This window comes from Sprattus sprattus (assembly GCF_963457725.1).
Source record: "Sprattus sprattus genome assembly, chromosome: 20".
Lineage (NCBI taxonomy): Eukaryota > Metazoa > Chordata > Actinopteri > Clupeiformes > Clupeidae > Sprattus > Sprattus sprattus.
In genome coordinates, this window is record NC_137918.1 from 20,301,363 (window position 1) to 20,373,245 (window position 71,883).

Below are 71,883 nucleotides of genomic sequence, written 5' to 3' on the forward strand. Positions count from 1 at the left end.
AAGCTCTTTTGGCCGTTATGATGCACACTAAATACGCTCTTAGTTGTTCTCTGAGGTTGTTACAATTAAATCTCTTTAGAGTGAATTACTGAATTGACAAGCTGTAAAATAACGCTAGTCCCTACAGTGTTAGCTACCTTAGCTAGCATAAATATGCGGTGAACTTACTGGTCTCTAATGTTACCTGTATAATGGTAAACCTGGCATGCATAGACCAAGCATTGTAAAAACATTGTCTTCTTTTAAACAGCACTTGCCCATTTGCCCTCTCACAAGGGGTTTGCCACTTTATTCCGGGATGGCAAGGACACCTAGCTAATCACAGTAAGATCAGCCGGAAGAGTGGGGGATGACGGCGGCTACGACTACACACCACTCCTCCCATGGACGGCACCTCCACTTGTTATAATTTATCAGGAGGATAACGGGACAACCAGGCGGTGAAACAACTTTTCCGAGAAAAAACATAACTGCGCAATATTAGGGTAGCGTTGCGCGTTTTATACTTTTCTCAGTTGAATGGACGTGGAAGGGTGCTCACCAGGCAGAGCGAGAACTGACCGCATCAAGATAACAGTGCTTCATTAACGGATTATTCCTCTAAAGGGACTGTTTACATCCTTCGATCATGCGGTGTATGGTTATATGGACAGCCCCTTAAACGACTGTCATCTCAGAACCGCTGTGATGGAACACGACGAGACGGGCTCTGAGTCCTCAGAGCCTCCTGTGCATGGAATTCATGGACCAAACCGAATTCGACCCTCCTCATACCGTGCTCTCCGAAGTGCTGTCTCCAGTTTGGCCAGAATCGATGACTTTTTTTGTGAGAAGATTGGTTCTGGTTTCTTTTCGGAGGTGTTCAAGGTAACCATACTACATCCTTTGATTTTAATGCAATTATAATTGTGTCTGCTGTGCACGTCTGAAAGCGAAGGATCACACATGTGTAGAGGTCAAGGCAAAACCACACCATCAGGGTATGAGAACCATTGCCAATTTATCAGAATTACTTATTGTCATTAGACTAATCAGGCCTATACTGCAGGCCAACGCAGAGTGTGAGTATGTTGGTGTTTATATGATGTTGATGTACAGGGTGAGGGTGGTAGTGGTTTGCTGTCTGTCTGTCTTTCTGTCTGTCTGTCTGTCTGTGTCTGTGTGTGTCTGTGTGTGTGTGTGTGTGTGTGTGTGTGTGTGTGTGTGTGTGTGTGTGTGTGTGTGTGTGTGTGTGTGTGTGTGTGTGTGTGTGTGTGTGTGTGTGTGTCAGTCAGCTTCAGACATTCCACTGTTCTCAGTTCCCATGCCTTTTGTTGAAGGCTGTCATTTATCACTGTTGGGCAAACATGGAGAGGTGCCCTGCCTGTTTGTCTGCTGTGTTTGTTTTAGATATGGTGTTCACTGAGTCACCTTCATTCAATAATTGAACAGTATAAGAATGTGTTGTCCTTCTTTTTAAGGCACTCAGCACCGGAAAATTCCTGTTAATAGTTTAGCCTATACTGTGTGTGTGTGTGTGTGTGTGTGTGTGTGTGTGTGTGTGTGTCTGTGTGTGTGTCTGTGTGTGTGTCTGTGTGTGTGTCTGTGTGTGTCTGTGTGTGTCTGTGTCTGTCTGTCTGTCTCTTTCTTTCTTTGCTGTTTATGGGTTGGCAATTACACATTGCACAGATATTTGGACTGGGGGTGCTGGTTACTATTTAATAAACATTTTCATATGGAGTTGTAAGGCATCAATTCATGCTGGATAACCAGGGTATTTATAGGACTGTCTATTCTGTTCAGCTTTTTATTTTAGACCATTCTGTTACAGTCATATTTGTTTCTGGCTAATTTCACCCACATTCTGAATCTACTATTTGGTAAGAAACCCATTCATAAATTGGCTGTGTTTTACATTATACAGCCTCAAAGTGTGTGTGTTTACTCAGGTACAGTATGTGAGCTGAAATATGAGTTTAAAATCAGATGCACATGGATCACTGACTCTTCTTAAGGATTGCTGGAATGTTTTTGCTGTAATTTGACTTTTACTATTTCAGGGGCAGATCTCAAATTCACTCCAAAAATTCTGCCACCGAAGAGCCACTTGAAATGTTGTCAGCCTGTTTACTCTCCCATGGTTTTGTCAAGCGAGACCGCCACAGTCTGCTTTCACACCCCTCTGTGCATATTTGCTGTTGATTGCAGCCCTGAGGCCTTATTTGGAGTACCTTGCCATTTTGTGCTCTTAGACCCACCACACCCTTGGTATAGGCTGACTGTACCCACAGATAATATTGCAGTCTGTAGCCATCGTTACAGAAGGTTGCACAGTCTGTAGCAGAGTCAGTCAGAAGCGAACTTGCCCGAGCAAAGTATAAGGATCAGAAACATGTCCAAAGACATTGTATTATACAGCCCAAATGTTTAATGAAATGCCTTTCTTGGATGCAACAAGGTAATTGTGTAGCTTAAAGGTAATTGTTATATACAAAAATATGTGCATTGATCTCATTTTAATTTGTAGAGTAGTAAGACCGATGTAATGCATGTAGAAGCATGGGCCTGTGAGGCTGAGTAGAGAGTTCTGATGGTTCAGATATCCAGTGGGCTGAACACAGACAGTCTGACTCTGGCCAAGCTTGTTTCTAAGTTGTTAGTTACAGGCCCTCCCCATGTGTCTTTGTTAATATCTGTCAAAGCTATGGGATACTTCTGTGGGGATGACCTAAACTTGATGTTTTGACTTGTTGACCTTTCTGCTCTGTAGTTTCATGAAGGGTCGATACAGGAACAAGCAAGGGTGAAAGCAAACTACCACGAGGAAGGGATTGCGTGTAGAAAGTGGGCGTGGGCCATTTTGTCTGTCTGTTGTCCTGTGTTCCTGCAGGTCAGGTGGAATGATGGGAAATCCAGAAAGCCTATTAGTGCTGTGCAGCTATAAATACCCAACACACATCGGACTGGCTGTGCGTGCAGACACACACACACACACACACACACACACACATAAATCCAATTCATCAATGCTTAGCACTTACCACTACTAGAGGTGGATAGTTTTGAAAGACGGAGTATGGCAGTGGGACGAGGTACATGATTTGTTCAATTTCCTGGTGAAGTAAGCTCACCTTTGGTGATGTTTTTCTCAGACATAACCTATTCAGGTTTTGAAGTAAAACTACATTAAAGTTACACTGCTCTTATTAAATTACAAGCCTATTATTAGTTGGGTCAAGATCTTCTCTCCCAGTTTGAAATTATTTTTGTGTGGAAAAAGACGTAGAGGAGGAGGAGAGGTACAGCTGGGTGCAAATATTAAGCATCCAAACACAGGGTGCTTTGAAGCTGGCAAAAGCAAGACTAGGAAGAAATGGCACACTGACGTGACACAGTATGACAGCCATGTAGATAACAGTCTAGAGAGATGGAAATGGAGAATAGAAGGAAAAAAGGAATTCTGGGGCACTGTGTGGTGCTAAATTGCAGTGAAGGCAATCTTTAAAAGGCTGGCTTCCTTCCTTATAACGTGCCCACTAATTGAACAGTATACCATTTGTCTTTGATAGGCTATTTACTGTTTGAATGTGTGCTGCTAGTTTGGAGCTCCACCATCATGAACCACTGGACGGGTTTTGATTGTTTCAAATGCATTAAACATGCTAATCGTTTCCAAATTAGACCAAATACTTGAATTGTTGTTTGTTTGTTTTTAGAACTCAAGCTCAAAACCTGAAGCTGAAACTGAAACCCTGACTATTTTTCTGTTATAGTTAAGGTTAATTGAGTTTGAATTTGCAAGATGGATATTAGTGATTACCCAAATAGTAATTGATACCCCTGTTGTACACCTTGACGTCCAAACACATGAACACATGACAAGATTGGTGTGGTCATTAGCAACTGATTTCATCATGATTTCCCACAAGTACATGTATTCTCAAAATGAAGTGGCACAGTGAACTATGGCCTCTCAACATCCCCAAATGACTGGATACATTTTAAAGCCCAAATACATGGAGTCATGATCTCATCAGCCTCATCAGAGATAAAGCTGCCCCTGAACAGCTCTTCGTTATTTCAGCATTCATCAAAAACAATTGCAATTGCTTATATACAGCATGATGATCAATATCATGCTGCAACAGAGACCTAGGGGGTATTCGTCGTACGTGGTTTAGTGACAAACCTGGATAAGTTATCTCAGAGTAAGTGGTAAACCTCTTAATTGTTTTGCTAGGAGAATGAACCAATTGAGGTTCTTTTATTATGAGGTTTACTGCTTACTCTGAGTTAACTTATCCCGGTTTGTCACTAAACCAAGTACGACAAATACCCACCTCTCAGACTCTGTCCTTCTCCATCGTTCTTTAACACACGCATTCTCTCACTCAACCCACAGCCAGTCCTGGATACATGTAATGGGATCTGAGTGCGCTCTGCATGTCATTCACTCACTCACTCCCTCACTCGCTTCTGTAATGACCCAAATATTTCTATCTTTTCATCCTAGAGATTATGCCAGGATTATAAAATGTATCAGGTTATGGATGTAATACATTCCACAAATACATGGGATTTGTAAAAATCAGATAAATCTGAAGTCTTATTTCTGCATAGCTGTTTGTTATAGTTGTACTTAGCCGTGTGTGTCTGTATATCTCAGGTTCAGCACAGGATCACTGGGCAGGTGATGGCTCTGAAGATGAACACACAGGCCAGTAACAAGGCCAACATGCTGCGGGAAGTGCAGCTCATGAATCGCCTCAGCCACCCCAACATCCTCAGGTGAGTGTGGCCAGTAACTCTTGCTCTCTCTCTCTCTTTCAAACACACACACACATACACACACACACACACACACACACAGATTCAGAGTCTCTGAAGATTTCTCACTCTCATGTCCTCTTACCCTGTAGTTCTTCCTCACTTCCCTGTCCCCCTGCTTTAGTCACTCACACTCACCCATATGCCCTCACTCCGTCTAATAGATTCTGGAGAATCAATGGGCAGTGCTCTGGGCTTGTTTAGCACTCGCTGTGCATTAAGCTCTGTGCTGACCTAGATTGAATTGTATTCTGATCACGAAACGTAATGTTTCGTAGTCCTATCTTAATCTATGCCCTGCTGAGATGTCTGCAAATAAGGTGATTAGCCCTTCTCTCTCTCCCACCTTCCCAGGTTTTTAGGCGTCTGTGTTCATGAAGGACAGCTTCATGCCTTGACAGAGGTAAATTTCACTTTTCATCTTTCTCTCCTCATCCTGTACTGATGTGAGGTCTCCATAGAAACCGTAATTGAAGCTTGGGTGACCTCAAGTGTGATCATCATCATGATGTACAGCTGTCATGAGCTGACACTTGTGGTTGTTATAGTTACAGTACATCAATTGGTTGATTGAAGCTTGGGTGACCTCAAGTGTGAACATGAGGTACAGCTGTCATGAGCTGACACTTGTGGTTGTTATGGTTACAGTACATCAATGGGGGGAATCTGGAGCAGCTGCTGGACAGTGACATGTACCTGTCATGGGCAGTGAGGATGGGTCTGTCTCTGGACATCGCCCGGGGTCTGCAGTACCTCCACAGCAAAGGCGTCTTCCATCGTGACCTGACCTCCAAGGTATGAAGGCAGACATAGGACCCCCATGTACTTTCACTCTGCCACACATGTGGGCGATTTGTCATATATGCAGTATGTGTCTGAGTTAACATTGGAACAAGAAACCTGCAGGGTGTAACTGGAATGATTGGCATTTAGTTCTCCATAGGGCTGAAAAAATACTTTGATGGTTCAGTTGTTCAACTTAAATTTAAATGATCATAGATGTTATTGGAGAGCATAGCTCTCCTGCCACGATACAAAAAAGGCTTTAACTTACAAATGGATGTATTTGCATGTGATGCTGCAGGCCTCGTATATTAGAAGAGTTTCTTCCCACTGTAGAGGTGTACCATTACAGCTGAAATGTCCTTTTTGCTTCTGTGTTCCCATTTATTGTTGCTTCACATATTCCAGATCCCAGCCACTGTATTACATTTTGATTTAAGATGAAGAAAGAGATACAAGGTTGATTTTTTTTTTTTTTGCCTGGTCTACCTCCTTCACATGAATTGTAGGATGCTTTCACAAAAAGACAAAGGCTCATTTTCCCAAACTTACACGTTACATATTTAATTGTCTTTTATAATTCATCATACCAGACGGCCTATTTCTGCTAATCCAATTCAGATATAGTGGGGGAGTTGAAACTTGCGTGACACTTGCGTGTGGTTGGTGAATTCAAGATGAAAGCATGTTTATAATGGAATAAGTGTAGGATTTCTATGGTTCTATATGTTGAAAGTTTATTTATTTTTTTATACTGTATTTAGAGTGAGTCTCTTATTTTTGTTCAGCTCGGTGAGGCATACATGTACCTGCAGAGACATTTATGCCCTTTTAATCTTGTCATTTGACAGAACTGCCTGGTACGCTGTGAGAATGGGCTCCTCACTGGTGTGGTTGGTGACTTCGGACTGGCAGAGAAAATACCTACTTACAGGTGAGTCCGTGCCATAGCCAGCCAGGGCACACCCACAAGTGAAAAGGCGGTGTGGTTTAAATTATTGAGTGGGACCTTTCTGCTGTGGTTGATCGACGGTCAAAATGTAAAATGATGCGCCTTAACCACTGTTTGGGATGCCACAATAATAGATGGCTTTTCTTTTTTTGCCAATTCCCCCCAAAAAGTTTTATTTTTATTTGACTGCATGCTGCATGCCATAAGATTTGTGTGTAAAATATGATTATGCAAATTTGTATTGTTGAACACTGACCTAACACTGGATGTAGCATTAAGCATAGACTGCATGTTTCTGTATAAGCAAAAAAAAAAAAAAAAAAAACACTTTAAAACCACTTTACTAAATTCACCAGGGAGCTCATAGCAAATAAGCCATCTTGTGTTCATCCACAATACATTTTGCCAGCTGTGAACAGCAGTACTTATTCTTCCTACAGTGAGGGGGAGGAGAAGCAGCGTCTGGCAGTAGTTGGCTCCCCCTACTGGATGGCTCCAGAAGTGCTGAGAGGAGAGCTATATGATGAGAAGGTAAGACACCTCTTCTTCTCTCTATTAGAGTTTCTACCATGTGGCATGTCCAGACCTGCAGTTAGTATTCGTGTTATTACCATAGAAACTGGTTATTGAGGCTCAATCTATGGTTATTGATACTAGTTGTTTCCAAAGCATTTGCTTACTAACCTGTGAATGCCTGACCCTTAGGTGGATGTGTTCGCGTACGGCATCATTCTGTGTGAGATCATAGGTCGGATCGAAGCCGATCCCGACATCCTTCCCAGAACAGAGGTGAGGCCATTGAACTATTGAACTTGTGGCTGTAAGTCATCTCAGTGCTCTGTGTGTACACTGGATGGACACTAGATGGCTCCACTACAGAAACTTGTTATGTATAGTATAGTACTGAGACCTGCCTTGTATGTACTCTATACTGCTGCACATTTGTAGATTGCTTTGTTCATCCAAACAGAACTGGCTTTCAGTAATTTTTGAACACTTACTTGCCAAGTCTTGCTTTTGTACTTTCATGGTGTTCTCACATACAGCATTACCATTTCCTTCCTGTGTTTGGTACTACTGAAACTATACAAGAGGTTTGAGACCGTAATAGTGTCACATATCACATAGTCTGAGGCTGGAGGAGCACTGATGCTGTAGAACATTGTAACAAAAATGGAATGTTCTGAGATTTTGTCATTGCATAGAGAAACAGTGGCAAATGTTTCATTTGTTGTCTCTTAAGGACTTTGGACTGGATGTGGAGGCCTTTGAGCACATGGTAGGGGACTGTCCACAGACCCTCTTCAACCTGGCTGTCAGCTGCTGCAATGTAAGCTGCACATCCACTTAATAATGCCTTGTTACCATTACAAAAAAAGACCTTTTTAAATCAAGTGTTCCTTTGTGACGAATGTTTTGTGGTCTCTGCCGTCATCTGACAGATGCATGCAGAGAGTCGGCCTTCGTTTTCTGACCTGGTCATCAATCTGGAGCGGATGGAGAGGGAGGAGAGGGAGGACCAGAGGAGCGAGCTGCCAGTGGTTTTGGGTGAGTACAAACCTCAGAGGAAACCCCTTCATCAAACTGCCTGAAGTGGTGTATTCACCATGACATGTACTGTATGTGGTAGAGATCATACAACATCCATCTTGTGGTTTCCCCACAGAACCCATCACCCTTGACAACAGCCCATACCGACGGAGGAGCACGCCCTGTTGCCCGGGCGACAAGCGTCTGTCCCGGAGCCAGTCCGACATGCTTCCACCGTCGTCGGCGGCCACCACGCCCTCTCAGACAGGCACCCCCGCCCGCATCAACCCCTTCTCACTGCGGCAGGACCTGAACGGCGGCAACATCAAGCTGTACGACACACCGAGCAAGTCTGTCATCTCGCTCACCTTTACATTGCCGCCGCCGCATCTGGAGCCCTGCGCCTCGCCGACGACCCGGCACAGGGGCAACCGCCCGCTCCGTGGGCCGCCCCGACGCTGCCAGTCCCTCCCCTGCACGCCGGAGATGGGCCGCCCCTTGTCCATATCCCAGCCACGCCCCCTGGAGCCCTGCAGCTACGACATAGAGGACACGGAAGAAGACGGCTGCCTGGAGAGAGACGTGGAGGATGGGGTGACCAAAGAGGGGAAAGGGAAGGCAGATTCGCCGTCCTCCGCTCGTGAAATGGGGGACTCTGGTATCGCCCTGGAGCTGGAGATGGTGTCCTTGGAGCGGCTTGACGAAGAAGAGGAGGAGGAGGAAGAGGGTGTGGAGCTGAAAGAGCTGTGCCTGACTGAGCCTATGGATTGCACCAGCTCCCCCGATGCAGCAGCAGGAACTGCTGTCGTGGCCCCTCCTCCCGGCTCCAGGCCTCTCGTTAAAGCCCCCTCTTCATCTGCATCATCCTCGTCCTCCTCTTCTTTCTCATCCGCCTCATCGCTGCAGCCCAACGGTTTGGGTTTGCCCGTATCAAACGCCCCCCTCTCACTGCCGCCCCTCCCCCGTTTGGACAATAACAACATCTCGTTGCCCACGGGCCGCCTGCTTGGCTGGGGAGCCACCAACGGCTACCGCACCACCACCGAACCATGCGGCTTCTCCAGTGAGCCACAGGACGAGGTCATTTCCTGCCCAGGCTGCTGCCTGGCAGGGCTCACCTTCCCGTCCGTGTGCCTACGGGGTGCTGCCCCGTCCCGCCAGGTCGGCCGCATCCGACGACCCTACCGTAACTTCGGTGGCGGTGAGGTGGGGGTTGCAGCCACGGCAACCGCCTCTGCTGCAGCCACAGCAACGAAGGGCCTCCTGTGTCGTGGGGCCAAGGGTCTGAGCCCACCCACCCCACCCTGTGAGCCAGGCTTGCCCCTCCCAGAGGCTCAGACGTAAGCTGGGGCGCCTGCTTGAGGGCACTGTGGAAGCTCCAGCAGCACTCTTACCTGTAAAATGTTTTCACGCCGAGTTCTTTTTACACAGCGGGCACTGTTGGCAGCCGTGACTGAAGGAGACCGCTCCCTAGTTCCAGCTACCTGTTGTGGATCAACAGCTATGTTTAGCATGTGAGCGAATGTACCCTTGACATTCAGTGGGTCTGGAGAAATGTTGGTGTGTGTGTGTGTGTGTGTGTGTGAGAGAGGTGCAGGACACTGTGGACAAATGGTGGAGTAAGGGTGATCGAGGATGGAATCCAGAAATCTGGGGGTTGTGCAGGAGACGTAGATTCTTTAAATTGTGTAAAATTTGAGATTCCTTTTATATTTGGAGCTTTAGATTCATATTGAATGTGATCAGGTGTTTTCACTGATCCTCACACCTCCTGACTTCTGATCCAAAATTGACTGCTGTACAAGCGTGTGTGTGTGTGTGTGTGTGTGTGTGTGTGTGTGTGTGTGTGTGTGTGTGTGTGTGTGTGTGTGTGTGTGTGTGTGTGTGTGTGTGTGTGCGCGCATCTGTATAAGTGAAACTGATAAAACTGTACTATAGCATGAAAAGCAATTTTAGCCTTTCTTCTCCAATTTACAAAGATGACTGAAACCTCCAAGGTTGTGTGTGTACACTCTTTTTTGGAAGTGGTTTTTGAACTCCTTTTTGTTGTATTTATGTATATCTAGACAAGGAAACAAATGTGCAATAAGTCTGTGTAAAGTGATTTTGTGTATAATCTCTTACAGAGGTGTTCTTTTGTACTCTTTGAGAACTGCTGCACTCTGAAATATCAATGAAATGCTGAGCCTGTTGGGATGAACGGTGCTTAGTTTATTTATTGCCCTCACTCATGAAAGGAAGACCCAGGGCCGTGTCCTGGCTGCTACTGCTGGTCTGTAGTGAGTGGTCAGGATGAGTTCAGTCCTTCAATGCTAAAGTGGGAAAACCAAGCCTCCAGAGGCTGTATTGCTTCTTGGTTCTGTTAAATAGTTCTGATTTGTTAAATAGTTCTGATTTGTTAATTACATTGATCAGTTAAACGTACTGAGTGAAGCTGGCCTTTTCAATCTGTGACCTCAGTCTAATCTCTAATAATTTGACTTGCTAATAGAACCGGATGAAGTACACATGGTTCACCCACTTGGTAACAGTAACGGCCTGCTTTTCTACAAAGTATGTAACTCTGTCCAAAGAATATCTGTGTGTTTGATCATCTGCTTCTGGTAATTTCTCTAGAGGAGCTGGAGAGGAGCAGGCTGTGCATGCTTGGGTATTAGCCAATAGATGACTATGAATACCATGATGGTTAGACATCGCCAGTGCATGACACCAGCCCCTAAGCCTGTTGCCCTTTTCTCTTGAAATCGCCATCTCTGCTCTCGGATGTCAGCATGGAGGTCTTTGTTTACTTCCCCTCCACAACTTAAATCACCAGAAACAACCATTATGATGCCGAAGCACCTTTGCAGGAAGCGATTTTTCAATGATGTTTAGTAGGTTGCATTCCTTAAGGTTTGCCTTCTACCTTGTGCGATAGCCCGTGCAGAAGAATCACGTTCCCTCGAGAAGTAGTAGCTCTATATGGTTTGTAATAAGCCATTTGTGATGAAGAAATCCCGCGATTGCCATCACTACTCCTCTTAATTGCTAATTTGGCTGTGGCATACCCATTTGTATGATATCTGAGAGTGCAATTTTCCAAAAGTGATTTTTTTATTTTGATACATTTGGTTACTTTAATCAACACATCTTTGATAACGCCAGTGAGTTAATCTAAAATATTGTCAGCTCAAGGATGAGGAAGCGCTACACAGACAGATCGCACTGGTGCTCTGAAATTATTTTTGGAAGTATAAATAATGATGGAGAGAACAACAAATAAAATGTATTGGGCTGATAGGATGTAAATTTAAAAAAAAAATCTGCACAAGTTTGCTATGTTATAATGTTATCAGGCTTTTTTTTATACAATGACCTTCCACTCTGTCATTCTGATGAAAGGCACTTACTGTAACTGATAATTGTTATTATCATTATTGGGGAATACCTGCTTTAATTATTGTTGATTATCTGTGTTATTTAAAACAGTTTTTGAATGACTAAATTAAATGAAACATTTCTAAAATGATATGTCCTTATTTCTTCTGTGTGGTTTTGTTACGTTCATCTGATTGACAAAAGAAAATGTACTAAAAAGACAAATGCAAACATATGTTACTGTATTTGTATTCTATCTTTATTGAACAAGAATGTTTAATAAAGTAGAGAAAAATGTACAGCGCCAATCCAACAGGATAGATGTCTTATGTGTTATATGATGTAAATAGTCTAAGGCCACATGTAGAGTGCATAATTGCATTTAATTGAAATGATCTAAACAGAACTATTAAAATGATTAAAATGAAATAGTTAAAGCAAGTGTAAGCAAAGCTAATGTTTCACAAAATATTCAGCATTCAACAAAAAATTACATTTGCAGAACAAACAAATGTACAGCAAAGAAACATGTCAATTTCTTTTTGCACAATTTTACAATTCACTTCGTACAAGTGTCTGCTAAATATCATCAGCATTATAAGCCTACTAGTTAAAGTGTATTTCAAAAACATACTTGAGAAATATAATTACATAATGTCATTTGCCATGATAAGATTGTTCCCTCTCCAAAAAAAAGTGGATGTATAAAACATCTTTGCACATTGATTATTCCCTTAAAAACTAATTACTTTCCACCAAAAAACATTGCAAATTACGAAGAAAGAAAAATCTGATGAAAACTGTCAGTTTTCACTGTGTCAGTTTATTTTTGCCTCAAGTTCATTCATATACTTAAGATCATATGCAACTGGTCCCTCCATGGTAAACCCAAGATAAAAGGACACTTCTTCCATACTGTATCCCTTGCGCAGACCTCCTAGGTAAACAGGGCGCACTGGGATTCTGAGGTTGCCAGGATAATGCACATGAATTTCACCATTTTCAGTTTTCCCTTTGACTCACAACAGCAACTGGTCTTCCCCAGGCTCTCTCCATATGGCTCCACTTTTCCATAGCTGGTGGGAGCTTTTGCGTTTTTCCCAGCCAACCGCCTGGTCGATCTTTGCTTTGTGGACAATTCTCTTTAGGTCCTTGGACTTTCCCAAGTAGAAGTGAGCAATGCAACTCCTAGCTGGCGACATGTAAGAGAATCGGCGATTGAAGGACCTCTTTGTGGATGTGACAAAGGTACAGATGTTTTTGAATATTGGACTGCCAGGATGCTCTCCTTTCCTGGCCACAGAAGCACCATGGCAAGGTAGTAAACTTCTGTGCAATCTGAATGAGTACCCTCATTTTGTAGCACTTCATTGAGAAGAGGGATTAAGTCATTGTACCTTATGAAATTTGTGGATTTGGGAAAGACACAGTGAACTACAATGTTTGCCATGATGAAATTGACCCTGTTGATGGAGGACCTTCTTGATGAGTTCTCAAAAATGTACTGCCATTTGTTTAAAATATCCTCCATCTGTGGTCCATATAATTACATAATGTCATTTGCCATGATAAGATTGTTCCCTCTCCAAAAAAAGTGGATGTATAAAACATCTATGAACATTGATTATTCCCTTAAAATCAAATTACTTTCCACCGAAAACCATTGCAAATTACGAAGAAAGAAAAATCTGATGAAAAACTATAATTTCACTCTGTCAGTTTATTTTTGCCTCAAGTTCCAGCAAAAAAGAATCTCATGGGTCATTCGTATACTTAAGATCATAAGCAACTGGTCCCTCCATGGTAAACCCAAGATAAAAGGACACTTCTTCCATACTGTATCCCTTGCGCAGACCTCCTAGGTAAACAGGGCGCACTGGGATTCTGAGGTTGCCAGGATAATGCACATGAATTTCACCATTTTCAGTTTTCCCTTTGACTCGCAACAGCAACTGGTCTACCCCAGGCTCTCTCCATATGGCTCCACTTTGCCATAGCTGGTGGGAGTTTTTGCGTTTTTCCCAGCCAACCGCCTGGTCGATCTTTGCTTTGTGGACAATTCTCTTTAGGTCCTTGGACTTTCCCAAGTAGAAGTGAGCAATGCAACTCCTAGCTGGCGACATGTAAGAGAATCGGCGATTGAAGGACCTCTTTGTGGATGTGACATAGGTGCAGATGTTTTTGAAGATTGTATTTTCCAGGATGCTGTCCTTTCCTGGCCACAGAAGCACCATGGCAAGGTAGTAAACTTCTGTGCAGTCTGAATGAGTACCCTCCTTTTGTAGCACTTCATTGAGAAGAGTGATTAAGTCTTTGTAGCTTATGATCTTTGTGGATTTGGGAAAGACACAGTGAACTACAATGTTTGCCAGGATGAAATTGACCCTGTTGATGGAGGAGCTTCTTGATGAGTTCTCAAAAATGAACTGCCATTTGTTTAAAATATCCTCCATCTGTGGTCCATTTTTTTCATTCAACCATTGGAGCAGCCCAGCAAACGTATCGGCACGTTTTTCCTCAAGATCACGCCTGTTTTCTTCAACAGTTTGCTGTAAACTGATAATTGGTCGTTTGGTTCTCTCAGTTTCTCTCTCCTCTCCAGATTTGCAGAAAATCTTGACATATTTCTTAAAGAGGTCTGACACTTTTCGTTTGTTTCGCTCTTCAACTGTTTCTCTTTCAATTGATCTGGGTTTCAGGTATGTGAAGTAATTCTCAAAGAATGCAAAAATGTCCTTCATCCTTGGCTTCAGTGAAACCAGGAATTTCTCATGACTGGACAGCACAGCTATAAATTCATCATTGGCTTTGCAGTTGGTTTCATGGGAGACATCCATAGTTAAGTTTCCCCTCAGGAACTGAACCATTTTATGCCACTGGTGAAGATCGTTTTTGCTGAAAACAGGAATGTCCTCAAGAATTTGAAAGACGATCATGATCACATCCATTTCACCCACATATCCAGATGTATTGTACGTTGCTTGTTGTCTTCTTGTCACTGATCTTTGTTCAAAGCAATCCATGGGCTCATCTCTCTTTGCTAGTTCTTGTGAATCTTTAAAAGATTTTGTGGCCTTCGATGCTAACTCCAAATACATGTTCAGGTTGTCTGGGGTGATGTCTTCGTTGCATTCAATTTCATGCTTCAGATGACTTTTGTACACTTGACCAAGAGTGTCTGCAATGTATGAATTGTTGTTCTTCTGTTGGGCATCCAAGGCCCACTGCAGTGCTGATGGAAAATCTTTTTTTTTCAGGTAGAAATGTCTTGCCAGAGCTTGAGGCATGGTTGCATTTCTGTCAAATCTCTGTATTGCATGTGTTAACACTTCCTCTCCCTCAGCCATTGGCATTTCTTCAACCAAAAGAGAAAAAAGTGTATCTTTATCATCTCCAAGTTGTTTCTTTTGCCGGGTGATTAACATACTTAAGATGTTTTGGACCAGTATGTCTTTACCCATGCCAGATTTGTAAAGAAGGTCACAATGCAAAAGGTTGGTTGTGATTTCACTCAGTTTCAGATGGTGCTCGGCAGTGAGAACCTGAAGACAGTGTTTTGCGATCTTCTGGTGCAAGAATCGAACTGCTTGGTATGTCCCACACTCCTCAACTTTGAAGCCAATGAACAATGTGGAGTAAGGATTCATTTTGTCCCACAATGTTTCCTTTCCCCAAAGAGCATTTCTGATCCCAACAAACTCTTCACACAGTGACAGTGACATGCAGGAGCCATTGATGTATGTGTTCAGAAGTGCCAGGAATGAAATGAGTTGAGCTACATTTGTGGAAACATCAAGGTCTTTGAGAGTGTTGCATACTAAATTCTCTATGTAGCTGTCGCTGAAGTTTTCAGTCATGATCACAAAAGCATAAAATGTCTCTGGTTTTTCATGCTGGCCTTTCAATTCTTTCAACTTTTCTTGGAAAAAGCCTTGTTCCCTAGGTGAGAGCTTATAAGTAATGAACACACTGTCGATTCTACTATTTCCGGAACTTGCAGCAGGAAACTGGGATCTTTGGCAAATAAGTATGATTACCAGCACGCTGTCCTGCTTCTTTTTCTCATGAGCTGCTTGACGAATGCATCTTTGCAAGTCCTCCACGTCTTCCCAGTTGTCCACCAAAAGTAGCACAGGAGTGTAGCTTGACTGCTCGTCTTTCCCATAGGTCAGCAACTGTATGACTTGAGCTGCAATCTCACTGTTCTGCGCAGTGTTGTTTTTAACGACTGCACATCTGAATTTCTTTCTCAAGTTCCATAGCACATGCATAGCCAAAGTAGTCCCCCCACAGCCTGGATGATGGAACAAGTTGATGAAGATGCATGGGGAAGGGTACCCACCTATAGGTGTCATCAGATTGTAGAGCTCTTCGTACTTATCACGCTTGATGAAGGGCAAGCAGCCTGGCTTCTCAGAGAGGTAAAAGTTCCACCAGGTCACTTGTCCTCCTCTATAGAAGTCCTCCTCCATTTTAGTCTTGAAATCCCTGAAAGACTCCAAAGCCTCAATCTCAGTGTTTCGACACTCACTCTCACTCAGGATGTCAAGGAAGGTCATCAGTTCCTCATCTCTCTTTGTCAGGAGGACAGAGCTGGAGCCAGTAGAAGGTAGATATCTCTGTGATGACCGAGTCTGTGGCTCTTTTACCTTGTTTATGGTGCAGTTCACTTCATACAGGCTCAACTCATAGATACATCTACTGCTGATGTCAATCTGGCATCGGTTCCCCACAACTTCTTTCCACTGGCTAAACACCGTGGAATCTTTGCAAATGCAGAGCATGTTGTCTTCCCCTCCAAGTTTTCGGTAAATTGCACAAAAGGTCTCAAGGAGAGGGTTGAAGACATCAGTAATCCCAGAATGAAGTAAAAATACTACCACAAGTCTGTCTTTTGGAAGAATGTCAGGATTGCATATAAAATTAATCATGTCACTCACTTCCCCTGCTCGTTTCTTCAGCCAGTTGCTTGGGTCAAAGGGTAAATCGTTCTCATTGTCCTCATTTGCTCGTCCATTGCAGAAGACCCAGCTTGTGTTTTTGTATAGATCTAACTTTCCAGCAGTTGTGGAAACATTCTCAAAGTTATTGTACATTCGGGGATAGTGGAGGTTAGCATGGCGATCCTTTCGAAAAAAATTGCATGTCCCCATGACCTCTGATTCAGGGTCAAAATCAAGTACAGCAAACAACTTCAGCTCTTTCAAAAAGCTCAAGTGTTTAAGTTCACTTTCAGGGCATTTGTTTGTAACAACCAAAAATTGTAGGGAATATTCAAGTGTGTCTCTACCAAGAGTGATGAGCTGTTGTAGCCTTTGTCCTTGATGACTCTGAGATGGTTTTTGAAAACGTCTTTGCTCCATAGACTTCCGTGTTGATGCCCAGGTCTGCACTTCCACTGAAACAGCCATGAGCTTCTCCTGGAAGATTCTTGGATTCTTCTCAGCCAGTACATTAATGCTGTTTGCCCCCTGCCTAACAAATAGGCACCTTGATTTGCATTTTTTCCCCTCAACCTCTTTTAGGACAGAAATGTAGAACAATTTCTCTTGAGTCTCTGAATAATACGGTACGATGTCAACCTCAATAACCCACAGATTTGAAGATGTCCCATCTAAACACTGGACTGGAATGAATTTAGGAGGCCTGATGCATGCTCTTGCAACACTTTGGTTCTCCTCAAAATGCTTCTTCAGGCTCAAGTCAAACTCCTTTATGTAATTCTCACGTGAAATCATCTTTAAGCCAACCACCTGACCGTGTTCATGGTCTGGTGTATCTCCTACTCCAAAATGTATTGTTCCATTTGTCCGGACATTCATGCATGCAGCTGCAAACCTGAACACCTCAAAGCTGAATTTATGAAGAATCTCCTTCTCAGTGGCATTCTCTGTGTTTACCATCACTTTGAACTCATGGATGGGGTCAATCAGATTAGTTTGACCTGTCTCTTCAGGAAGCAGTTCATTTTGTGTGTACATGAAGGATGGACTGTTTTGGTCAAAGGGACGTGGTTGAGAAATCCGTTGATGTTTTGTGGTGGAGGGGCCATCCTTTTGTTTTATTTTGGGTTTTACATCTGCCTTGGCATCACTGCTCTGGTGTAGGTTGACATCTGCTGGAGATTCACTGCTCTGCAAATTTTCTGTCCAGCTATCTGAAACTGCCATATCCTGCTCTGAAGCACTCTGAGCCTCTATTTCAACCACAGGATTTTTGTTTGGACTGTTAGCGGATTGAAAGGAAACCACATCCCTATGTTTTACTGAAGGATCTTTCTTACCCACAGTCATTTTTGCCGTTTCCTTGGTATGAGAACATATGTCTAAACTGTCAGGGAGTTTTTTTACCTTCTCTACATTTTTAACAATTAAGACTGCAGGTCCATGTGGGATGCCTAAATCAAATAAGTCTTGTTTTTCAAAGCAGGCGAGACTGGCTCCTGAGACATCTTCATCATAGAGTTTGTCCGCATACTCTTGTTGCACCTTCAGATTTGTAAGTAACCACTGACGAACATCCTCTCTGGTCCAGTCTTCTATCCTCTGTGGCAAGTCTGGTGGCTTGCCAACTGTGTCAGATAATGGGACTGGTGGTAATGTACCCTATGCATTAGGGAGAGGTCAAGAGGTGGAAGGAAATGGGAATTGGAAGTGTTAGAAGAATTCTGAATTGTTAAGTTGTTTTGGATCAAATTAAAGACAGACAGATTTTGAGCTTGTTAAATAATGTGCAATAAAGTTTTGCAGCTGTAGAAATATATTTGTGCATGCGTGAAAAAGTTGCACAAAGATATCATTCTTAAGACGGTTTTGGGCGGACAAACAATTTCCTACCTTTGTGTATAACACTGAGATCACAAGCTTGCAACACTCAAGTTACGAATTGTGTTTTTAATGCCCGACCTGACTAGTGTTACACGTTGACTAGCCAATAGATTACTGGGGGGAATAAACTAGAAGCATACCATTTATCTCAATGTGAAAGATTTGTAGCTGTTTCACTTGACAATAGCAATACACATTTCAACCTGTTTCTTATCATACAGTTATAAAGAAATACATGTATCGGACAATTGATGCATGGATATTCTAGGGGATGTAAATTTAGGTGTCGGTGAATAAAGGGTCTTCTTATAGCTAGCAGATGGGTTTAGTTGTTGTTGCGTGAGGTGGTGCCATTATCTACTTCTCGCAACAGGTGTTGCGCCCTAACCCTTGAATGACCAGTTGCACAGGTCATGATACTATGAGCTTAAAAAATGCTGAAAGAGTGATCATGTTTTGCAGTTACGGATTACAGTGACTTTAGTTACCAAAAGGTAATAACACATACAGTATATGTCTGCACAATTTAGAGACTCATTCTCCTCTAACAAAGAATATCTACACAATGTTAAATACAGAATACAGAATCATACAGACAACTATACCTTGGTCTTTGATTGTTCTTTGCTTAGATCCCAGGTCCTACAGCAGGAAAAGCATAACAATTAATAGCTCCATACAACCCTACTGGGCATAATATTTATAGTGAAACTAAATAATGAAAAAATGATGTAATAAACTTACAAAACGTATAATTAACTTAATAATATACAGTGAAATATATTAATGATTAAACTAATAATAAAGTGATAGTTGTAGGTGTAATGAAATTAGTGTTTTAGCAGCCTTTGTCAATCTAAACAATGAATAGGCTTACATTTATTTATTAAGACCAGTCCATTTGGTCCCTGTGAATCCAACCCATATAGAACATACAGTACTGTATCAATCACTCATACAAGATGGATGGAAGGAGGAAGAAACTGTAGTAATTCAAATTCACCTTGACTCTGATGAACCACGAGGAGCAAGGATTTTTGAGGTGCCCAGGGGTGGAATTGTTTTGCCATCCTCCTTGTCAGTCTTACACGGATCTCTGTGAGTTTCTTCAAGAAACTGTGGCAAACTCACGACATTGTTCTTTCTATCCCTGAAAAAGACATTTAAAAACATACAGATGAAATATCAGCCAATAACAAAGAGGCACGTGTTATGGCACTTCAGGAGTGTGTTATACCCCCACTAGACTAAAGGTTTTATTACAGAGCACAATTAAACCAGACAAGTCAGCACTTTCTTTATCTGTTTGAACAATCATCCACAAGGGATATTTAACATTCCGAAATAATCGAAGGTGCGTCAGCGTAGGAATGATACTGAAAAGGTCGTCTAGCAAAACTCACTTTAGGCCCACCTACAAAAAAAAAATATCATAATGGTCAAGATTCAGATTACATTTTACTCCTAAAAAACGCTAGAAAGACGCGATTTAGGATAAAGCTAAATTCATAGTCGTGCATTTTGGACGGAGAGGGACACTTGGGCACGCCTTAGCAACACCTTCCCCCAGGTGGAACGCCCATCCAAGCTCCTCGGAGAGCTGGACGGACACGAACGTGCACCTCCTGATTTTTCTAACTTTTCGGATAGCGACGGATACCCCCTTGGCTGTGAATAGTCCACTAACGACATTATTTCCCAACGACATCATTTCCGGAGTAGTGCCTGAGCCCAGGAGCTTGACGGCTATAATAGTATTTTGTGTACTACCTGAGCCCCACCAATGTCTCTACTGTTCATACAACTGACACATTTACATACGTTTTATATGAATAGCCTGCCTTTATTAAACTCCAGCATCAACAGAACAATGAACTTGCTCACACAAAACAAGCACCTTTAAACGCACAAGAGCGAGATAACCATATTGAAATTAAATTATTCACATTGCAAGAACGGAATTAAATTGCCGACACATGCTAGGCATCTGCTATGCCTAAATACAACTAACGTTATATACTACACCAGCATTGACTAGAAATATGTACATACAGTAGATTTCCCCTTGTTATGTATTGTTTTAAACTCTCCAGATGACAGTTTATTTTGAACTCCTTCCATTACCAACACCAATTTTCCGCCTGTAATCGCGTTGTTACAACCAGGCATTAACAAACTCCCGCTAACAGGAAGAAGGCTGTTATCCTAAATGTGATTTATTTTATTGTCAAAAATGCTAAGATTAACGTGAAGTGGAGTTAACTTACAGCCAACACCATTGTATTACAGACACTGACAACACACACACAAACATAATGAGAAGGTACACCTGGCGATTCTCTTGCCTTTAATCTTTCACCTTTGAATAATGTAAAACGTCGTTTTAAAGCGCTGTGGCCGTCCTTAAAAGATAAATAAACCAACGTCTGCATCATGTGGAGCAGACAGGTTGAATTCACTTCTGGCCAAATCAAGTTGCCATCCATTTACTCATCAACCGCAGACCGAAGAGGGTACCACTTTACAATAAGACTCCATTATAAATGGTTTATAAATGGTTTATAAATAGGTTATTAATTTGGTTGTAAACCCTTTGTAAGTCATTAATAAGCCTTTATAAATGAGTTATAAACACAGTTTTTATACGTCGATGCGGGCTCACTATTTGGGAAGATCCCCATCTTGGCAACCCACTCTACTAGCCTAATTGCACACTCCCTACCATTCTTGTATCTGGTATCTGTTACTAGAGATTAAACCCCAGGAGGGGGAGGGCTCACAACGCCAAAAAAAACTTTCCAATAAGGCTCCATTTTGCCAGTTATAAATGTTTGTAACTGGCTACTAGATGATGATGTGTTTCACACTTTACAATAAGGCTCCGTTTTGCCAGTTATAAATGTTAGTAACTGATTAATAAAGGGTGATTTGTTGTGTAATGAGTAGTAAGCAGTAACTTGATCTTGGATGGATGGATACTTTATTAATCCAGAGGGACATTTTAGGACATCCAGTAGCATCCAGACACAACATCCATTTTTTTTATTTATTTGAATTTGAATTACATGGACTGCACACTATGTTAAGGGATAGACAGTGGGTTGCCAAGATGGGAATCTTCCCAAATAGTGAGCCCGCATCGATATATAAAAACTGTGTTTATAACTCATTTATAAGGGCTTATTAATGACTTACAAAGGGTTTACAACTTAATTAATAACATATTTATAAACCAATTATAAACTATTTATAATGGAGTCTTATTGTAAAGTGGTACCCAGAAGGGTACGGGAGATAACCACGGAGTTAGAAAGTAGGCTTACACCTGGCGATGATCTCGCCTTTTATCTTACACCTTTGAAAAATGTAACCTATAAACACGTTGTTTTAAAGCGCTGTGGCCGTCCTTAGATGTGTCAATAAACGAACTTCTGCTTAATGTGAAGCAGGCACGTTGAATTCACTACTTATTAAGATATTTTAAATACAGAATGTTCAATGCCTAGATGTGTCCCAGCCCCATCCGAGCGATTATCATTGTCGCTGCCAAATCTGAGTCCGCTGTAGATATGAGTCGCACATGCTCAAACACAAAAGGTTTACGGCAGAAGGCTCAGGAGCAAACTATCCAAGACGCGCATGCTCATACATGGTTTAATATCAACGTATCTGGCTTCTCTTAACGCATAATGTAGGTTTATTTAACGTAGTGTTTTATAATTTTGTCAACGGTTTACAGCATAAGGCTAAACGTCGACATATGGGGCTAGTCTTCACGCCCTAATGTGGGTATATTTACTTGTAGCCTATATTTAATTGTGTTGTAAACGGTGAACAGCTAACGCTCAACGTCAACATATGGGGTACATTTAATGTTATATTTATTTGTATTATAAACGGTTATCAGCATAAGGCTCAACGTCAACATATGGGGCTATGTTGTATTACTGTAACTAGTAATGAATGCACTGCTTAACTAATAATTCAATAAACATTAATCTTAACATCATAAACCTTGGTGGATTTCAAACGTAAACAAATGCGCTTGTCATTCCACTTCATGCTTTACACCACCAGCATTACCTGGCTCATTGTACTACAATAGTGTCGCAAAGTGACGCATGCGTGACTCATATCTACAGTGTACTCAGATTTGGCAGCGACAATCATTTCTAAATATTTGGCCGGACTCGCCCCGCAGGCAAAGATGAAATGATAAGAGGCGCACACGAAAGGCACGCCATACACAATGGTTTTGCTGGTCACGTTTATGGAAACGCATTTGGTCTGTTTCAGCCCTTACATGGTTGTGATTGCTGGTTCTGCTCCCACCCACTTAAATGCTCTTTTAAGGGCAAATGTTACTCCCAGGATGCTGCGCTCGTCTAAAGAGCATCATTTAGCACTACCGTTGGCGCAAGTACGGGAATATAGACTATTTCTCATTCGTAGTTCCATATTGGTGGAACGAGCTGCCTAGCACTACCAGAGCAGGGGCGTCCCTCTCTATCTTTAACCTTAACTCAACTTGATCCAACTCTTCAGAGAGCACCTCCCTTCCTAACTTGCACTTCTACTAGTAGCCCTACTCTACTTGCCCTTACATCAGTTACATTGCTGGCACTATTGATACACTAGGTCTCTATTGCTCGTAGCTTGATTGGTCTCTCCCTTGAACGTAGCTTTGGATAAAAGCGTCTGCTAAATGACTAAATGTAGGCTATATGTAATGTAATAGCCCACAATGAGAACTCAATTGTATAGGCAGTTAAAAAATACAACTGACGGCTCCACCCAACTTTGTCACAATGACTTTTGTTTCATCATATAACAAAGTTTCCTAAACCTTTAACGTTGGCATTAAAAACACGTCTGTACGGTAACAAAAAAAAAATCTAGCTTGATAGGCTACTACACCTTGCTGTTTGTAAATCACTCTCAATCCTGGAAGACAATTAGTTTACCAGGGAGTTTCACGATTAAATGTGAAAAAATCTTTTCGCATCCTCATAATGACTTACCGTGACATAGATGCCGATTTTTCCCGACCCCCAGCAAAGGAGATGGTCCTGATGGGTTTGTAAAACTTACTTAACATTTTTCAGAGTACATAGCGATTTATACGGGTCTACTCGTAAGGTGAGTTGACCACGATCAGTGGCGGATTTAGCAAATTGGGGGTCCAAGACGATGGTATGTATGGGGTCCCCCCATCCGATCTTTAAAAGAGAATGAAAAAAAATTGGACCGACTGAATGGTGGATAGGCAGGTAAAGCTAATCTACAGGGAAGTAAAGGTTGGAGAGGAGAACAAAAAACTTCCTCTTTAAACCCTGCATACACTTCCTTACTCCAAAATTAAGATGGAAACCAGAGAACACACAAAGTGAAACTACTGGTCATTGTGGATGAAACCACTGACCAGTGAACATCTGTTAAGCCCCAGTTCTGTTAGTGTAAGTCCTCAACTAGAGATATGATATTGTTGTTCAAATAGCTGATGAGTATATTTGAGTAGTACAGATTCAGTCTGTGTAGATGTGACTCTTCTAGTATTGCTGGTTGCTGGGCTTAAGGCATCAAACCTTCTTTCGGTCAGTGTGTCTGGGGCTGGACTCCTTCTCTGGTCCTATGCATCGGACCCCCTCCATCAACATTGGAGTTCCATGGTGGCGGTCTAAGGTAGAACAGGAAAGGGATCATTTCACAGCAGTTCGTCATTTACTCAAAATGAAGATAAAACTACTCCTGGGACCACCAGAGGGGGATGGTGGATCACTTTCCTGGCTAGACTGGTGCTTCCTCATTTATAACTTGGCGCTTTAGGTTGTTGTTGATTGATAGCAGAGGCTTTTTTCTGGTAACCCTCCAAAACAATTTGTGGTGATGTAGGTGGCGTCTGATGGTAGTTCTGGAGACTTTCTGACCCCAGGACTCAATTTACCCCAGCAATTCTCCAGCTGTGATCCTAGGAGATTCTTTTGCCAGTCGAACCATCCTCCTCACGGTGTGTGGGGTCAATTTACAGACAGGTCCTTTTCCAGGCTGATTCCTTACATCTGCTGTCTCTTTGAACTTCTTAACTATTGCCCTGATTGTGGAAATGTGTATTTTCAACTGTTTAGATATTTTATTTTTCCTTTTCCGAATCTCTGCAGATCAACAACTTTTTGTCACACTGTGTTCTTTCGTCTTTCCCATCTTGATGAATGACTAATAAATGGAGGGTAAACTCTCATATTTATACCAGAGTGAAACAGGAAGTCATGGTTGACCACTTAAGAGTTCCTAATCAAACAGATGAACTTAAATTGTAAAACATGACTGCTAATATACTTCAGTTAGATTTTAATTTTAAGATTTTCTAGGGGTGCCAATAATTGTGGCACCCACGTTTTGGAGAAAATATTTGATTTAACGTCAAAAAAAATTTCTTTCAGTAATTTTACTTCAATGAAAAGGTAAGAATTTTGTGAATATTTTGAGTGAAAGACCAAGTGGATAAACTTCAAAGACAATTTTTTTCATAGCCTGTTTTGCCCATATTCACTTATGGTGCCAATAATTGTGGAGGGCACTATATGACCTTTGGACATTCTTTTGCCAGTCAAATCATCCTCCTCACGGTGCGTGAGGTCAATGTGCACATACGTCCTTTTCCAGGCTGATTCTTAACATCTCCTGTCGCTTTAAACTTCGTAATTATAGTCATGTTGTAGTCATATAGCCATGATAGTGGAAATGGGTATTTTCAACTGTTCTGAGACTTTTTTATGTCCTGATTTGTGCAGCTTAACAACCTTTGTCACTGTGTTCTTGGTACTTTCCCATAGTGATGAGTGACTAAGGGAATTTGGCCTGTGTGACTCTCACATTTAAATCCAAGTGAAACAGGAAGTAATGGTTGACCACTTAAGAGTTCCTAATAAAAACAGGTGAACTTAAAAATGTAATACATGATTGGAAATATATTTCAGTTAGATTTTAATTATAATATTTTCGAGGGGCGCCAATCATTGTGGCATACATGTTTTGGAGAAAAAATATTTATTTAATGTAAAAAAACTAAATAAATTCTTTCAATAATTTTACTTCAATGAAAAGTGAATATTTTTTGTATATATTTTGCGTGAAAGACCCAGAGGATAAAAAGCAAAGACATTTTTTTTCATAGCCTGCTCATATTCACTTAGGGTGCCAATAATTCTGGAGGGTATTGTACGTTCATCTGATTGACAAGAGAAAATGTACTAAATAGAAAAATGCAAAAATATGTTACTGTATTTCATCTCCAGTGAACAATAATGTTTAATTAAGCAGTGAAAAGTACATTTACAGCACAAATCCAACAGGATAGATGTCTTATGTATAATATGATGTAAATAGTCTAAGGCCAAATGTAGAGTGCAAAATTGCATTTCATTGAAATTATCTAAAGAGAACTTACTAAAATGATATACTCACACTACTTTTTAAATATTCAGTATTCAACAAACAATTACAAAACATTTGCAGAACAAACAAATGTACAGCAAAGTAGCATGTCAAATACTTTTTTCCTCCTTATAGTCACTTTGTACAAGTGTCTGCTCAATATCATCAGCATAATAAGCCTACTAGTTAAAGTGCATTTCAAAACATACTTGAGAAATATAATTTCATAATGTCATAATTTGCCATAAGATTGTTCCCTCTTTAAAAAAAGTGGAAGTATAACACATCTATGTAAATTGATTATTTCCTTAAAAATGTGTTACTTTTCCACCGAAAACCATTTGAAATTAGGTTGACCGAAAAGACCATTCAAGAAAATCTGATGAAATACTACAATTTCACTAGGTCAGTTAATATTTGCCTCAAGTTCCAGCAAAAAAAGACAATCTTATGGGTCATTCATATACTTAAGATCATATGCAACTGGTCCCTCCATGGTAAACCCAAGATAAAAGGACACTTCTTCAATACTGGATCCCCCGCGCAGACCTCCAAGGTAAACGGGGCGCACTGGGATTCTGAGGTTGCCCGGATAATGCACATAGATTTCACCATTTTCAGTTTTCCCTTTGACTCGCAACAGCAACTGGTTCACCCCAGGCTCTCTCCATATGGCTCCACTTTGCCATAGCTGGTGGGGGTTTTTGCGTTTTTCAGGGTCAATCGCCTGGTCGATCTTTGCTTTGTGGACAATTCTCTTTAGGCCCTTGGACTTTCCCAAGTAGAAGTGGGCAATGCAACTCCTAGCTGGCGAGATGTAATGGAATCGGCGATGGAAGGACCTCTTTGTGGATGTGACATAGGTGCAGATGTTTTTGAATATTGTATTTTCCAGGATGCTGTCCTTTCCTGGCCACAGAAGCACCATGGCAAGGAAGTAAACTTCTGTGCAGTCTGAATGAGTACCCTCATTTTGTAGCACTTCATTGAGAAGAGGGATTAAGTCATTGTACCTCCTGATCTTTGTGGACTTGGGCAAGACACAGTGAACAATGATGTTTGCCAGGATGAAATTGACCCTGTTGGTGGAGGACCTTCTTGATGAGTTTTCAAAAATGAACTGCCATTTGTTTAAAATATGCTCCATCTGTGATCCATTTTTTTCATTCAAACATTGGAGCATCCCAGCAAATGTATCGGCACGTTTTTCCTCAAGATCACGCCTGTTTTCTTCAACAGTTTGCTGTAAACTGATAATTGGTTGTTTGGCTCTCTCAGTTTCTCTCTCTTCTCCAGATATGCAGAAAATCTTGACATATTTCCTAAATACTTCTGACACTTTTCGTTTGTTTCGCTCTTCAACTGTTTGTCTTTCAATTGATCTGGGTTTCAGGTATGTGAAGTAATTCTCGAAGAATACAAAAATGTCCTTCATCCTTGGCTTCAGTGAACCCAGGAATTTCTCATGGCTGGTCAGCACAGCTATAAATTCATAATTGGCTTTGCAGCTGGTTTCATGGAAGAAATCCATGGATATGTTTCCCCTCAGGAACTGAACCATTTTATGCCACTGGTGAAGATCATTTTTGCTGAAAACAGGAATGTCCTCAAGAATTTGAAAGATGATCATGATCACATCCATTTCACCCACATATCCAGATGTATTGTACCCCTCTTGTCGTCTTCTTGTCTCAGATCTTTGCTCAAAACAATCCATGGGCTCATCTCTCTTTGCTAGTTCTTGTGAATCTTTAAAAGATTTTGTGGCCTTCGATGCTAACTCCAAATACATGTTCAGGTTGTCTGGGGTGATGTCTTCATTGCATTCAATTTCATGCTTTAGATTACTTTTGTACACTTGACCAAGAGTGTCTGCAATGTATGAATTGTTGTTCTTCTGTTGGGCATCCAAAGCCCACCGCAGTGCTGATGAAAAATCTTTTTCTTTCAGGTAGAAATGTCTTGCCAGAGCTTGGGGCACAGTTGCATTTCTGTCAAATCTCTGTATTGCATGTGTTAACACTTCCTCTCCCTCAGCCATTGGCATTTCTTCCACCAAAGGAGAAAACAGTGTGTCTTTATCATCTCCAAGTTGTTTCCTTTGCCGAGTGATTAACATACTTAAGATGTTTTGGACCAGTATGTCTTTACCCATGCCAGATTTGTAAAGAAGGTCACAATGCAAAAGGTTGGTTGTGATTTCACTTAGTTTCAGATGGTGCTTGCAAGTAAGAACCTGAAGGCAGTGTTTTGCGATCATCTGGTGCAAGAATCGAACTGCTTGGTATGTCCCACACTCCTCAACTTTGAAGCCAATGAACAATGTAGAGTAAGGATTCATTTTGTCCCACAATGTTTCCTTTCCCCATAAAGCATTTCTGATCCCAACAAACTCTTCACACAGTGACAGTGACATGCAGGAGCCATTTATGTATGTGTTCAGAAGTGCCAGGAATGACACGAGTTGACCTACCTTTGTGGAGACATCCAGGTCTTTGAGAGTGTTGCATACTAAACTCTCTATGTAGCTTTCGCTGAAGTTGTTAGTCATGATCACAAAAGCATAAAATGTCTCTGGTTTTTCATGGTGGCCTTTCAATTCTTTCAACTTCTCTTGGAAAAAGCCTTGTTCCCTGGGTGAGAGCTTATAAGTAATGAACACGCTGTCGATTCTACTATTTCGGGAACTTGCAGCAGGAAACTGGGATCTTTGGCAATTAAGTATGATTACCAGCACGCTGTCCTGCTTCTTTTTCTCATGAGCTGCATAAACAATGCATCTTTGCAAGTCCTCCACATCTTCCCAGTTGTCCACCAAAAGAAGCACAGGAGTGTAGCTTGACTGCTTGTCTTTCCCATAGGTCAGCAACTGTATGACTTGGGCTGCAATCTCACTGTTCTGCGCAGTATTGTTTTTAATGACCGCACATCTGAATTTCTTTCTCAAGTTCCATAGCACATGCATAGCCAAAGTAGTCCCCCCACAACCTGGATGATGAAACAAGCTGATGATGATGCATGACGAAGTGTACCCACCTGTAGGCGTCATCAGATTGTAGAGATCTTCATACTGAGCACGTTTGATGAAGGGCTGCTTGCCTGGTTCTTCAGAGAGGTAAAAATTCCACCAGGTCACTTGTCCTCCTCTATAGAAGTCCTCCTCAATTTTAGTCTTGAAATCCTTGAAAGACTCCATGGCCTCAATCTCAGTGTTTTCACACTCACTCTCACTCAGGATGTCAAGGAAGGTCATTAGTTCCTCATCTCTTTTTGTCAGGAGGACAGAGCTGGAGCTGGTAGAAGGTAGATATCTCTGTGATGACCGAGTCTGTGGCTCTTTTACCTTGTTTATGGTGCAGTTCACTTCATACAGGCTCAACTCATAGATACATCTACTGCTGATGTCAATCTGGCATCGGTTCCCCACAACTTCTCTCCATTGGCTGAACACTGTGGAATCTTTGCAAATACATAGCATGTTGTCTTCCCCTCCAAGTTTCCGGTAAATTGCACAAAAGGTTTCAAGGAGAGGATTGGAGACATCGGTAATCCCAGAATGCAGTAAAAATACTACCACAAGTCTGTCTTTTGGAAGAATGTCAGGATTGCAAATAAAATGAATCATGTCACTCACTTCCCCTGCTCGTTTCTTCAGCCAGTTGCTTGGGTCAAAGGGTAAATCGTTCTCATTGTCCTCATTTGCTCGTCCATTGCAGAAGACCCAGCTTGTGTTTGTGTGTAGATTTAACTTTCCAGCAGTTGTGGAAACACTCTCCGAGTTATTGTACATGCGAGGAAAGTGAAGGTTAGCATGGCGATCCTGTCGAAAGAAATTGCACGTCCCCATGACTTCTGATTCAGGGTCAAAATCAAGTACAGCAAACAACTTCAGCTCTTTCAAAAAGCCCAAGTGCTCAAGTTCACTTTCATGGCATTTGTTTGTAACAACCAAAAATTGTAGGGAATGTTCCAGTGTGTCTCTACCAAGAGTGATAAGCTGTTGTAGCTTTCGTCCTTGATGACTCTGAGATGGTTTTTGAAAAAATCTTTGTTCCACAGACTTCCGTGTTGATGCCCAGGTCTGCACATCCGCAGACAGAGCCATGAGCTTCTCCTGCAATTTTCTTGGATTTTTCTCAGCATGTAAATTAATGCTGTTTGCTCCCTGTCGGACAAATAGGCACTCAGTTTTGCATTTCTTCCCCTCAACCTCTTTAATGACAGAAATGCAGAATAATTTCTCTTGAGTCTCTGAATAATTAGGTACAATGTCAACCTCAATAACCCACAGTTTTGAAGATGCACCATCTAAACGCTGGACTGGGATGAATTTAGGAGGCCTGATGCATGCTCTTGCAACACTTTGGTTCTCCTCAAAATATTCCTTCAGTCGCAAGTCAAACTCATCTATGTATTTCTCACGTGAAATCATCTTTAAGCCAACCACCTGACCGTGTCTATAGTGTGGTGTATCTCCTACTCCAAAATGGATGGTTCCATTTGTCCGAACATTCATGCATGCAGCTGCAAACCTGAACACCTCAAAGCTGAATTTATGAAGAATCTCCTTCTCAGTGGCATTCTCTGTGTTTACCATTACTTTGAACTCATGGATGGGGTCAATCAGATTGGTTTGACCTGTCTCTTCAGGAAGCAGTTCATTTTGTGTGTACATGAAGGACGGACTGTTTTGGTCAAAGGGACGTGGTTGGGAAATGCGTTGTTCGACAGGCAGATGTTTTGTGGTGGAGAGGCCATCCTTTTGTTTTATTTTGGGTTTTACATCTGCCTTGTGTAGGTTGACATGTGATGGAGATTCACTGCTCTGTTCATTTTCTGTCCGGCTGTCTGAAACTGTCATATCCTTCTCTGAAGCACTCCTAGCGTCTATTTCAACCACAGGATTTTTGTTTGGACTGTTAGCGGATTGAAAGGAAACCACATCCCTATGTTTTACTGAAGTATCTTTCTTACCCACAGTCATTGTTTCTGTTTCCTTGGTATGAGAACATATGTCTAAACTGTCCTGGAGTTTTTTTACCTTCTCTACATTTTTAACAATTAAGACTGCAGGTCCATGCCGAATGCCTAGATCAATTAAGTCTTGTTTTCCAAAGCAGGCGAGACTGGCTCCTGAGACATCTTCATCATAGAGTCTGTCCGCATACTCTTGTTGCACCTTCAGATTTGTAAGTAACCACTGACGAACATCTTCTCTGGTCCAGTCGTCTATCCTCTGTGGCAAGTCTGGTGGTTTGCCAACTGTGTCAGATAAGGGGACTGGTGATGGTGTACCCTATGGATTGGGGAGAGGGCAAGGGGTAGAAGGAAATGGGAATTGGAAGTGTTAGAAGAATTCTGAATTGTTTAGTTGTATTGGATCAAATTAAAGACCTTTTGAGCTTGTGAAATGATGTGCAATAAAGTTTTGCAGCTGTAGATATATATTTGTGCATGCGTGAAATTATTGATATCATTCGTAAGACGGTTTTCGGCTGACACAAAATGTCCTTCCTTTGTGTACAACACTGAGATCACAAGCTTGCAACACTCAAAGTTACTTGATTTGTTTCTGATTTTAACATGTAAATGAAGTATTCTGAAGAAAATAATGGGGAGAGATAACATTTACTTCAGGTAAAAAAAGAAACATTTATTAACATATCAAACTAATTTAATATAATCTATTAAGGACATACACAGGGAAGATGTTAAACCTCAACTGAAGGACAGACTGCCCTAAATCCGATAGAGTATCTTAAATCAACATTCAATTGAGAGCTTGCACATTGACTACTGGTTGTTTTCATATTTCATATCAACATTCTTTACACACACATAGGTAAGGTAGTTACAGTTGGCAGCTGCTAGCTTGTAATGAACCTGTCTTGACATGTGTGAATTTGAACTCATGAATATGAACTTGTTCATACGAAGTTGCACAGGTACCCTGAGGGTTTCTACCTTTTTTTTTTGCTATCACTTCATGCAAACGGAGCTCTTCCATTTAAATCGTTTAAGGTTAAGGTAAAAGTTTTCCTTAGCTAGCTAGTTAGGTAGCATAGCAACTAGATAACCATAGATATGGCTCTGTATTGACAAAAGGTCAATAGCGCCCCCCTTGACCCATCTGAAACAATGTTAAAATTGTGGCCAAGCAGTGAACTGCAACCAGTCTGAGTTAAATATGATGTTGAAACAGAGACCCTGTTCAAAATGGGTTAAAATGCTGTGTGACAAATGACGTTCTGACTATAATTCTGACCGGAGCGCGGGCCAAAATAAATCCAGCGGGCCCCAAATTGGGCAGCCTTGTTCTAGGGGATGTAAATTCAAGTGTGGGTGAATTAAGGCGATTCTTATAGCTAGCAGATGGGTTTAGTTGTTGTTGCATGAGGTGGTGCCATTAACAACCTCTCGCAAGAGGTTTTGTGCCCTAACCCTTGAATGACCAGTTGCACAGGTCATGATACTATGAGCTTAACATTTTTTGAAAGAGTGATCATGTTTTGCAGTTACAGATTACAGTGACTATTTACCAAAAGGTAATAACACATACAGTATATGTCTGCACAATTAAATGACTCATTCTCCTCTAGCAAAGAATATCTACACAATGTTAAATACAGAATCATACAGACAACTATACCTTGGTCTTTGATTGTTCTTTGCTTGGATCCCAGGTCCTACAGCAGGAAAAGCATAACAATGAATAGCTCCATATAACCCTACTGGGCACAATATTTATAGTGAAACAAAATAATGAAAAAATAAACTGTGATGGAAAATGATGTAATAAACTTACAAAACGTATAATGAACTTTAACTAGAAAATGCATTTCCTGAAGGAAATACCAGTGCATGAAATGCAAAAGTTAGGAAAGGAAGAAGAAAAGAAAGAAGAGTGAAAGAAGGAAAGAAGAAAAGAAAGAAGAGTGAAGAAAGGAGAGAAGAGAGGATGAAGGAAAGAAGAGTGAAAGAAGGAATGAAGAAAAGAAAGAAGAGTGAAGAAAGGAAAGAAGAGTGGAAGAAGAAAAGAAAGAAGAGTAAAGAAAGGAAAGAAGAGTGAAAGAAGGAAATAATAGTTGAAGAAGGAAAGAAGAAAAGGAAAGAAGAGTGAAAGAAGGAAAGAAGAAAGGAGAGTGAAGAAAGGAAAGAAAAGTGAAAGAAGGAAAAAAGAGTGGAAGAAGGAAAGATGAGTGGAAGAAGGAAAGAAGAGTGAAAGAGAAAAAGAGAGTGAAACTAGAAAATGCATTTCCTGAAGGAAATACCAGTGCATGAAATGCAAAAGTTAGGAAAGGAAGAAGAAAAGAAAGAAGAGTGAAAGAAGGAAAGAAGAGTGGAAGAAGGAAAGAAGAAAGGATAGAAGAGTGAAGAAAGGAGAGAAGAGAGGATGAAGGAAAGAAGAGTGAAAGAAGGAAAGAAGAAAAGAAAGAAGAGTGAAGAAAGGAAAGAAGAGTGAAAGAAGGAAATAATAGTTGAAGAAGGAAAGAAGAAAAGGAAAGAAGAGTGAAGGAAGGAAAGAAGAAAGGAGAGTGAAGAAAGGAAAGAAAAGTGAAAGAAGGAAAGAAGAGTGGAAGAAGGAAAGATGAGTGGAAGAAGGAAAGAAGAGTGAAAGAGAAAAAGAGAGTGAAAATATTGAAAAAAGGAGATAAAAATGGAGTGAAGAAGAGAGATTGAGTGTGAGAGAAAGTAGACTGAGAGAGAAAGATGGCGAGATGGAGAGAAAAAAAATTGAGAATGGATGGTGTCTTAATGTTCCTAGTTACAGTTAAATTGAGAGGGACAGAGAGAGAAGCGGTTCCTTTGATTTGGCGCAGCTGTCAGTAAAGCACAGGTGCAAGCCAGTTTAAAGACCCTATTATGATGTCATAATGGCCCAATGTAAGTCAATGGGAGAAATTTATATTCGTTTTTCTTTAATATCTAGTATAAAGTTTAGAAAAGTGAAAAATACATAGCATAAGTGTCGTTTACAAGACCTACGCGACAAAGTTTGAATGAAGTTTCTACGTTAAGCGGTTCGGGCTGAATTAATCGCAGAAAAAGGTAACAAGAACTAGAAAATGCATTTCCTGAAGGAAATACCAGTGCATGAAATGCAAAGGTTAAGAAAGGAAGAAGAAAAGAAAGAAGAGTGAAAGAAGGAAAGAAGAAAGGAAAGAAGAGTGTAAGAAGGAAAGAAGAGTGGATGAAGGAAAAAAGAAAGGCAAGAAGAGTGGAAGAAGGAAAGACAAAAGGAAAGAAGAGTGAAGAAAGGAGAGAAGAGTGGAAGAGGGAAATAAGAAAGGAAAGAAGAGTGAAAGAAGGAAAGAAGAAAAGAAAGAAGAGTGAAGAAAGGAAAGAAGAGTGGAAGAAGGAAAGAAGAAAAGAAAGAAGAGTGAAATAATGAAAGAAGAAAGGAAAGAAGAGTGAAGGAAGGAAAGAAGAGTGGAAGAAGGAAATAAGGAAAGAAAGAAGAGTGAAAGAAGGAAAGAAGAAAGGAAAGAAGAGTGTAAGAAGGAAAGAAGAGTGAAGAAAGGAAAGAAAAGTGGAAGAAGGAAAGAAGAGTGGATGAAGGAAAAAAGAAAGGCAAGAAGAGTGGAAGAAGGAAAGAAAAATGGAAGAAGAAAATAAGAAAGGAAAGAAGAGTGGAAGAAGGAAAGAAGAGTGAACAAGAGTGGCTCTGGATGAAGAGATAAAGAGAGAGTGAAAATATTGAAAAAAGGAGATAAAAATGGAGTGAAGAAGAGAGATTGAGTGTGAGAGAAAGTTGACAGAGAGAAAGATGGAGAGATGGAGAGAAAAAAAAATAGAGAATGGATGGTGTCTTAATGTTCCTAGTTACAGTTAAATTGAGAGGGACAGAGAGAGAAGAGGTTCTTTGGATTTGGCACAGGTGTCAGTGAAGCATACTAAGGCAGAAGGCAGTAACTTCTATGTTAAAGCTCAGTGGTATGATAACAATGGAATAATGACCCTATTAATTAATCAGTAGTAATACTATTTCATTTATCACAATTACCAATACAATGATTATCACACACACACACACACACACACACACACACACCATTGAATTATCACATTAAGCACATAAAACAATGAACTTGAATTGTCACATGAAACACATAAAACATCTATGTCAGTCCATTGGGGTGTGTGTGTGTGTGTGTGTGTGTGTGTGAGAGAGAGAGAGAGAGAGAGAGAGAGAGAGAGAGAGAACGATAGAGAATGAGGCCCATTTTCCCCCTCCACATGCCCCGGCTCGCCAAGCGAAGTTACCCGATTTAGATGCACCTTTTTCGGACTAGCCACAGGCACTGGGTGGGGGAATAGCCCGATAGCTTAGCATATCTGCCATGCAATTCTAATGGTAATGCTACCTAGCTTGGTATGCTAACTGTCGGTAGCCTATACATCGTGAAATCAACCAAAAAAACTGATGTCACTGGCTTTAATTTGATAATGGCATGTTAGTAGTACATTTAATATCAGTACATTTGTTTAATTACTGCTGATATTTTACAAATACGTCAAAAACTCATTTTTGACCAAACTTGAAGTTGGTCTTTTGCCTTAGCACGGCAGAGTAAAGCACAGGTGCAAGCCAGTTTAAAGACCCTATTATGATGTCATAATGGCCCAATGTAAGTCAATGGGAGAAATTTATATTCGTTTTTCTTTAATATCTTAAAAAGTATAAAGTTTAGAAAAGTGAAAAATACATAGCATAAGTGTCGTTTACAAGACCTACGCGACAAAGTTTGAATGAAGTTTCTACGTTAAGTGGTTCGGGCTGAATTAATCGCAGAAAAAGGTAACAAGAATAAGAAGAAGAAGAAGAAGAAGAAGAAGAAGAAGAAGCCTAGGAATAACAATACAGGGCATTTCATGCACTGTAATAATAATAAGAAGAAGAAGCCTAGGAATAACAATACAGGGCATTTCATGCACTGTAAATATTGAAAAAAGGAGATAAAAATGGAGTGAAGAAGAGAGATTGAGTGTGAGAGAAAGTAGACTGAGAGGGATAGAGAGAAAGATGGAGAGATGGAGAGAAAAAAAGTAGAGAATGGAAGGTGTCTTAATGTTCCTAGTTACAGTTTAATTGAGAGGGACAGAGAAGAGGTTCCTTTGATTTAGCGCAGCTGTCAGTGAAGCACAGGTGCAAGCCAGTTTAAAGACCCTATTATGATGTCATAATGGCCCAATGTAAGTCAATGGGAAAATTTCGATTCGTTTTTATTTAATATCTTAAAAAGTATAAAGTTTAGAAAAGTGAAAAATACATAGCATAAGTGTCCTTTACAAGACCTACGCGACAAAGTTTGAATGAAGTTTCTACGTTAAGTGGTTCGGGCTGAATTAATCGCAGAAAAAGGTAACAAGAATAAGAAGAAGAAGAAGAAGAAGAAGAAGAAGAAGCCTAGGAATAACAATACAGGGCATTTCATGCACTGTAATAATAAGAAGAAGAAGAAGCCTAGGAATAACAATACAGGGCATTTCATGCACTGTAAATATTGAAAAAAGGAGATAAAAATGGAGTGAAGAAGAGAGATTGAGTGTGAGAGAAAGTAGACTGAGAGGGATAGAGAGAAAGATGGAGAGATGGAGAGAAAAAAAGTAGAGAATGGAAGGTGTCTTAATGTTCCTAGTTACAGTTTAATTGAGAGGGACAGAGAAGAGGTTCCTTTGATTTAGCGCAGCTGTCAGTGAAGCACAGGTGCAAGCCAGTTTAAAGACCCTATTATGATGTCATAATGGCCCAATGTAAGTCAATGGGAAAATTTCGATTCGTTTTTATTTAATATCTTAAAAAGTATAAAGTTTAGAAAAGTGAAAAATACATAGCATAAGTGTCCTTTACAAGACCTACGCGACAAAGTTTGAATGAAGTTTCTACGTTAAGCGGTTCGGGCTGAATTAATCGCAGAAAAAGGTAACAAGAATAAGAAGAAGAAGAAGCCTAGGAATAACAATACAGGGCATTTCATGCACTGTAATACTATACAGTGAAATATATTAATGATTAAACTAATAACTAGAAAATGCATTTCCTGAAGGAAATACCAGTGCATGAAATGAAAGAAAGGAAGAAGAAAAGAAAGAAGAGTGAAAGAAGGAAAGAAGAAAGGAAAGAAGAGTGGAAGAAGGAAAGACAAAAGGAAAGAAGAAAGGAGAGAAGAGTGGAAGAAGGAAAGAAGAAAGGAAAGAAGAGTGAAAGAAGGAAAGAAGAAAAGAAAGAAGAGTGAAGAAAGGAAAGAAGAGTGGAAGAAGGAAAGAAGAAAAGAAAGAAGAGTGAAATAATGAAAGAAGAAAGGAAAGAAGAGTGAAGGAAGGAAAGAAGAGTGGAAGAAGGAAATAAGAAAAGAAAGAAGAGTGAAAGAAGGAAAGAAGAAAGGAAAGAAGAGTGTAAGAAGGAAAGAAGAGTGAAGAAAGGAAAGAAAAGTGGATGAAGGAAAAAAGAAAGGCAAGAAGAGTGGAAGAAGGAAAGAAAAATGGAAGAAGAAAATAAGAAAGGAAAGAAGAGTGGAAGAAGGAAAGAAGAGTGAACAAGAGTGGCTCTGGATGAAGAGATAAAGAGAGAGTGAAAATATTGAAAAAAGGAGATAAAAATGGAGTGAAGAAGAGAGATTGAGTGTGAGAGAAAGTTGACTGAGAGAGAAAGATGGAGAGTTGTAGAGAAAAAAAAATAGAGAATAGATGGCGTCTTAATGTTCCTAGTTACAGTTAACTTGAGAGGGACAGAGAGAGAAGACGTTCTTTGGATTTGGCACAGGTGTCAGTAAAGCACAGGTGCAAGCCAGTTTAAAGACCCTATTATGATGTCATAATGGCCCAATGTAAGTCAATGGGAGAAATTTATATTCGTTTTTCTTTAATATCTTAAAAAGTATAAAGTTTAGAAAAGTGAAAAATACATAGCATAAGTGTCGTTTACAAGACCTACGCGACAAAGTTTGAATGAAGTTTCTACGTTAAGCGGTTCGGGCTGAATTAATCGCAGAAAAAGGTAACAAGAATAAGAAGAAGAAGAAGAAGAAGCCTAGGAATAACAATACAGGGCATTTCATGCACTGTAATAAAGTGATAGTTGTAGGTGTAATGAAATTAGTGTTTTAGCAGCCTTTGTCAATCTAAACTCAAGAAACTGTCGTAATTTAGATTCACCTTGTCTCCTTGGTATCTGTAGATTGTGGCAAACCCAGCAGCATTGTTCATTTTATCCTGAAAGACACATTTTAAAACATATAGATGAAATATCTTCCAACATCAAAGAGGCAGGTGTAATTGCACTTCCATAGGGACTAGTCCCTACCAAAGTTTGGGAAAGATACAATTGTCCCCACCAATATTTTGTTCATTTTAATTGCTTTTGGACCCTTTTGTGCTTTTTTTTGCCTCCATTAGACTAAAGGTTTTATTACAGAGCACAATACAACCAGACCAGTCAGCACTTTCCTTATCTGATGATTTTTATGATTCTAACAATCATCTACAAGGTATATTCCCATAAACATTAAAGTAACACTATGCAACAATTTGACACTTTTTGAGGTATGGTTTTATAGGCAACTCATTTTGGTACCATCCTCAAATTAATTTTGATAGCATATGGTCATGTGAAGGAAAGATAAACCCCACTTCCCCACTAGCCTTCCAAGATATGCCTTTTGAAGTTCTGTGTAATGTGCTGGAACATCCTGCAAAATGGGAGATAAGCTTTCACACACATGACATTGCCAGTTTTACTGCCAAAAGACACTAGTTAGTGTGTTGGCAAGCTTCTATCAGTGTCAGCTGGGCTGTTGGTGGTGTTTGCAAGGTTTTTGCATGACTTTAAGGCAGTAAGCTTACTAGTTTTGGAACAGAACTCCGTATTGCTGCTTTAAGAAATAGCCTAAAAGAAGGTGTGTCAGCGTAACAATGAGGTTGAAAAAGTCGTCAAGCAAAACTCACTAGCTACTAGGCTCACCTACAAAACAAAAATATCATAATGGTCAAGATTCAGATTAAATTTGATATAATCTTCAATTGTCATTAATACACTGAGAACTCATTTGTAGGCTATAGGCAGTTTAAAAAAAAAATCCAAAGGACGCCCCCACCCAAACAGGGCGCAACGACTTTTGTTTCAATCTTTAACAAATTCCTTAACTTTTAAATCACTGGTAAAACACTTCCAGTACGGTACAAATCTTGTTTGATTGGCTTTTACCCATTCCTACACCTTGCTGGTTGTAAATCACCCTAAATCCTAGAAAACAGCTCAGTTTATAAGGGAATTTTACGATTCAATGTGCAAAGTCTTTTCGAATCGTCATAATAACTTACCGTGACACAGATACCGACTTTTTCCAACCCCCAGCAAAGGAGACGGTCCTGCGATGAAGAGGTCTGTTTAACTTCTTCCTTTTTCAGAGTACACAGGGCTTTTATAAGGGTCTACGTGTAAGGTGTGTTGCACAATATTTGATAAACTACAGCGAGGAAACTGGAGGCTGATCAACAACGGATTTGCTTCAGCTGGCAAGTATGGCAATCTTGGGAAACCGTGACGTCTTGGTTTCGATTCGTCTCTAATGCGAGGCTGTACCCCCCTTTCTCTGTATCTGCACACTTATGATAATGAATGGCATCAAACTTTTCAGCAGGGCACGATCTGCGGGGAGGGCGAGGGGGATTTCCCTCCTATGATCTATGTTCTTGGCTGAATTATTTTTATCATCGGTGGGGATGAAATTTCACACCCTGCTTATGAGTATAGGCCTACACTTTAAATATTTAAAGGATTAAAGGTAGAGTGTCCAACAGCACACTGTAAGATATGAATTATATAGGACAGAGTGACCCTGTAGGCCTAGGCCTACATACAATCATTTTAGAAACTCAAGTGTGCTATTTGGGGGGATTTAGTGCGGAAGGTGTCTTGTAGCCTATCAATGAAACACTGCATTTGATGAGGTTGGTCTCAGCACATAACCTACATTATAAACCAAATATAAATTGGTCCCACTGTATGCAATGGAAATTCCGAAATTCCAGCGTTAGTATTAACAACTTACAGTAGCCCAAAATAGAAAAGTCAGTCTCAGTGTTCCAATAAGTGATCTATCTTATTATGTTTACATATAGCGGCTGTTTTACTTTTTTTTCTGAATTCGGTAAAACATGGTCATCAGAAAGCGCAAATGATTAAAAAAGAATTAGTCATAGGCCTGTTTGCTTGTATAACTATCTCTTTCAACAACATGAATTCGTTTAGTCACATTAATGTAATTGGTTTACAGTCAAGCCAGAAAATCAAGTTCAATTGGATTCAGCTCTGGGCTCTGGCTGGCCACTCAAGGACATGCACTGACTTTCTCCAAAACCACTCCTTTGTTCTCTAGGCTGTGTGCTTCAGGTCATTGTCATGTTGGAAGGTAAACCTTCACCCTAGTCTTCTTCCATATAGGAATGATGGTGGCCACTGTGCTCTTTGGGACCTGTAAAGCTGTAGAGATTTTTTTTTTGTACCCTTCTCCAGATCTATGCCATGAACCAATCCTGTTCCTGAGGTCATTAGATAATTCCTTTGACCCCCATGGCTTGGAGTTTGCTCTGACGTGCACTGTCAACTGTGGGACCTTTTATAGGCAGGTGTTGGCAATCCCCAATCATGTCCAATCAATTTAATTGATCACAGGTGGACTCCAATTAAGTTGTAAAAACACCTCAAGCAGTATCAGTCGAAACAAAATGCACCTCAGCTCACTTTTGGGTGTCATATCAAAGGGTGTGCACACTTGTGTACATATACAAATTTTGGCACATATGTCTAAAAACCTGTTTTCTCTTTGTCATTATGGGCTATTTTGTGTAGAACTTTGAGACAAAAAATGAACTCAATCTATTGAAGAATATGTCTGTAACGTAATAGAACTTGGAGAAGGTGGAAGGGGTGTGCAAACTTTCTGGCTTCACTGTATAGTCTATTAAATGACAAACTCGATGTTTGACCCATCCCTGACAAACCCATCCACAACTCACAATTGCTGTAATAGCTTCCCAGGCCTATGTGAAATACAGTCAATACCAGCCTAACTGCGAACAATATTTTAAAACGGACCCATGTTCAGATCTTGTATTTGCACCACGTGATTAACGGGTAAGCTACTGTGTGAATGTAGGAACTCGATAATTGATGCAGCTGTTCGCTAATTCAATAACTCTGTGCAACCCCTACCCTGTATGTGTTTGAAACTGACAGAAAGGAAAAGCTGAGCGCAGTCCCTATGAGGTTTCTTCAATGGCAGTTATCTTTTAGACATCTGGAGGGATTTAGCGATATGATCATTTTCTTATTCCATGAAAGACTAGGTGAAAGATATTGCAAACTTGAAGACTGGAAACCACATAACCCCTCCCAACCTGCTGTTAGGTATTTTCTACCTGCGTGCTGGTTTAAGAGAGGAGTCACCAGACAAAGCTTTTTTGTAGCAAGATAAGTTTACTTGGTAAATGATGACACAATACAGCCGTCAATGCAGTGCAGTCAAGAATGCTACATCAGCACTACACTAACGGCTGGAGAATCCGGATTCTGATTAGATACAGACAATGGGCCTCATTCTCGACAGCAGTTGGGAAGACTTTCCGAAGGATTTCAGAAGGAACTCCACTTCGGAAACATTTATGAAAACATTTGCATTCTCGTTATTTTGTTCTTCTGTGCTTTCTTCTGAACTTCAGACAACTTTCAGAACTCGAAATAGCAGTCGTAACTCTACCGGAATCTTCTCAAATGGGTTTCCACGGGCCATCTTGTGGTTATTTGAGGAATCGCGTTGAGGAATGACATTTGAAAAAACTCCGTATTACAGTAAAAGGGTTAACGGGCGAATTTGTGAGAACCCGTTGGAAATTGCGTTCACGTCAACTCTACAGACATCCTCGGATTAAAATAATTATGATAATAATAAATACGAGAATATTTGTATCATTAACAATTACGTTTCACATTTATAGTCATAATTATACGAGGTAGTGTTTATTGTTACACTAGGTCTATATGGCTCGTAGCTTGACTGTTCTCTCCCTTGTAAGTCACTTTGGACAAAGGCCGCGTCTGCTAAGAGACTGATTGTGAATGACATGAACACTGCAAATGTAACTGAATAAATAAATAAACACTAAGCTCAATCTCTAAGAACTATGGAATGAATTTATTGCAATTTATACTACTACTGGTGGCCAGTCTTAACCCCTATGGTGGCCATTTCGTACGACAGGACGGACTACAATTTATACTGGTACTTGGGACCGGTCTTCACACCTATGGTGCCTATTTTTCGATAAAAACAAAAAAAGTGACTACTTAAATGTGTTTTACGGACTTCGGACGTTCAACGTTATACAATATCTCCACCTTATTAATGAACACCTGTTACGAGGTGGATTCGGGAGATTGCGACAGCACACGTTTCTAAAATTGCGTCTCCTAATAAGGAGCTGGCAGGGCGTGTATGTATGCAAATCCACTTTCACGAGAACGCGCATAAATCTAAGAAGCTAATCGGAAGGAACCCAGCTGAGAAGACTTCGGCTGCTTATGAACACATTTTCAAGCGTGCGGGAATGCAGCGGAAGCGTTTCTCGTACGTTGTTTTTGCGAAGTCGTGTAAGAAACATTTCTGAAGAATTACAGAAAAAGGTCGAGAATGAGGCCAAATGTTCAAGCATTTAAAGCCCCAGCCCAGTGATGTCACTCTAGGCCCACAAGCCACCCCCCATGATCATGCGATGGTTTCATATCGTCTGGTCCCCTCTGCACATAGTAGCAGTAGTACCCAAGATGTTTTGGTACTTTTCCTTATTAGTACTTCTGTATTTTTAACTGCTGGTCTGCACATTGAAATGTGAAGTGTTTCTTCCTGTTTCTTCCTGTCTGTCTATATTGAAATGTCAAGTGTGTCTTCCTGTGTGTCTATGGATGCCACCCTTTCTCACACTGACATTCAGAGTTATGGCCTGCTGTATTCTTGGTCTTTACATTTTTCCCATGTGAACCTCATTTGCCATTTTTCTCATGCTATATCGATACATTTTGATTTGATCTTACACTACACACACACACACACACACACACACTGTTATGGTGTTGAGGTTATTGTAGAGGTTTCCCTGTGTTTGTGCCGTTTTCCCTGATTCTGCAAGGTGGAGAGTGGGCGTTGTCCCGGACCACGCGTAATTGCTGGGCGGGACTTCTCCCCTTTTTAAAGCCGGTCAACCCCAAGATGGCTGTCGCTCTCGCTATCCTCGAGACGTCCTCTCCTGTTCCCGACTTGTTTCGGCGTTCCCTGGCCTTTGGAAGCAAACCACACTGAACTTTATAGAGCCACTTAACTGAAGACCTTTACGCGTGTTACGTTCGTTGCCCGCTCTTAGTTGTTTTGGTGGTTGTTTGTGTTTATGTCTGCATCTTTTTTAAGTTTAGCGATAGTAAGCGCAGGTAAGGTAGTTTCATTGGAAGACTCACCTTCTTTTTCATTTGACGAGAGAGGTAAGCTGCTGCAATTGTTTAGTTATTTTGGAAGGCTTTTTGTTGTCATATTGTTTCCCTCTCTATCTTTTTTACGGCAACCACCACTGTGCTTTTCATAATAAACATTCTTGTTTACCCGCGATTAAGAGTTCGGCATTTTATGTTTCGGGACCTTTGGTTCTTCGGGTCTGCCGTAACGTAACACACACACACATTAGACAAAACAAAAGTTTTTGAGCATTAATGTGGACATTTTATTCAGATCTTTATGGTAAAAGAACACACATGTGATTTGGCCTATACAAACTGTAAAGACAATAGAATAGATATTTGTAGTGGAATTGAAATGACAGGTGAGGATTAGCATACTGATCTGGATATGCTGTGGTAGCAGCTGACAGTCATGACAATATGCTGATATACATTTTGTATCTAGAGTAATAGATTAGGGTGGTTTTTGAAGAAGGAAGAATGTGTTTTTGATTCATATACCCCGGGAAGCATGGGACTAGAAAACATTGTGTTCTTTTGGCATACTATTCAATGGAGAGAAGTCAGAGGGTCAACATACACTGGTAAAGTAACTGCAGAGGAGACGAAAGCAAGCATTCACTATTATTCTTGAGGTTACTGGAAACTACTGGTCATTGTGGATTAAACCACTGACCAGTGGATATCTTTTAAGCCCCAGTTCTGTTAGTGCAAGTCCTCAACTAGAGATATGATGTTGTTCTTCAAAATAGCTGTTGTGTATATTTGAGTAGTACAGATTCAGTCTGTGTAGATGTGACTCTTCTAGTATTGCTGGTTGCTGGTCTTTAGGCATCAAACCTTCTTTCGGTCAGTGTGTCTGGGGCTGGCGCTGGCGTCCTTCTCTGGTCCTATGCATCGAACCCCCTCCATCAACTGTGGAGTTCCATGGTGGCGGTCTTAGGTAGAACACGAAAGAGACCATTTCACAGCAGTTTGACATTTACTCAAAATGAAGATAAAACTACTCCTGGGACCACTAGAGGGTGCTGGTGGATCACTTTCCTGGCTAGACTGGCGCTTCCTCATTTAGGATGACTTGTGTGGTGCTGAAAAGAAGCTATACCGCTCATCTGAGAGATATGGATGTCTTCCAAGTCAGGGGATTAAAGTAAAGGCCTGGTGGCATAGGACTAAAGGCCGAACTCTCCTAATTCCCTACAGCCCTAAATTCTGTGCCAATGTTATCACTGTGTGTGTGTGTGTGTGTGTGTGTGTGTGTGTGTGTGTGTGTGTGTGTGTGTGTGTGTGTGTGTGTGTGTGTGTGTGTGTGTGTGAGAGAGAGAAAGACTATGATCATATTTTTGGCTTTTCTGTTTGTGTATAAGTGTCTGCATGTAAGTGACTTACCCATGACTCTGGCCTGAAGTTTGACCCGCACGCCCCCATCCCTTCTGCTGCGGTTGACCAGCAGCAACTCCTCCTGCAGCACCCCCTCCTGCTGGGTGGTGTACTCACATACTACTTTCACCCCACCTGTATCACACACACACACACACACACACACACACACAGACACACACAGACACAGACATATACATACATACTTGTGAATCTAAAATGAAACGAATGCATATAAACCCCCCCAAAACATGCATTTAAACAAACAAACATCCATATGCATATATTCACACAAAGACTGGCACTGAAAATGTGTTATTCCTTGATTATTTATAAGGCTATATTAAGCTGCATATTGTTTTACTACAGTAAAACAAAGGGTGTTGAAATGTGGGTGGTGAAAAACAAAATATCTCTGAGGTAGGTACATGTTGCTGGGTTCACACAGCACAATTCATAGTGGTACCATTTGTATTACTGCAGACTACAAAAATAAAAGACCTCAAAACAATAACAAAAAATAGACGACAATGTCTCAGTATTTGTAGTACTTCACAAATGGATTGGTGAAGTGCTGAAATGGAAACGGGAAACCTTAAGTAGGAAGTAATGATTAAGGTGCAGGTATGTTTGACGTAATAGTTGTTGTGCCCGCCAACTGTGACGTCAACACAGCGTCATGACCTTGTATGCTTGCGCTTGACTTGCTGCAGTCTTCTGTCAGGTAGTACTGCCAAGAAAATTACCATCTAAACTGCTAGGAGGTATGCAGCGTTTACGAGTGAAATGACAGTTTGACTGCATCACCGTTATTAATTTGTGGAATACTGCTGGGATCAGCTGTAAGAAGAGCCAGATAGAGCGCAGTGAAATATCCCATATAGCATGACAGTTAAACCGTATCACCAATATACAGTTGTGGGTTAAACTGGACAAGTCCTAAAGGTTTCTGGTCAGTGCTTGTGTTTACTATAACATAACATTAACTAGGTGAACAAAAGGTGTTATGGTAACAAAACACGCTCTCAACAACATTATAGAACTTTTCTCCTTTTTTTCTCCATTTTCATCAGGGAGAGCTACATACATATGGCATGGTGTTATATGGCAGCATGTGCCAGCGGACACAACGTAAATTTTGCCGTGTGCATGGACAGCAATAGTGACCATAAATCCCCCTTTAAGCTCACTTATGAGTGCGTTTGAGGTTATTTTGTGGAAGCACTGTAAGTGAAAAATACTGTGAAAAATTAGATAGCAAATATGTATGTGTGTCCATAGTTTTTTGGCTGCACATATTAGTCTTGGCATTCATGAAGAATTGCAAAAAAAGATGTGCATTTCCATATTAAGATTGACTCACACTGAAATAAAGATAGTTTGCCAATCAAGGAGGATATGGAAATACATAAAGGACTAGAAAGCATTCATTTCCAAAAGGAATCAGACAAGCTGCACAATGAATTGCCAAATGCGCCCTGTTTGTATCTTGTTGAAGGCATATGTTGGGCCATAGGGTTGAGGTGGCGAGGCCAGCTGGCGCGTACCTTCTTGGCGAGGGGTGATGCGGGTGGCACGGAGGCGCGGCTTGGCTGAGGTCCTGAGGGCAGGAGACAGGGTGGCATCTTTGCCCATTGATGGGACTTGTGGGAGGTTGAAGACTATTTCATAGCGATGCAGGCTTCTTAAGAATCCCACCTGGACAGAGAGGACGAAGAAGACTGAATCAGAGTAGCTCACTGATGAAAACCCATTCTGTCTGCAAAATAATTTATTACCAAAATGACACATTTACCCTAAAGGATTATACAGTATTTGTTATTATTCTTTTCAGTTTGGTATTATGTAATTGTGGTGGTGCAACATGAGAGATTATTTAGGTAACTAAAGTCACTTAAAATGCAGTATGTGAATATTCGACCATCAAGTTGGGTCTATGCAAGGATCAACTGCATTAGACCAGTTCACATGTATGTATGGAAGTGTCGAGTGTCTGGAGAGGGATTGTTTCTGTAACCTCTACATTTCTTTCTTTACACTCAGGGGGCTGGATATGCATGCTGGAGATGTCTGGAGAAGCAGTTCTCTGGGGTGTAAATTCACAGAGTGTGCACAATGTGTTAGAAATCATTAGTCTTGTTTAAAAAGGCATGCAAATAGTGTTATATTAAGCATATTTGGTACACAACTTTTTTGAACTTTCAACTTCTGAACAACTTCTACTTATAAATTTGTTTAACTTTTCTGATACTTTTGTGACTGATAAATTGTTGCAGTAAACAATGCTAAAAAGTTTTTCTCACTTCCTCATAGTTAACATGTCTAGGGCTATGCACAACAGCTGAAAATAGCTTCCTTCAATACATTCCCATTGTTGGCGTAGTGTCTGTGCTCAGTGGTGTAGTGGTCCCTGGAGAAGTGAGTATACTCTTCATTTTTTAAAGCAGCCCATACGCCCTGTTTTGAGAAGTGGGTATACGCAATACTGACTGAAAAATAAGTGGGTATACTCCGTATACCTGCGTATACCCTGGACTACACCACTGTCTGTGCCCATCCTCGCTCACGACAAGCCCAGAGGCCCACTCACCTTCACAAGGTAAGCCCCATCAGGTTCTAGGATGGCACTGATCACCTGGCCAGGCTGGGTCTCATCTGTGCACTCTGGTGATGGGTTGGCATCCTCTTCATCGTGGAAATGCACCCCACCGCCCTTTGATGTGGAACCTTGATAAGAGTCAGGCCACAAGTCTTCAGGGTATGTACACATCAAGGCATCACTATAGCCAGGGCTTCCTGGGATAAAACCCAATTATTGTTTTACTAACCTCAAATATTTTCGATGAATTGAATCCTCCCACCCCCAAAAACAGAAACTATCGGGATGAGGTTCAGACAAATGTGAGAAACCAGTAGACAAATACCCGTGTGTTGAGAGAGGGAGAGGGAGAATGTGTGTGTATGTGTGTGTGAAACACTTACAGAACAACTGTCGAAGAGTTGTAGCTTCAGTCAGGAATATTTTAAGCCGTTACACAATAAAATGGGTTTTTGGTAAATTGCAAAAGTGGTTTGGATTATGAATTTAAAACTGGTGTACTCCATTGAATCAAGCTAACACTAACTTGGCAAAAAGAAACATGAACAACAAATAAAATAAAACAGGTAGCCTAACACAAAACAACAGTAGAAGTGCACGCACCTTTTCTTGCTGTTGCCATGTCAGCATCAGGCTGGGAATGGTCAGCCATGTCAGTGTGATTTCATTTCTGATAGCAATAACCCCAAGTGACCTGAAAGGAAATTCATGATGTACAAGTAATGCATGTCCTTGTGATAGACCAACTAGATTTTAAGCTTCCATAATTAACTTTATTTTTCACATCTCTGGAAACCACCCTGCCTCTAAGCGAGATGAGGTCAGTCACCATAAGGTAATTGTTACAAATGGATGACCGTGATTGGATAAACAAGTTACAAGGGTAACTCTCAAATACTACAGTTTGGTTCCAGCACTAGCATATGAATAAAACATTTATAGACGATGTCCACAGTAGGACAGGGGTAGGGTAAGGTAAGGTAATGGGCTTTGACTAGAAAACTCCCTTGCAGTACATGCAGGATGGAGAGAACTCTTTTCATCGGTTGAAATTAAGTTCTGTCAGACTTCATTCTAATTATCCCTATTCGATTTTCAATACTTTTAATCGTCATGCGGTTGTTATGTGAAACCCTATACGCACTTTAATCTCCCTGTAGTTTTATCCCATGTCATTATGTCCTGCTGCCCAGCTGTGTGTTTCCCAGTGAGGCAGACAATGACTGGATTCAATCAAAACTAAAGAGGCTTAAATGAACCGCTGCAGGGCTGAAGCAGAAACCTATAAGAAATTGTCATTTTAACATTGTAAGGTGGAGTTTTCTAACGCAATAGACTCAAATTTTGAATAGAGGGAGTGGAAAATGCTAAGAGCGTTATGTAACCCCAATCAAGCTGACAAATGGAAATAAAAAAAATCATAGGTAGCTCGGTAGATGGTCGGGCAGAGCGTGTTCCAATGGGACAGACCGACGGTAACATCACTAAGTCTATTTTTGGACAGAGCAGGATGCCGAAAATCCATATCTGACCACATGATAGCTTAAGCCAAATAATATTTATACACCGAGCAACTGCATTAGAAATGTGTTAATCGAATATTATTCTGTTGTAATGAAGGTTATAGCAATGGCAGTGGTGCAGTTTCAACGTCAAGAGATGAGAGACAGCAACGGGATAATAAGTGAGCCGTTCGTTCCAATAAAAGTGGAATACTCAAGCATCACATTTTAGTTTCAAAACGGTTTCATGAATTTCTACTATGAAAGCCCATTGATAGGTTGAGACATTTGTATGTTAAATTCATAAATCCCATCTAATAGCCATTGTAAGTTATTGCTGTTCTGTCATGACCGATGCAACCACGTTTAAGTATGGCACAAGAAGTCGTCGGTTATGTGTCAACTATAATTTAGCAAACAGCTGTTTTTAAGTAAAGGTGCAAGCACAGAATCCCGTCGCCAATATGCACATATAAACACACACTCACTCAAACATACATAAACACAAAAATACACATAGCCTTCACACGCCCAAATCCATACCTGATCGAGCATCGAGGTACACCTGTTTGGAAATGCAATTTTTGGTCAATCTGACAAATACAATATTACATAATGCCATATACTCACCATTAAATTCTTATCTGCTCAAGTATAGTTAGTAGATCACCCGTCCCATTCGCTAGATAATGTTGCAGGCTGACCGTACGATGCAGAGCTGGGATTGACGCGATACATCGGTCACTGTGTTAAGCCACAATCATTGGCTGCTGGTGGTCCCAACAGAGACAGAATAGAGGATTCCCGTATCTCTGATGCGGAATTGATTTTCGAATTATAGCGCTCTCTACTGTGTGTATTTTTTATTACAACGCGGAAGTTCACACAGAATAAAAATAAAAATAAAAAAACGTGTCAATTTACCCTCTCTAAAATGCCATAGGCATTGCTGTGGACATTCAGCCTGCGTAAATAATCAAATAATAGAAATTGGTATTGTTCAATTAAAATATGTGGTCATATTAAGGAAGGTGATACAATGTGAAGATGTATATCCTATATTGTATAATGTATTCTTCTTTTCACGGTTATAGAATAGTTAATGTGTTCAGTATTTTCAGTTGTGCCACCCCAGTGAAATGCTTATGAAGGTAGGTTAGTTGTTATTGTTGTATCCTGCTGCCCAGGTTTTATGGTTGGTTAGTCATGTTGTTGTGTTGAGCAGTTGTGGGTTACAGACAGCACATATTGTAGGAGGGAAGAAGGGACTTTATGGATCCTGGGTAGAGTGTGCTGTTGTTGTATCCTGCTGCTCAGGATCTATGGTTGAGCAGTTGTTATATTGGTTAGGTACTTGCTTGTGACAGTGAGAGGATTGGCCGCTGTAGGAAGACCCAAACCAAATGTAACAGATTTCACGTGTATAACAAAAATAATTATAATAATAAAAAAAGAGCAGATTTGTAAACAATTATAAAAACGAATGGGTCCTGTACACAGAAGTGTCTGATTTTGAGACATATTTGTAACAGCTAATAACTACACATTGGTTTATGAATTTGTGTAGTGCTTTCGGTGAACAGAGTAGTGTGACACAATTGTACATTTATTGTTGTTATATGAAAGGGAAAAGTTTGTGTGTGTGTGTCTGTGTGGGTATGGGAATTCAAGTGTCTGTTTGCCTGTGTATTTGAAAAGAAAACTCCATGATCTGAATAACAGTGGCTGTTACAGTGCAGCTGAGGCTGAAACTCTGTTTTTATTTTGTCCAAACTATCCAAACTATATACAGATACACTACGTGAAGAAACTCAACACAGACATGTGTCCCATTCCCCTCCTGGGTCACTCCTGTGGGACGGGGCAGATGACCAGCGGTGCCTCATTTTTGCCTGACTTGTTGGTGCAGGGACTGAAGAAAGGGTGGATGGCAGCAGAGAAGGTGTCTGTGTAGGTGTAGATAAGCTGCCTGGAACCCGTATTGTAGAATGAAACCTGACCCTTGTCCATGTCCACAAAGATGCCAATCCTCAGGGGCTTGCTGGGCAGATCCAGTGGTGTGGGTTGGTCGGTGCGGAAGGCATACTCATCTTGGTTGCGCAGGCTGAGGAACCAGTAGCCATTTGTGGGGCTGACTATAATCTTTCCCTTGCGGTTCACGGAGTGGCTGGCTATACCCAAGTCCCAGTCTGTCTTGCCCCCCACATACACCTCCCAGTAGTGCTGGCCGGAGGTGAAAGCCTGCACGGCCAGGAGACAGACGACGCGGTTGAAGCGCTGCGGACAGTCGGGCACAGACTGGGAATGTTCACTACAGTGGACCTGCTTGCAGTCGGCAGAGATGACCAGCCGTGGGTGAGCGGTGGCAGGGTCAAGGGTCACATTCTCTGGGAGTGAAAAGGTGTTGGGGTGATGAGAGAATGAAGTTAAAGCGATATGAAAAGGTGGAGTTGGGGTGATGAGAGAATGGAGTTAAAGCGACAGGAAAAGGTGGAGTTGGGGTGATGAGAGAATGGAGTTAAAGCGACAGGAAAAGGTGGAGTTGGGGTGATGAGAGAATGGAGTTAAAGCGACAGGAAAAGGTGGAGTTGGGGTGATGAGAGAATGGAGTTAAAGCGACAGGAAAAGGTGGAGTTGGGGTGATGAGAGAATGAAGTTAAAGCGATATGAAAAGGTGGAGTTGGGGTGATGAGAGAATGGAGTTAAAGCGACAGGAAAAGGTGGAGTTGGGGTGATGAGAGAATGGAGTTAAAGCGACAGGAAAAGGTGGAGTTGGGGTGATGAGAGAATGGAGTTAAAGCGACAGGAAAAGGTGGAGTTGGGGTGATGAGAGAATGGAGTTAAAGCGACAGGAAAAGGTGGAGTTGGGGTGATGAGAGAATGGAGTTAAAGCAATATGAAAAGGTGGAGTTGAGGTGATGAGAGAATGGAGTTAAAGCGATAGTAAAAGGTGGAGTTGGGGTGATGAGAGAACGAAGTTAAAGCGATAGGAAAAGGTGGAGTTGGGGTGATGAGAGAATGGAGTTAAGGCGACAGGAAAAGGTGGAGTTGGGGTGATGAGAGAATGGAGTTAAAGCGACAGGAAAAGGTGGAGTTGGGGTGATGAGAGAATGGAGTTAAAGCAATATGAAAAGGTGGAGTTGAGGTGATGAGAGAATGGAGTTAAAGCGACAGGAAAAGGTGGAGTTGGGGTGATGAGAGAATGGGGTTAAAGCGACAGGAAAAGGTGGAGTTGGGGTGATGAGAGAATGAAGTGAAAGCGATAGGAAAAGGTGGAGTTGGGGTGATGAGAGAATGGAGTTAAAGCGATAGGAAAAGGCGGAGTTGGGGTGATGAGAGAATGGAATTAAAGCAATGGGAAAAGGTGGAGTTGGGGTGATGAGAGAATGGAGTTAAAGCGATAGGAAAAGGTGGAGTTGGGGTGATGAGAGAATGGAGTTAAAGCGATAGGAAAAGATAGAGTTGAGGTGATGAGAGAATGGAGTTAAAGCGATATGAAAAGGTGGAGTTGAGGTGATGAGAGAATGGAGTTTAAGCGACAGGAAAAGGTGGAGTTGGGGTGATGAGAGAATTAAGTTAAAGCAATAGGAAAAGATGGAGTTGGGGTGATGAGAGAATGAAGTTAAAGCGATATGAAAAGGTGGAGTTGGGGTGATGAGAGAATGAAGTTAAAGCGATAGGAAAAGGTGGAGTTGGGGTGATGCGGGAATGGAGGTAAAGCGATAGGAAGGTGATAACATTTTTATTTTTGTGTTATTCAGGCAAAATGGCTTACCTGCAAAGTCTTGTACTCTCTGGACTCCTGGAACACAATTATTACAGTTTCAGGTCAGATTTGAAAGAGCAGAAATACTTGTTGACAAACAACTGTGGTAGCAAGTGTTTTAGTTGTCTGATTAGAACATGCTAAATAATCTTACTTGGCTGATATGAGGCAAGTGAGGTTGTTGGTGTTGGTGAATGCAAACCTGAAGAACACAGGGAAGTGATATCATTAATATCAATTCATTTTGATTCATAGTAATAACTGAAATATGTATGTATTTATGTATATGTCAGAATGCCACAACATGATGTGTGTATCACAAGCTTTCAGCCACCATGTCTGGCCAGGGCAGTGAAATGGCACTGAGCATGTGTGCATGAATATTTCATAAAGGCAAGCTGCTCTCACAGATCTCTGGCAGCTTCTTCAGCTCCTCCTGGATGCGCTCCACCGCGTGAGTGACGTTGCTCAGTACCGCCCCGGCTATGGGATTAGGAGTCAACGATACCTGTTCCCACTCCCTCATCAGGGGACGTTGCATAGAGAGTGATGAGAAGGTCTGCAGGGATTGGAATGTTCCGGAATGAGAGGGGTTAAGCAGGGAGTGGGTGGGTTTGGAGGCAAAGGGAATGGAATGGAAACTACCTAACGCCATGTGGAGAGATGTTGTGCACTCACCAGGGCAGCGATCAAACATTTATGTCAACCTTTTCACAGGACGCCCTCAGATGGAAATGAAGAGCACTCAAGCATGGCTCTTCGGCTCAACACAAATAGCTACAGCTTTTAGCTGATTTTTTCCCTCAAGGAATAAAACCCCAAGTCGGGATACATGGCCTTGTATGACTTCATGATATTTCATAGGTATGTAATTACATTAAAACATAAACTTTACAACATACAATATTATGATTTTTTATCGTAACCAACTACGATTCCATTCCACAAACAAAGAAAGACGACATACAAATTTGTGAATTGCCATTTGGCAAGACCTGACCTTGAGGAAGAAGACGTGGTCGGTGGCCTGGGAGAGTTGCGCAAGAGCAGAGGTCCTTCTCCTCAGCTCATCCATCTCCCCCTCTAGGTCGTGAATGAGTCTGTGCGCTTGCAGCTCCGCGGCGCGGCGGCCCCTCTCCACCACCTCCAGCAGCTCGGCCTGGCTGGCCTCGATGGCTGCCACCAGAGACGTGAACATGCTGCCGCTGCCCTTACTTTCCCGATCTGCTTTGACCTGTGAAGGGGGAGAGGGCCACAGGTGAATGTCAATGCACCTTGAGTGATTGAGACATGAGGCCACATCAGAAAGAGGGAGAGAGAGAGAGAGATGGAAGGAAGAAATGGGTGAGATAAAATAGTGTGAGGTGTAACAACAGAGAGAGAACGTTCACAGGGGAATCCAGAAAGAGAAGGTGGGAAGGTGCTGGACTGGAGAGAACGTTATATTTGTATGTTTATAGAGGTAGAAGAGATTAAACACAGAAGAAAGACTTTTCTAACATAAACATGGAATGAAGAAAGATGGGATAAGAGAAACTGCTTTATAAATAAGAAAGAGAAACTGCTTATATTGCCCACAGTGACCATCACTGACCATAAAAAGGCCTGCGTACGACAGTCACAAAGGACATTTTAATAGTCATAATGAAGGTTGCATACCACCCAGATTGTTTGATGAGCAGTATTATTTCATGAAATAATAAGAAGTCAGTACTTCTAAAAGTCTATCCCTCAGCTGCCCTGCTGGCCAGCACAGGTTAATGTAGTAAAAGCTTATTTGAACAGTTGTGTGTACAGGGGTGTGGGCAGTGGTGTAGTGGTCCCTGGAGAAGTGGGTATACTTTTTTAAAGGAGCCCTTACAGTACAGGTTAAACGCCCTGTTTAAAGAAGTGGGTATACTCAACGCTGACTGAAAAATAAGTGGGTATACTCCGCATACCTGAGTATACCCTGGACTACACCACTGGGTGTGGGTGGTCTCAAGAACGAACAAATACCTGGATGTCAGCCAGAGCAGTCTTGATCTCCTCCGCCTTCTTCTCCCTCAGCTTGATCATATCCTGTAACTCCACCTCTGCAATGCCCACGTGAGCCTGGCATGAGAGAAGTCATTGCTTTTGTAATGTAGAAAAACTATCCTCTAATGTCTAAGACTGACATGACCGTGTCCTACACAAGTTATGGCATGTCATATATCCTGTCGTGACATGTCGTTCTGTAAGTAGTCCGTTCACTTATTGTCACATAAATTAATTGTAATTTGAAGACAGCAGGTTAACAAGTTCCATTCTTCGCCCTATGTTTCTCTGTGAAACTTTCCTACGAGACTGCAATAAAGTAATTAAAAAGAAATATTTTGAGAAATGTAATTCATCATTTTCATAACTAACGTATAATAAGAGGGATGCTGTCTGTGGGTCATTCTTAAAAAAATATAATTTTTTATACAAGACCCCTCCGTCCTGTTGGTCATATCAGGATTTATTGTTTAAGAATGACCCGCAGACTACACATTATCCCTTACGTAAGACCTTTTCCATGACATGTACATGGTTGTGTTAGTCTTATGATACAGGGTCTAAGCAAAGTTAATGCAACTTTCATGTACACACACACACACACACACACACACACACACACACACACACACACACACAGAAGTAGAAGAGAGAGAGAGAGAGAGAGAGAGAGAGAGAGACAAGCACACACACACACACACACACACACACACACACGTAGAAGAGAGAGAGAGAGAGACAAGCACACACACGTGCACACACACACCCACACACACAATCTGTCACAGACCTTCTTAATGGCCCACTCCCTCTTGGCAGGCACAGCTGAGTGTCCGTAGTGCTCCTTCTCCAAGCAGGCAGTACAAATGCACATCTGGTCATTGCGGCAATAGAGCTCTAGTCCTAGCTGGTGCAGGGGGCATGGAGGCGCATCGGAGGAAGGATCGCCTCCTAAACTGCTCACCGTGAACCTCCGTGAAAGGCCCACAGGGGGAGGACAGTGGGCCTCATAGGGCGGGGGAGGCGGGAGGCCGCCGTGCGTGGAGATCGGCCTTTGGAACCGGCTCTTCATCTCGCTGATGAGCTCGCTAGGGAGCTCTTTGGGTCTTTTCTCGGCTGAGCGGGAGATGGTGCTGTCGGCGTCCACTGTGGCGCTGGCCAAGGCAGCGGCCTCCGCCATGCGCTTGAACTGCTCGGTGATCTCCTTGAGCGTGTGGTTGACGTGCAGGTCGGGGCGGCGGCGGAAGCTCTCCTTGCACAGCGGGCACAGCCAGGCCTTCTGGTTGTTCTTGCCGTCCCAGTACGAGGTGATGCAGTTCAGGCAGAAGCTGTGGCCACACGGCGTGGACACCGGGTTGGAGAACATGTCCAGGCAGATGGAGCAGGAGAACTGCTCCTCGGACAGGAAGCTGCTGGGCAGTGCCATACCTGTGATATTCCCCATAGGTTTGGGAGAGATAGTCACTTTTAGTCACTTTGAAGGTAAGAGGAGGTCATAGAATCATACATGGGTTTTAATACAAATATTAATATTCTTAAACTTATTCAAGAACTGTGATGTGAATTGAGGGCAAACTTCAGGATGGTTAGCTTTCAGGAGGATCCCAACTTTATCTCTGAAACGGTCGGTTTCCTGTTATCCAAGCACCTTTGTTAAATCATAATAACTGAATGATAAATACTCAAAACTAATGAAATGGTATAATGGTTACCCTCAGTGTATTAAACTAAAACATGAAAGTGAAATCTACCATTAATGGGAAGGTCAGTGTGGGAGAAAATGACATTGAACTCACGGACACACACACACACACACACACACACACACACACACACACACACACGCCTAGTCTGTCCCTAGCTACCCATTCCATGCTGCTGTGTGCATGGTGGGCTGTGAGAGTTTGACGCGAGTTTAGGCGCGATCGCCATTGTTTGTTTGCAACGCAGTGTCCCCGCGGTATAATAGAAAGCATTCAATCCACCATGGTCACCGTTCACCTGTTTATTATCAGTACATCCATTACCATTACCAGGGCAACTTTTGCTCTCTGTTTCAGCAAACAACCCCGTTTAATTGACTCATACATACAGATACTCACAGTCTCACCTAGCACTCCAATTCCGCTGCTTATTACCGCGCCGTTGAGAAGTTGTATTTCTCCACGTCCCAGTGGGTAGGGAGAAGGGAATTGGCATGAGGGGTGTTTGATGTGACGTTTGTTATGTATGTATGTTAATAAATAATAATATGAGTGGTGTGTGTATAAGAGTTGTAAATGTTGTAAATATATAGTTATGGGTGAACTTAGTGGTGGGTTTATATATATCAGTAGGCTAATGTGGGAAGGGTTACCCCACTGACATGGTTGGATCCTATTAGGCATGATTGGTCCAATTTAGCCCAAAAGGCAGCATTATTTAATGGTTCCTCATTCCTTTGGATTGGGTGGAAGAAAATGAGTACTTGCTTGATGTGAAGTAGATGCTGTTAGAGTGCTATTAGAATACTGTTAAACTAGTTGGCTTCTGAGTACTTTTTAAGTACTTGTCTATGTTTGTTTGTTTGTTTAGTGTATTTGTTTGGTCTTGTTGGGGAAATTTTCCCTTGACAAATAATTAGGAATGTATTTTTGTAACAAAGCTATCGTCTCTTGCACTGTGGTTTCTCCCATCTTTACTACTAACTCGTCAGCAAACATCCCAAAACGTGGGGTGGGTGCCCGGTCCCTCACAGGCAGGCTTAATGAACAACAATGTATTTATTTTGTCCTTAAAGGTACAGTATGTAGGATTCAGTGGCATCTAGCGGTGAGGCTGCAGATTGCAACCAACTGAATATGTCTTCCTTTCCAAGTGTGTATGAGAAGCTGCAGTGGCCGGCAGAAGCCTTAAAAAACGTGAATGCCCTCTAGTGCTAGTGGCGAGATCCCACTACCTATATGGATGTGAATAGCACATTCTCAGCTAACAAAAACACAACAATCTGAACACTTTGAAAATATAATCAGGAATACTATATTCCACTTTTGCTACGAGATGAGATCACCCTACCTACCCCCCTTTAAAGTGGATTTAACGAATCCTCAGAATAGTTTGATTGTAGGTTCAGATTACAAACAGAATACACTGATACTGTCTTTTTAAAATATCCTGTCATCACACACACACATACAACAATGTATTTGTTAGGAAGGGTGTAACACAGGATCTGTGTTGTTGTGTGGGAGAAAAGATAATGGGTATTTTTCCACTCCAACTGTTGAAAGTATGATCTTGAGCAGTGGAATGAGGCAGGACCAGCCACTCAAAAAACCAACCAGAGTTACGCCACCAGTAAGCTTGCCTGGCGAGTATGGCCATGGGAAACCACACCTCTTTGTGGCAAGAAAAATAGCCCATGTGAAGTCAGACAAACTAGCCTTTCAGTTCCATATGGACACATACAGTATGTAGTGCAGGTTCGAAAGGAAAGGAGGAATGAAGGACATTTTAGGACAACCCTAAATCAGTATCACCAATGTTAAATACCACATATATCTTGTGTTAAATACAGGGAACAGCTTGTCACCAATTAAGGACTCTTTCTGTACTTCTCTCACTCTCTGGCACACATACACACATACTCACAATGGGGAAATAAAGAGCCCATCATCAGAGTTGATGTTGGCATGTTTTCTTACCTGTGTTAAAGTGCCTCCAAAAGATGAATGCCTGAAGGGAGGAATCAAAATTGAATGCCTTTCCTGACTTTTTATTTCCCTACAACTTTCGTCTTTCGCATTGACTTCCTTTTCTTAGTCTTGCTCCAGTTGTATATACTGGTGTGAAGAGCAGCCAGGGTAGACTGAGCTCAGAAGGCAGGCGTGTCTACATAGTTCTGCATTACAAAACACACAAACACACACACACACATACACACATACACACACCCACCCACAAGCACACACACACAAACTAATCTGACCTGTTTGACAAGCATAGTTCAAGTACCCTGTACCCTTTTCCTTGAACAGTCAGATTGCATGTACCCATTTCCTTCAAACTCTTCTTGAGGGGTAGGTGTGTGTGTGTGTGTGTGTGTGGGGGGGGGGGGTACTGATACTCAATCACTTAAGCACTTAGTTCACATCTGACACAACAGGAAACCAGCAATGGTTGGTTCCATCACTACCTACCCACATGTACAATTACCTTTTTTTCCCCTTCCGATCACATCCAGTACATCCTTTATGCATCAATTCCTCACTTGACTTCATCTAACATAGTAATAAGGAACAAATGAGACCCATCTAAGAGAACACGTGCTAAAAAAACAATCAGTTAAGAAAAAACAATGAGTTTATAAAAGACTTTTCCATGTAATAGCATCATCAAAACATTGTATCTCAAATGCATTGCATGGCATTTTGTCTTCACAAGGAAAACACTCATCTTTCTACCATGATATAAAAGTGCTTATTCATGTATGAATGTGGGAATCAGCGCCCCCCTGTGGTGATCAGGCAGGTGGACCATGACTTTCCTTCCTTCAGAATCGGAATCAGCTTTTATTGGCCAAGTTAGTTTGCACAAACAAGGAATTTGTCTTGGTGCAGTGGCTCTCAGTGTGCTTACACATATTACACAAATATACATCACAACACAAAACAATACAACAGTGCAAAACAATACAGCAGTGCAAAACAATACAATCCAACAGTGCAATGGTCAACAATCCAATAAGTTTTAAAAAGTATATACAAACAATATTGCAAAGTGGAGAGTCCAGGAAGAGCAGGAATAAATCAATACTATATGGTATGAGTATGACGGTTATACAGGAAGGGTGGAATAAATAGATATGGTTGCGGGGGTAATTGTTCAATAAGTTATTTACAGTGCCACAGAGGGTTAGCTGTTCAGGAGAGAGACAGCTAGAGGGAAGAAACTGTTTTTGTTTGATGTTTTGGCGAACAGAGATCTGTAGCGCCTATCAGAGGGGAGGAGTTGGAACATGTTGTGTCCAGGGTGAGAGGGGTCTGCAGTTATTTTTCCTGCCTGCTTCTTGACTCTGGATGTGAACAGGTCTTGGATGGTGGTCAGGTTGGCACCAATGATCCTTTCTGCAGTCCTGACAGTCCGTTGAAGTCTGTTCTTGTCCAGTTTAGTTGCAGATCCATGCCTTTCCTACTGTTCCACCGTAACAATATGCCCGCTGTAATGCTCAGTAAATCACCTGAAGAAGGTCAACAGTAAGACACTAATACTTTTTCAGTACTCTACTGTTTTTTGATCTATTATCATCCGTCAACAAAACAATATTCTAATAAGTAAGGAAAACAGTCCCAGCAAAACTCCCATAAGGAAAGGAAGGAAAAAAAGATTGATTTTAACTCTGTAATAAATCTCAAACTAAAGACGACGATGCAACTTAATGCACAGCGCAATTGCTAATATGTGCCACAAAGCTTGGTTTGGTAAAACTTTGGTCATTTTTTTAGGATTAAAAATATATAAATGTAATTTATATATAACATATCAGTAGCTTGAGACACCCCACATGCTGTTCAATAAAATGCTTGTGTATGTCGTTTCTGTATTATACCTCTATGTGTATTATATCGCCCAAGCACCAACAGCCGGAGCACAGCTGACAGCCCCACCCCTCAGCAACCTTAACTGAACTGGTTTCTCACTAAACTCCTCTATTAATGTGATTGCAGTTTTAATGGAACTGACGAGCAGGAGGAAGTGCTGATTGATTGTACAAGCACCCCTGTGCCTTCTCCGGCGTTGTGAAGTTGCATAGCATCAGGGCGTCCCTCCCTACCTTCAAGAAGCTCTTGAAGACCCAACTCTTCAGAGAGCACCTCCCTTCCTAACTGGCACCTTGGCTTAACTTGCACTTAAGCAGTGACAGTCCTGCACTTCTTTTTCTTTCTATGCCGTTTTCTATTTCTTGAAAAAAAAAAGCAGTATTTATTGTTACACCAGGTTTTATTGCTCTAAGCTTGACTGTTCTCTCCCTTGTACGTCGCTTTGGACAAAAGCGTCTGCTAAATGACTAAATGTAAATGTAAATGCATCAATCACACAAGACCTGACATTAAATGGTGTTACGGATGACTTGAACACTGAAGCCATACAAATGAGAGATGATTTTCACATATTAATGCCAAAGACCCAGTTATCTCATCAGGTCAGCCTACCTTTACACCACAAACTGCAAGCAACCCACCTCAGGTTCAGAAACATCTATGCTGCAATGCAGAGTGTACAGCTAGACAGTGAGTCATGCCTGTCATCAGGAAGATGATCATATCTGATGCAGATGAAGCTCATCATGGCAGCCTTTGACAGTCAAAGTTGCCCCCTCCCCTCCGCCCCTCTCCCTCCTTTAGGAACAGCAGTCAGCTCATTTGGATTTGGATGGTTTCAATAGAGCCGCTGTATTTATAGTCTGCAGTAATATTCTGAGGCCCTAATTAAGTTTTTTTTGTGGCATCAGTAGGCCTATTCTTGGGGTGTTTCAGACCAGAGATCCAATGTGCGCCCTATCATGTCCAAATACAGGCCTTACTGTATGTATGCACATGCCGAGTGCCCTATCATGTCCAGATACAGGCCTTCCTGTAGGTATGCACATGGCGAGTGCCTTCACATACCATAACAAATTCTGTGGGGGGGATGAAATTTCCACCAGCTCAGACGTTTGCAAATGCATAACAGCTGGAAAGTCATCATTTACCTCAAGAGGGTGTGAATGAAGTTGCCGCTTTCATGTCTGTTTGAGTGAGCCCTACTAAGAGTTACTCAGTTTTTGAGGTCGACTTACTTTTTGAACTTTTGCAACACAATTATAATGAATTAAGTCCTAAAAGTGATATTATACTTAGGGTATGAAAATGGATTTTGTGCCCAATAATAGCCATGCCTATTGATGACAGAACATGTTCTGTGAGTAACATAATTGGTTACATGCCACGATAGTAGACACTTAAGAGGTCCAGCAGGCCAAGTAAGAGCTCACAATGACACGAAAACACACTAGACCCCATAACAAAGTTTTAAATTGCAGCCAATTTATTTGTGAACAGTTCATAAGCATGATGTCCTTATTATCCTTATTAAGTTTTAACCCATTGGCGCCGGATGCTGCGTAGCGCAGCATAGGCTTTCCTGCCGGTTGCTGCGTAGCGCAGCATAGGCTTTCCTGCCGGTTGCTGCGTAGCGCAGCATTTTGTACACGTGCTGTTTTCATGACGAATGCAGCGTATAACTCACTCTGGTTGGTTAAAATTACACATGGGATGGGTCTTAAGGCTTTGCTAAAGATCAGATGACCACCAAAATGAACTTTGGTTGGCTGAAAATCACGTCAATCAATCAGATAGCCACGCGAAATTCTGTGCTTGTTTTCAGTGATACCATGCTGGCTAGCGAGAAGTAGCAGTGAAGAAGTAGCAGTGAACATGGAGTATTTTGATAGCGATGTCAGTGATTTCGACATAGATTTTGAAGGATTTGAGTCTGAGAGGGAGAAGGATAATGACTTTGTGTCAGAGGATCCATTAGATACGGCACAGGAGTGGGATTTTGTGGGCACGGAAGGAGAGGAGGAGGGATTCCAGGTGGACTGGACAACCGGCAATGATCTGGAGGTAATTATTTATGTTTTGTTTTCTTGTGCGATCTTCCGAGTTCTCTTCTCTTAGAAAACGGAATGGGCAGTAATGATAGTGGTGCTATAGCGATTACTAATGGTGATGATGGTTGATAATATATACATGCAATAATGTTAGTTATAGATACAATAATGGCATAATGAATAAATAGCATTTACATTTAGCAGACGTCTTTGTCCAAAGATTTTAGATAAGAAAAATAACGTGGAGAACTGTATAGCATAATACATCATAATGAATAGTAATACAATTATGAATAAATATAAATACTATAAATAACATTGATGGAACTGGAAATATACTATTCTGTTAGTGTAGCTTTATTGTGTATCCAACTTGAATGTGTACTCCCTGTCTGTGCCTCAAAGAGACCTGAACAATTGGCATATGAACACCTATAACCCCTATACCCTATAGACAGTCTAGTAGGCCATTATCTTAGCACCAGCTGAGAGGGTGGGTCTCATAATAATACAATGATTAAATGCTTTGTCATATGTATTTTCAGATATCTCCATCTCCAGGATAACGTTGACCCCGCCATGGCTTCATGCTCCATGTGAACCGCGAGGCCAGCTCCACCCCAGGATGTCTCCATCCCTCTCCTCTCCTCCCTCCCCATTTCTCTTTCCCCCTCCCTCCCCCTCTTCCCCTCCCTCATAATGTTTGCATACTTGAAAATTGTATTTATTGTATTTTATATCATTGATTTATATTGTTTTTGTGTGTTTGAGAGTTTTTTTACAAATGTTATTGTTGTTTGTGTGCTCAGGGAGCAGGTTTTAATAAAACCTGCAGTTCTTACCTTCACAATGCTTCTTATTTCATGTTTCTAAGTGCTACAGAGGCTTAGATATTAAGGTTTTTGTAGACGTTGACAATTCTTACTGTTTTCTCAGAAAACCCTCAGGAAATGAGGTACTTTCTCATAGAATAGCATAGGATTTAACAGGCGTTTTTAGCAGGCGTTTTAGGCAGAAATGGGTTAATGGAGAGAGGATCCTGGGTCCTTCTGTCCTCCCTCTACTCATAGGATAGAAGACCTCCACTACTGTCTGGACAGATGGCTTACTCCACATATCTTTTAAAAGGAAACACATTCTCCGCTGGCTGAGGTCAGGGTCAGGGTTGTGACACTGTACCAACTTACGAGGCTTGTACCTCTTCATCAGCATTCTATAGCATGCAGGGCCCGTGATTTAGAGCACTCTTGTTGTCCTTACGTTGCATGGTATGTCACGGCAGTACCACTCAGCGCCTCCTTGTCCTCGTGCCACTGAGTGCATTGGACTGAACTGGATTGAGAAGTTGTCTGCTCATATTTATGTCTTTTCCACTTATGTCTTTGAGGTAAGTCTCCTCAATAAAAATGTTATGGCTGATGACTAGGCCAGTTATGTGTTTCGTAAACCATAATTACTAGCTGATAGTGTCTGCCAGAAGTGTTTCGTATTCCATAATCCGTAGCTGATCGTGTCTGCCAGAAGCCTGTTGACATGACTGGCACTTTGATAATCGTGTACACTGTCTACTTGATGATATATTGGGTTGTGGACGCTCCTGCTAAATCTGATACCACATGCTTATGGGGGGTGGAGTGACAAGAGGGCTGGAAACACCCACAGAGTCTGATATCATTTATGCTGTGCCCCCGCCTCTTACAGCTGAAGGGTTGGGAAGGGGCAGCAGGGTCAGGAGAGTAGGGGGGGAAATGGCACTTGGGAGTTACATGGAGGAGTACAGAGGATAAAAAGTCAGACTATAGGATTACTTGAATGAGTAGATAGACTGACAGGATAATGTATGTGACTAATGGAGAGAGAGACAGAATCCAAGGGAACACTTGGTAAAAAAAAAAAAAAAGAAGCTGACAGCACTGCATGGAGAACAATTGAGGATGATGGCGGCTTAAAGAATGAATTCATTCATTTGTGGTTTTGGAAAAGTTGCTTTAAAATGACTTTTCCTCTTTTTTGGTCCATTTTTTGGTCCTCGTCATAGTATAGACTACCGGGATAGTTCCTTATGTTTCCGTTGGGATTGAGCACCATGAAGACACATAAGAAATCCAGAGGCCAAGCTTTCGGCCAGGAGGGCAACACCTACTGCAAAGCTGTGACCAAGACAGGAAACCAGTGAGTGGGGTCAGAAGCATGGTGATGGGGGTTAAAATGTAATAGATAAATTTGTCTGTTTCTGGCAGCTTATCCTGCTGCATCAATTGTCAAGTGTCGAATATATTTCTCCCTTAAATTTGATTAGAAAATATGGCCAAAAAAGATTGTTCATTTTTTCAAATAACAGTGAGCTGAGAGACTGCTGATAGTAAAATAAATACATTAGGTTATCGCAGATAATTGGAGGGAACATTTTTAATTTGTTCAGTTACTGAGAGGCAATGCAAAACTTTTGGAATGTGTCATGAATGTGTTGCTCTCTGGAGAGAGTGAAAGTCATATGATATGAAGTTTTATGCTGTAACTGATCTGCATTTAACAATTTTACATGCAGAAGGGAACATGAAATATAAATAAACAAAATTATCAAGGGAATGCTTGTTTAAAACACACGGCTCCGAATTGAGAATTTGGCTGAAAAAGACTTCTAGAGACAGAAATAGGAAACTAATCTATTGTACTGCTATTCAAAGGATCCAGCTTCTTATAAAAAGGAAAATAAGTATTTAACTGTTAATAATATTTTGTTTTTCATGTTTGGTGGAGCTATGTCAATACGTCAACATGTATATACACTGTTTGCACTACAAAACCACAGCAAAAGTGAGTTAGTGGCAATCCTCAATAGTGAGAAAAACTGAATGATTAAGATAATTAATTTAGAAAATAAAAAAAAACGTTTGCTTTTATAAGATTTTACAGATACTGTGGCCTTATGTTATGAGTTATGAAAGAGCAATTTTTCACGTTATTGTCAATGAGATATCACAGATACGACAAAATAAAACCAACTGGCGTGTAGTTGACAGAGAAGTCCGTGAACATGCTGCCAGAAGAGTTTAACAACTTCAAGTTATTCACTGGTGTAAGTACTTGTATGAGCAAAAAAGACAAAGGTTTTTCCACATACACCTCTCAAGAAACTATGACATAGTAAACCAAATGGTTATCGTGTCTTACCAATTGATGCATGCCATTTAGCATATTCGTTGACTATTAACAATACTGACATAACTATCAGAAATGGGTGACGCATGATATATTCTTATTTTTAAAAAATAAAAAATACTGTCATAACTATCAGAAATGGATAAACACATGATATATGAAAAATATCCAACACCATTCACTTTATCATCACAGCAGTTGAGTCATAAGTCATGGTCAGTTAAACTTACACTCACAACTACATAAATTCTTACAAATGAATGTTAATATTCTTCACACACTATGAAACACAACATTCGTAATCCATTGAAATATTAATATTAGAGTTTGACTTATTGCCTTTTAAGGTTTCATGTTAGAAAACCTTTAGAGACTTCTTTTGCCTGAATTTATTAGCCTTGGTCACAGAGTTCTCTGAGTGTCAAGTCTTTGGGAGGGGGAGGGGGGGGGGTGCAAGGGTGGTTGTGTCAGGCAGAGTGGGTTGCAAATCACACATCATTTTATGATGCAGGCCATACCAGTGGCTGGGTACGAGGTTACAGACAGTCACCTGTTGAATTCCTGTTTTAAATACCATGCTTCAGCTAACAGTCACCCGCGGCCTTGAGTTTGTTTATCTGAAGTAGTCTTTTTTTTATAGTTATACTGTGGTGTATTTCAGATAGACTGCTTTTAAGAATGGTGTGTGATGCAGGGGAGAGAAAAAACTAGAAACAGTGCAGGATGTAGCTTGTAAATGTGTGCGGTTTATATAAACATCTAATATCATGTCAGGTTCTTTCACAACCTTGGGGTAATAAAACAGAACAGATAAATCTTTTTGACACATGCCAGTGGAGGAAGATAAATCAACCCATTTTAAGTGGGGAGGAGTGTATATTCACATGAGTGCATGTTCATCTAGATACTACGACCTTTGCTTCGGTGCCATCATGATGAATATGAATATGTTTGCGAGAAAAAGTTGAGGTCAACATATAAAAGGAGGATAAATTGAGGTGAACCCTACTGAAGTAATCTGAATGGTGATGAAGATATTTGTAATCAGGTTGTGCAGTCTACTGGATTACTGTTGATGTATGGTATGAGTGGTTTCAGTTGAGGTTTTGCAACACAGAAATGTTGTGTCTTTGACATTCAGGTGCTTGTGGCATTTTCCAGTTTTATTCTCTTTTATTCTCTAGGGCTTTTTAAATTCATGACAAATTTTATAGTAGCCTAATAGACTAGTGATGACTCACTTGCAAGAAGTATCTGAGAACCTTTCGGAACTTGTTTGGGTGTCATATATTGCCTGTCTCACACCCTATTGCCCACCCTCAGCTCATACCTTTCCCTTTTGCTACAGATATGTTTTCCCAGACAGAACACTATCACGAGGTCTCCTTCCTCAGGACGTCATGTCCTAAAGAGATGGGAATCGCCAAATCATGGCTGTTGGCAGTAATCAAACCTTGACACACTGCCTCAGTCATCCGCCTGTGAAACTAAGCCTTCGTGGCCTTTAGGTTGACCACCTTCATATTACTCCAGACACTGGTCCAGGCCCTGATGGTGTTGTATCCATCGAAATAAATCAAATCTATTCCAGGAGCTTAACACCAGGGGCCTGAAGAAGGGGAGGGGTGTATGTAGCTATAAGGTGTTCCATCATCACGTCCCTGCCCAGTTTTATTTGGTGGATTGCCCTTCGTCCTAATGTCACATGATGTCACACTAGATTGCATGATTCAGGAATGGCCCCCCGCCTTCCAAGAGAACTTTGATTTACGACTGTAGCGAGGGCATCCCACCAGCATGCCTTGAACAGCTATTAGCTGCTTTTATATTCCGTTTTTAATGCTTGGGTTTAGCCAGCTCAAATTAAAATATGTAATTGATTGTTTGACAACTCTTGGTTCTGCTGGGGAAAACTCTGAGAGCAGTGTTCTCCTGCCTGGGGCTTTGATTCTGCCACAGTGTGTGAGGTAATCCAGAATGTGTAGCATTGCATCCTTTTGGTGAACCTTATGCTTGCTTCAGCGTGTGATAGGCTAAAAATAAGAGTCTCCTAAAAAAGATGTTCAGCCTCAGCTAAACAGATGGACACCCGAGAGACGGCATAGCTTAAGACTGGCATAGAAAATGGAATGAGTGGGAGTTCAAAGAGAGAGAGAGAGAGTGAGAGAGAGCGGAGAGAATCATTTACTTCTCTGATTTAAATGCCCTTTAGACTTTTTGACATACGAAGCTAATTTTTACAAATGGCTTTATGCTCTATGGTGAGGTGGTGATTGGCCAGTGAGTGGTAACATTTCAGAATGAGTCATGGTGTGAGTCCATTCCTCTAATTTACACCCTTGTCCACCACGCGCCACTGAGCTGGCTACACCTGTTGGTCGTTAAAATGAAGCTTTAGGAGGGGCAAAACTAGAGTGAGGGGCAGATGAGGTTCCCAGATCATATTTCTCATGTTCATTATTATCTGAGGTATAACCAATAATTCAAGACAAATTCTTAATCCTCTGCTATAGTCAGGGAAATAAATTGATACTTGTTGATGCTAAGCCCCTTTCAATTGAAAACATGGAATATGCTAACTTATCATTTCCAGTGAAATACCAGATGAAACCCTGATTGGTTGTGTTAGTACTGCTGCTACTTGTTTGGAAACCCTAGGTGGAAGTGTATCAACCCCATGCTGCTCTGTTTGTCCCAGTGTGGCTGAGGTGTGATATTCAGCCTGTCTTCACTACATCACTTCACAGTCTCCTGATCCTACATTCTAACCTTTCCAAACTCACTTATCCAAGTCATGGTTAGCATCTTGACACCAATGCTCAAAAACATTGAACCACAAAGTCCCATCATGTGTTTATACACCTCATTCCTGTTAATGTCAGTATGTTGAGGATCATTGGGTCAGATAGGTACGCCACAATAGGCCTGTGTCAGAACTCAAAACAGGGCACAACGGCACACAGATATCCTAATCTCCTATCCTAAGGTATTTATTGACATCTAACTGAGCGGACTAAGCTGATTTGTGAGTAGGAGGGTATCAGAATAATCCATATGGGAAATCAATTAGGTTTGTTTTTGTTTCCTAAAGGAAAGCACTGACAAGCACACATCAAATGCAATGTGGAGAATTTATGAGACTTGACAATGAGGTGAGGGATTTATGTTCTGTCACGTCCTCAGAAACACTAATAACAAACTGTTGGCAGTATGCATGTGACACACAGTTCCTTGACGTCAGAAATAGAGTTGACTTTGTGCGGTGCACTAATTGGGAAAGGTAGAAAAAGCTTATTTTGCTCCAAAGAACATTGAGAATGTATTTATGAAAGAAATGTTGGTCCAACATTGCTTGCATGGACTGATATCAGTTGACGTTAGCATATCACTTGGCTTGCATTGATAATGTGCTGCAAATTGAATGTGATTCAATCTGGTCCTGAGGTATCTTTATACTTGCAGAGTAAAATAATAGGGTGAGGAATGCATTCTCTGTTGAACTCCCAATATTTTACCTTTTGGCTATTTCACAAAACATAGGATTTCAGCCATCTCTTGGCTGCTCTATTAAAGAGGGCTGTCCCATTTTTGTGGATCACAGGTGGCATGTAGGGGATAGTGCCATAGTGCGTGGAGTAAAAATCTTTATATCCCAATATATGGAACGATAGCTTCCGCAAAATCTCAAAATCAACAATGCCACATGAGGCGTCTGTTTATTATTATAAATGTGTAAATTGTAAAGTGGTATTTCAGGGCACCTTTGCTGATTTTCTATTTGAAAACATAAGACACAGCCCTAAAGGTCTTATCTAATGATAAGGTTCCGCAAGAGAGGCCAAACGCTGCCATGATTTGCAAATGCCGGCAGAATGACCTTTATCAAAAATGTAATGTTATTACCCCACAGATGCACACGACTGACATAAAATACAATGCAAACAACCCTGTATGATGTTTTGATCTTATGGTTGAATAGTTACAAATACTGTAACATAAATCAACAGGATGAGCTCTCATAGATAGGTCTTTGAATAATGTCTTTCTCCCCTAATAAATAATCATGAGCACAGCATAACAGGGGGCCATGGTGAGATGGCAGCATGAGAGCCAGAGAGCTTAAGAGGTTTAATTTACATTGGACAAACACGTCTTTCACCTCGTTGAATCGTGCTAGGAGCGATGCCAAATTGTTAGGGAACAGGTGTCAGGGAGTGGGGGGTTGTGAGAGGATGAAAGACAACCCCATGGCATGTACTGAAATCAACACAGCTCATGAGGCATGGGCCCGTGGTAGGGAAGGGCACAGAGAAGCCAATAATCCAATACAGAGTTACAAATGCTCTGAGGAAAACTGACAGTGGCAGATTTGGCCATGTCTTAGATATATCTTGGAGTTTTGGCCTTAATGCTTTTACATTCAGGGCAGGTCCACAATAGCTAATGAAGACTTTAAATGTACATCATGTAATGGATAAGGTAAAGGACAACAATGGAAGTATGCCTACACATTAGGATGTAACATAAAAGCTATTGCCAATGCAAAAGTCATACATGAGATACATGTTGTATCATTTTATTCAATATTTAAGTATTTATTTTTATAAATGTCTAATGATGTAGAAAAGCTAGTGTGTAAGCTAAATGCAAAGTCCATTTTCATAGGTAGGTTATAATGCTTTTAATATCATACAATCAAAACAAATTGTAAGGGATACGACACATGTTGTTGGCCGTTTAAGGCTCTCTCATGACATAATTAACATTAACATAAATAACTTAAAGTGTAACATTAGCCTTTTGGACATTTACTCCTGCAGGTGAGACTCCAAACCGATGTCTCTATTGAATCTATTAAACCATGCTAATTCATGAAAGACTCTTACAGAAGATTGACAGAAGGAAAGCTCTCTATAACTTTTGAGCGAACATTATCATAACTAGAAAATGCATTTCCTGAAGGAAATACCAGTGCATGAAATGCAAAGGTTAAGAAAGGAAGAAGAAAAGAAAGAAGAGTGAAAGAAGGAAAGAAGAAAGGAAAGAAGAGTGTAAGAAGGAAAGAAGAGTGAAGAAAGGAAAGAAAAGTGGAAGAAGGAAAGAAGAGTGGATGAAGGAAAAAAGAAAGGCAAGAAGAGTGGAAGAAGGAAAGACAAAAGGAAAGAAGAGTGAAGAAAGGAGAGAAGAGTGGAAGAGGGAAAGAAGAAAGGAAAGAAGAGTGAAAGAAGGAAAGAAGAAAAGAAAGAAGAGTGAAGAAAGGAAAGAAGAGTGGAAGAAGGAAAGAAGAAAAGAAAGAAGAGTGAAATAATGAAAGAAGAAAGGAAAGAAGAGTGAAGGAAGGAAAGAAGAGTGGAAGAAGGAAATAAGGAAAGAAAGAAGAGTGAAAGCAGGAAAGAAGAGTGTAAGAAGGAAAGAAGAGTGAAGAAAGGAAAGAAAAGTGGAAGAAGGAAAGAAGAGTGGATGAAGGAAAAAAGAAAGGCAAGAAGAGTGGAAGAAGGAAAGAAAAATGGAAGAAGAAAATAAGAAAGGAAAGAAGAGTGGAAGAAGGAAAGAAGAGTGAACAAGAGTGGCTCTGGATGAAGAGATAAAGAGAGAGTGAAAATATTGAAAAAAGGAGATAAAAATGGAGTGAAGAAGAGAGATTGAGTGTGAGAGAAAGTTGACAGAGAGAAAGATGGAGAGATGGAGAGAAAAAAATAGAGAATGGATGGTGTCTTAATGTTCCTAGTTACAGTTAAATTGAGAGGGACAGAGAGAGAAGAGGTTCTTTGGATTTGGCACAGGTGTCAGTGAAGCATACTAAGGCAGAAGGCAGTAACTTCTATGTTAAAGCTCAGTGGTATGATAACAATGGAATAATGACCCTATTAATTAATCAGTAGTAATACTATTTAATTTATCACAATTACCAATACAATGATTATCTCACACACACACACACACACACACACACACACACACACACACACACACCATTGAATTATCACATTAAGCACATAAAACAATGAACTTGAATTGTCACATGAAACACATAAAACATCTATGTCAGTCCATTGGGGTGTGTGTGTGTGTGTGTGTGTGTGTGTGTGTGTGTGTGTGTGTGTGTGTGTGTGTGTGTGAGAGAGAGAGAGAGAGAGAGAGAGAGAGAGAACGATAGAGAATGAGGCCCATTTTCCCCCTCCACATCCCCCCGCTCGCCAAGCGAAGTTACCCGATTTAGATGCACCTTTTTCGGACTAGCCACAGGCACTGGGTGGGGGAATAGCCCGATAGCTTAGCATATCTGCCATGCAATTCTAATGGTAATGCTACCTAGCTTGGTATGCTAACTGTCGGTAGCCTATACATCGTGAAATCAACCAAAATACTGATGTCACTGGCTTTAATTTGATAATGGCATGTTAGTAGTACATTTAATATCAGTACATTTGTTTAATTACTGCTGATATTTTACAAATACGTCAAAAACTCATTTTTGACCAAACTTGAAGTTACGGTCTTTTGCCTTAGCACGGCAGAGTAAAGCACAGGTGCAAGCAGTTAAAGACCCTATTATGATGTCATAATGGCCCAATGTAAGTCAATGGGAGAAATTTATATTCGTTTTTCTTTAATATTTTAAAAAGTATAAAG

General features: G+C 41.1%; 6 protein-coding genes across 8 annotated transcripts in view; 2 read left to right on the plus strand and 4 right to left on the minus strand.

Moving 5' to 3' along the window:
* Positions 1-645: 645 nt before the first annotated feature.
* On the plus strand, positions 646-9,415 carry tesk1a (testis associated actin remodelling kinase 1a; the record flags this gene model as incomplete). Its single annotated transcript, XM_080858935.1, has 10 exons — positions 646-867; positions 4,646-4,767; positions 5,161-5,209; positions 5,455-5,601; positions 6,441-6,523; positions 6,982-7,072; positions 7,247-7,330; positions 7,785-7,871; positions 7,984-8,089; positions 8,208-9,415. 10 exons carry the CDS (start codon positions 646-648, stop codon positions 9,413-9,415), a joined length of 2,199 nt encoding a protein of 732 aa, XP_080715061.1.
* Positions 9,416-13,182: 3,767 nt separating this feature from the next.
* Positions 13,183-17,721, minus strand: LOC308381640 (sterile alpha motif domain-containing protein 9-like; the record flags this gene model as incomplete). Its single annotated transcript, XM_080859228.1, has 1 exon — positions 13,183-17,721. The coding sequence occupies one exon, from the start codon at positions 17,719-17,721 to the stop codon at positions 13,183-13,185; it is 4,539 nt and encodes a 1,512-aa protein (XP_080715354.1).
* Positions 17,722-26,016: 8,295 nt separating this feature from the next.
* LOC308381420 (sterile alpha motif domain-containing protein 9-like) lies at positions 26,017-39,278 on the minus strand. Its single transcript, XM_080858983.1, has 4 exons — positions 39,010-39,278; positions 37,846-37,902; positions 32,339-32,375; positions 26,017-30,985 (listed from the first exon to the last, which is right to left on the minus strand). Exons 2-4 carry the CDS (start codon positions 37,887-37,889, stop codon positions 26,138-26,140), a joined length of 4,929 nt encoding a protein of 1,642 aa, XP_080715109.1. The 5' UTR covers positions 37,890-37,902; positions 39,010-39,278; the 3' UTR covers positions 26,017-26,137.
* A 4,748-nt stretch (positions 39,279-44,026) lies between these two features.
* adisspa (adipose secreted signaling protein a) lies at positions 44,027-47,823 on the minus strand (the record flags this gene model as incomplete). Its single annotated transcript, XM_080858984.1, has 5 exons — positions 44,027-44,130; positions 44,582-44,707; positions 46,120-46,270; positions 47,163-47,299; positions 47,775-47,823. 5 exons carry the CDS (start codon positions 47,821-47,823, stop codon positions 44,027-44,029), a joined length of 567 nt encoding a protein of 188 aa, XP_080715110.1.
* Positions 47,824-50,518: 2,695 nt separating this feature from the next.
* Positions 50,519-55,884, minus strand: btr01 (bloodthirsty-related gene family, member 1; the record flags this gene model as incomplete). Its single annotated transcript, XM_080859229.1, has 7 exons — positions 50,519-51,060; positions 52,449-52,475; positions 52,594-52,641; positions 52,848-52,998; positions 53,440-53,673; positions 54,438-54,533; positions 55,249-55,884. 7 exons carry the CDS (start codon positions 55,882-55,884, stop codon positions 50,519-50,521), a joined length of 1,734 nt encoding a protein of 577 aa, XP_080715355.1.
* Positions 55,885-63,803: 7,919 nt separating this feature from the next.
* Positions 63,804-71,883, plus strand: part of LOC308381483 (uncharacterized protein) — a 17,687-nt gene continuing 9,607 nt past the window's right edge. For 2 of the 3 annotated variants that reach the window (XM_080859062.1, XM_080859064.1), the window contains exon 1: positions 63,804-64,260. In XM_080859062.1, coding sequence (XP_080715188.1) covers positions 64,151-64,260 — 110 coding nt within the window. In that variant the 5' untranslated portion in view covers positions 63,804-64,150. The remainder of the gene's footprint in view (positions 64,261-71,883) is intronic. The other variant, XM_080859063.1, reaches the window with a different exon arrangement.

Coding starts and splice junctions, on each gene's coding strand:
- LOC308381420 (XM_080858983.1), bottom strand. CDS start 37,889: ATGCTGCTGGGTTTGCCACAATCTACAGATACCAAGGAGACAAG. Junction 32,376..37,845: donor ACAGATACCAAGGAGACAAG/GTGAATCTAAAT, acceptor TTCCTGCTGTAG/GACCTGGGATCCAAGCAAAG. Junction 30,986..32,338: donor AAGAACAATCAAAGACCAAG/GTATAGTTGTCT, acceptor CCCAATCCATAG/GGTACACCATCACCAGTCCC.